General features: G+C 39.9%; 2 protein-coding genes and 1 long non-coding RNA gene across 3 annotated transcripts in view; 1 reads left to right on the top strand and 2 right to left on the bottom strand.

Moving 5' to 3' along the window:
- Positions 1-9,689: 9,689 nt before the first annotated feature.
- il1rl1 (interleukin 1 receptor-like 1) lies at positions 9,690-40,853 on the bottom strand. Its single transcript, XM_038721147.1, has 12 exons — positions 40,700-40,853; positions 37,258-37,321; positions 35,806-36,070; positions 35,468-35,651; positions 34,500-34,650; positions 20,213-20,275; positions 18,414-18,537; positions 17,797-17,945; positions 17,474-17,611; positions 11,545-11,709; positions 11,086-11,231; positions 9,690-10,650 (listed from the first exon to the last, which is right to left on the bottom strand). The coding sequence occupies exons 2-12, from the start codon at positions 37,316-37,318 to the stop codon at positions 10,402-10,404; spliced, it is 1,695 nt and encodes a 564-aa protein (XP_038577075.1). The 5' UTR covers positions 37,319-37,321; positions 40,700-40,853; the 3' UTR covers positions 9,690-10,401.
- LOC119904458 lies at positions 28,176-30,074 on the top strand. Its single transcript, XR_005444701.1, has 3 exons — positions 28,176-28,916; positions 29,020-29,206; positions 29,911-30,074. It is a non-coding gene; the product is annotated as an uncharacterized LOC119904458 (long non-coding RNA).
- Positions 40,854-56,140: 15,287 nt separating the features above from the next.
- LOC119904455 (interleukin-1 receptor type 1-like) overlaps positions 56,141-61,650 on the bottom strand; it is a 19,561-nt gene continuing 14,051 nt past the window's right edge. Inside the window, exons 9-12 of the mRNA XM_038721145.1 lie at positions 61,347-61,487; positions 60,912-61,076; positions 58,549-58,749; positions 56,141-57,109 (exon numbers count right to left, since the gene is read on the bottom strand). Of these exons, the coding sequence (XP_038577073.1) occupies positions 56,928-57,109; positions 58,549-58,749; positions 60,912-61,076; positions 61,347-61,487 (689 nt within the window). The 3' untranslated portion in view covers positions 56,141-56,927. The remainder of the gene's footprint in view (positions 57,110-58,548; positions 58,750-60,911; positions 61,077-61,346; positions 61,488-61,650) is intronic.

The raw sequence follows: 61,650 nt of genomic DNA, 5'->3' as shown, positions 1-61,650 counted from the left end.
TAATGCACATTTGTCATTTGGACATTATTATATGATTTAGCAGTCACTTACATACATACTAAGCTGAATTACACTTTACACACATTCGATTTTGACATGATGTTATGAGGGTCAAATACCACAGCTTTATACTGGCAATGTAGTTAACATGCATATTAGCTCATTAAGTCAACTTCATTCATACAATTCTCACACAAGTAAGCCCACAGATATTAAATTAGCAAGAAAGGAAAATAATAAAATACAATTTTAGTTTAGTTTAGTTTCATAGCAAAAGTACTTGCAATATCTTGTCATATATCCTTGTAGTTTGGATCATTCCAGTGTGTGGTGGGCACTAAGTCACTGAGAAATTAAAAAATAAAATAAAAAGAGGTTTGGGATATTAACCAAACAGTATCTATAACAATTCCAAAATCCTATTACTTAATTTATCACATTACAGTCACTTTATTATAAGACTGATTTTCCTCTTCTACTCTCTATCCACCACCCCCACCCCTGCTACTCTCTGACTTGCAGTGACTTCTTAATTGGGGCTCAGCTGACAGGTTTTCCCTTTGGGGAGCAGGAGCCATGTGGACCATCTGCTTCTAGTCGTAGGATGAACAGGTGTCCTGCTCCCTGCCGCCTGCCTGCACCTTACCAAACCTCTCGAATGCAGCACAGAACAGTGCGTAGTGTCGCTTCTATTTACACAAGATAAATCTGAGTAGTTTTGTTTGATCTGTGTGGCATTTCTACATCAAACTAAAAAGGAAACGCATGGAAATGCTACTAAATCTGCCAGAACAATCACAGCCGTGAGAGTAAATCCTGTTATTAAAGTACAGAGTCAGTTTAATCTCTTTGTTTACTGCATGCATTTATTTTCTTGAAAATATTTTCTAATAAAGGATCCTTGTCTTTTTTAAATACGCTTTTTTTATATCTGCACCCAACAAAATCCACAATTACGTCACTTTGGTTTTTAACGCTAAATCAAGGAGTTCTGAAAGAAAATTCTCCTTTCCATTAGGTCATTTCGCTTTGTGTTGGCACAAGATCCCACTTGTAACTTTGATTTTATTCTATTTGAGAGAGTTCAGTAATAATAGTCTTGAGTAAAATGGTAAATAAATAAATCTATAAATTCAGTTAATGTAACTGGAATGTCTTTGGAATAGGACTGAAAGCACAATGCTTACTATCTAGCCTTTTAATATCTGTATCCTTGTGTCCATTTTCAAATGAAACTTTTTTTGGAAATGAAAATGTCATTCATTAGAAACAATAGAGACAATAATTTTAACGTTCTTGGTCACAGTGAATGTCCAGAGTAACCCTTTACATAGTGAGTGAAATCTTTCAACTGAGGTATGAGAAACAGAAGAGAAAGGATAGAAGAAAGAGAAGGTGTAAAGATAATCCAGGCAGAGGAATGGATGAATGTGTGTCAGCAAGGAAACAGCAGGAGCAGAGGCTGCAGCAGCTCTTCCTTCAGCCCACTGGGCAAACACTGATCCAGGCAGCAGGGATTACCACAGCCCCTTAACAAGGCCTGAGAAGTGGATACAAGGAGAGGAAGAGGTAGAAGAGGTAGAGCAGCTGGTATCATTCACACACTTTACAAGCATAATGCAATACTAACAGCCCTCACACATGCTCCTACCTATGGAGAAGGAAGCCAAACAAACCAGACCAGAGCACATGGTGTGTGTGTGTGTGTGTGTGTGTGTGTGTGTAGAGGGGGATGGGACAGGGTCACCAGGACTTTGAAGGCCACAATAGGTTGGCCTTAGGCCCAGTGCCCTCTGGGTCACTTAAGGAGGCAAGGAGGCAGCATGAAAACATGTGCGCACACACACACGCACACACACCACCTGCTGTTCACTCAGGCTCGTGTTTGGTGTAATGGAGATGGAGTGATTCAGCAGCTATACAAAGCAAGACACATTGCTGAGATTAACCGCATAACTCAGGCCAATAAAACCTCCGTGGTAACCTGGTCAGCATCTTTAGAACCAAAGTTTTCAAAGAGGAAAATCAGACTGCAACTAAGGATAAATTTCATCCTTGATTATTCTTCACTAATTTAAGTATAGTTAATGAAATGGTGAGAAATATAGTGAACCCAGAAAATCCTCACATTTGAGAATCTGGAACCTGCAAAAGGTGTGATTTCTGGTTGAAAATCTACTAATGATTTCAACAGATTCTTGTCATTACATTGAACTGTTTGCTGGAAACAGTTCTATCTAAAGAACTACTGCCTCCATTCTTCTGTCTCCCTTTGTCAGTTTTAGTGCTTAGATAGAGTTTAGAGTTAACAACAGAAAAGATGAAAAGTTCAATGGGATTTCAAAAGGTTTGTTCCACCAAAATAACATCAATAAATTTTCACAGTCACAGTCAGGGAAAATCTGGGAATTTTAAGATAATGGCAAACCAGGAACCTAAACCTAAACTAAACCTCATTCTACCCTAACCCTTAAAACCAAGTCTTCAAACACCCCTTTGAAGTTGTGAAGACCAGCCAAAATGTCCTCACTTTCCAAAAATGTCCTCACTCTGGTTAAAATCTTGTTCCAGTCTTTCTGTGTAGGAAGTATAAGTACACACACACACATACACAGAGCCCAGCTCCCTGATTAAGTCATGATAGATGTTCCCCACAGGGCCTGGCCTATTAAACACAGCTTGTGTGCGTGGGCCTGTGGTGTTTATTAGCAAATATCAACATTTACATATGCGTGTGTGTGTACGTATGTGCGGTCACGTGTCTGACTGATGCAGGTGTGTGTGCGTGACACTGGGGCGAGTGTCGGGTCAGTGGGGTCAAAGAGAAACAAAGCAACGGAGCAGTTCCCAGCTGCCGGGCCAAACGTCATCCAGCAAACCCACTCTCCCCCTCCCAGCTCCTTTTCAATGGAGCGTGCCGCTGTCCTGATTCTGCTGACACATGCACATTTACACACACAGTCATGTCTAGAGCATGCTGCAGCAGGCAAAGAGGGTAAAAGGGCACATGGGGACATATGCAGAGCATGCATAGATGCAAAAGCCCAACACAGACTAATGTCTGAACTCACACATCAGTGCTTCCCCACAGACTGTTATGACATATGACTCTTAAAAGACACTAGAACTCTTTACCAAAGCACACAGGTTTAGCAATCTTCTATTTCTTCTTTCACTAGTAAACAAAAAGTACCAATAACACAACACAAAACACTCAACTTAAAGTAAAAGTTCTCATCATTACACCTCAGTTACAGTACAGGAATTTTTTATTTATTTTATTGTATTCTCAAAATGTCCCTAAAATATCAAAAGTGAAAGCAATTATTATGAAAAATGTAATATATGCATGTATATTTCATATTGCATATATTTATCATTGGATATATCATTAGTGATGCGTTGCAAGAATTTTGATGTTGTTGAGAAAATGCATGATAATAACAACTGTCATATGATCGGTGGATTGTCAGGTTTGAGTTCAAAGTGACTTTAAAGCAGCAGTAGAGAATTCTTTTTAAAATAAGTTTTTGTCATATTTGCTGAAACTGTCACTATATTCTGACAGTAGTAGCCTAAATCCAAAATCTAAGAGCCAACCAATCAGAGCCAGGAGGAGTCTCTAATGCAGTGTCAATCACTGTTCATGCACACGCTGCGTTGCCTCCCTCCCAGCGCACGCTCTCACTCAGTCAAGCTCTATATCTTCAGCGGGCAGCTTCAGAAGATTTGCAAACGCGATGGCAGAGAAACAACCAGCAGCAATGAAAGAACTGCCCATCCCTCCTTTGTCAACAATAGCATATAGTACAAAACACTTGTGAGACTCTTGCCATGGAGATCGAGCCCAAACTGTGTGGTTGCTGGGAGGGGCTTAGCGGAGTGATACCAGCAGCAGAGAGAGATATACGGAAAGTTTTGCATTATGTGTTCAGTTGTTGCCGACTGCAGGTTTAAAGGGTCCATTCACCCAAATTCCAAAAAAGGAAAAAAATTAGTTCTCATTTCTCTCCAATGATGTTGGTTTTATTTGAGTTATCAAGCTCCGAGACTTAGCAAGGAACCAGCAGGAGCAGAGGCTGCAGCAGCACAAACAAAACATTTTTGTTGAAAATGTGTTCTACGGATTATCCAGAGTAATATGAATATTGACTCTGGAATGACGTTGCTGTGAGCATGACAGAGGGTTTCCATTCACCTCCATTATATGGGGTTGGAGAGAAGGAACATCTAAAACCTGGGTCAATAAAAGTAAAACTATCTATACTGCTAGATATCACCAGAGGCATTTGAGAGAATACTGTCTGTTATTCTATTCTAATTTATATGAATCTACCGTTTAAGTCAGTGGTCACTAACAGGCGGACCCAGCCGCTGTCCTCTCCGGACCGCCAACCTACAGCCAATTTATTATTGAGAATTACTACCTCATGACGGAGCGTTTCTATTTTACCCTGCGCAGCCTTTGTAGCATTTACTGTACTGGTCTAGTGGCCCAGGGCTCTGGCCCAGGAAACTCACAGACCAATCTCATGTGCTCCAGTCGTCTCATGTGACGCTGCTCAGCCAATAAAATCTGTGCATTCCGATGCTTGCGAGTCGAGTCCGCGAGATTCACCAGAGACGTTTTGGAAACACACACGAATTGAGGAAAAGAGATTTCACAAGGCTTTTAATTAAGACTGTACAGATTTTTACATGTACATTCCTCCCAAGGGCAGTTCAACACCAGAATATCTCATAGAACTCCAATGCTAGCAGGCAGGACAAACTACCCACATGGAAAGAACCTATATAAACATATATGTTTTAATATAGGTTTTGATATAGGTTTTTAATATATGTGACATATATAAAATTGGCCGTTTTCCTATATTATATGTACATATATGCATATATGTGTACCTATATCCGTGCATACATGTACCTATATCCGTACATATATCCGTGCATACATGTACCTATATCCGTACATACATGTACCTATATCCGTACCTATATCAGTGCATACATGTACCTATATCAGTGCACATATATGCACCTATGTTTACCTATATATTAGCAAAATTATAAAAATCCATAGCTACTAGGCAACATAAATAATAGCCCAAAATGTAGAAATTTACATTATTTATTAACTTAAGAACAATCAAATAACAGAACAAAAATAAGACAAAAAACTGAACAGAAATGTTGAGATTGTCTTCAAATTCATTAACCACAGTGAAATGCTCAGATAGATGTGGGATGATGATGATTACTTGAATGTATGTTCTATGTACTTTTGTTTTTGTTTTGTTTTTTTTGTTTTTTGCTACATTTAGACTAATGACCTTTCAGCCAAATTCATCTAGAAACTGCATTAAGACAATACAGAAAACATTGCATTTTGCATTGCATTTGGTGGATGTAACGGTGAATGTGTGGATGTGTATGAGCTGTAATGTGAATCTGGAAGTGACTTGAAATTGGGGGGAAAAAAGGCTTGATTGACAAAATAAAAAAACAACAAACCATTTTGTTATACATTTCCTTCTTTTCCACTATCTTTATACAAGAAAGAATTGACCTTGTAAATGTTTCAGGAAAACATGTAGACATCATAGCTTTCCATCTCCTCTCACTTAATTGTTAAATTCCATAACATGCCAATTACATGTGATACCAATTTCACGCACATACATAAGTCCTTGCATAGTTTTCTTTTAGTTCTTAGTTATTGCCTTGATAATAGAAAATATGAGCTAGGCATCATGTATGACAGTTGCCAAAGTGAGATGTGAGCTACAAAATGACCAGATCCTGTCATGAGCTATATAGGAGACATATCTTGCATCCACATATAGAGTTTTATATGTGGATATAAAGAAGCAATACCGGAGACCTATATGGCCTGTATATGCACCTCAATTTTGCCTATATGCTGCATATAAACGCATATATGCAGCATATATATTATCATATATGCTGCATATATGCTGCATATATGCTGTATATATGCAGCATATATGTGCATATAAACTGCATATAGGTTTCATATATGTGCATATATCCTCATATAGGTTCTTTCCATGTGGGTAGAGCTCAAGTTTCTCACGGAAGAGAAAGCAGGAAAGAGGTTTATAAGAGGGAATGAAAGAGAAGAAGAGGCATTACAGCTGTTCATTTGATGTGTTGAGTTTTTATTATAAAATTGTTTAAGACTACACTTCATCACTTCAAGCTACACTTTTTTATTTAATTTTTTCTAAAAATTAGGCACTTTATTTTATTTTACTTAAATTTAGAATATATTATTAGAGTAGTTATTATTTATTATCCCTCCAGGTTGATGTGAAAACTGACAGTAAATATTCTTGAAATATTTGATTTGACAGTCTGTTGTTGACTAAAAACATATGTTGATACAACTATATGTTATGGTACTGAATGATAACGCAAGTTAGTCATTATGATGTTCCGGACCTTTGCTTCAGGAAATTTTCTCTAACTGGACCTCTTTGAATTCTAATTGGATACCCCTGCTTTAAGTTTTCTTATTTTGTCAGAATCTGCAGTCATGTCACACAGAGCACTGCATATATCTGTGCTTTTTTTGTTGTGTTTTTTCCTGCACCTAATAATTAATAAAACACATTATCATATCATGGGTGTAGCCTATCTATTTAGGAATCTGACAGTTTGACGTTGACGCTAGCTTAGTGTCACAATTCAATTCAATACAGCAAAATAGGTAGTGCCTGAGAATATGCCCTACATTTGTATTTAAAAGGATAGCCCCTAAATTGTCATATTATGAGCAATATGGTTCAGATATGTCTAATATCTGAGATTTCATAATAAAACAGTGACATGACCCGTGTCTCCTGTACTGAAGTGTGCATACAATATATTATTACACGCTGAGATGGCAGAAACCGCTAAATACTAAATCTAAAAGTTGTTGGCCAATGATTGGCGTTCCTGTTTCTCACCATCATAGCTTTCAACTCCAAGTTAGTGTATGTGATTGTGTTTCAGGGTACGCTGTGTTGAGTGACTGAAACAGTCACCCATTGACATAATACCATACGTCAAAATACCATAAGTCAAAAGCCAAACAAAGGGCTGTGTTTAAGTCAAGACATCTATTTTGCAAATAAACACAAAGAGCAGAGAGAGAGAGAGAGAGTGTGTGTGTGTGTGTTTGAGAAGAGGAAAGCAAGCTGAACTTAGACAAGTAAACAGTTGTTTACTCCTCTACTGCATGTTTTTTTCTACTACACATATAAAATCACTATAGTTGTTATTTTAGATCTTTAAGGGTCTTTAAGTGTGTCTGTGTACTACACTTGATTTATAGCCTACTGACTTTACAGCTGTTTGCAGTTTTACAGCATTTTCTGTTAACTTCTACAAACCGTTTCTATAAACTATAGAGTTCTGAAGTGAATGTATACATGTAGGCTATACTGTGTTTACGACACTCAGTAGTGACTTTGTATAGAGTTTATTGTATTTTTAAGTCTGCTGTTGCAGTGATTTTTCGGAATTAATTGAGTTGCTACCAAACAGTTTTACTTTATCACGCATTTTACTTCCTGTATTCCAGCAAGAAAAAGTGGCGTTTTGATAGTTTCCCTCTAAAATGTATTTTGTGGCATTCATTAAGATGTCTGAAATATAAACTATGTCATGTCGTGTGTCAGAGAAAAGATGCATGACAGCTCACTTACTTTTACGTGGCATCCAATTCTGTCTGGAGCGAATCTTCCATCACACGCAGAGAAACCGCTCTGAAAGAAGGTGGAGCAGGACTTGCGCACAGAATAAGCAGCTAAGAAAGTCGGAAAATACACAGTCAATTTCTTTTTTGCATGTGTGTGTGTGTTTTAAGGCATTGCGAGGTTTAAACATTTCCTTATTGTACTGTAGGCTACCTGCCTGACCGTCTCCACCCAGCGACACTACAACCAGTCACCTAGTTGCATGTGTGAAATTGCATTGCTTCGCTCCAGCCCATGCAATAAAGGCTTTTTTCACATCAGTGCCACATCAGTAAAAATTATATAAACAATTTATGGATGTTTTCCCTTTTGTCTTTTAAAGAATTAAATTATGTGACGAAAGCTCTATTAACAGGGCTGCATGCAGTAGTAAGATCATGTCTCCCTCTATTGGAAAAATGCTGTAACAGCAGTTATATTCATCAGAAATACTCCAAAAGGGTAAATCACTGGAGAAAATAATTGTTGTGTGATGTGAAAACGATTGGTTACCTGCCTTTTTCTGTTGAGCCAGTGTTGATGGAGGTGTGTAATTTATGCAGTAGCCTATTACATAGCATCACAACATTCCCAAATGAATATGTCTATACTTTGCTATATTTAGGCCTATACCACTAAAATACATTACACAAGAAACCACAAGCAACTTCTGTACTATTTTTGAGTTATTTTTAATTAATAACCAGTGAAAGAGACAATTAGCGCTCTTGGCATAAATAGGAACCAATCTTTGGTTCCTCAGATGCTACCCGGAAGCACAGTTTGTGACCACACACCGACATACGCACACACCATACCGTACCAGTACAAAGCCACACATGTACAATGAAGTTTGGGTGGAAATAAATTTAAATCAGTGTTTCAACTACAAATAAAGCTGATGATACACAGAGCAACTCTCTACTTTCATGCGTCAGTGGTAATCAGTAAAGATTACTACTGTAATCCCCTTCCCTCTCCACTCCCCCACCCGCCCCGCCGCCGCTATCCATTCAAAACATAGTCGGACTTGGCACTAGCGAGATTGCCTAGCAACATTGCTCAAAAAGTTGCCCAGTGTATCATCAGCTTAAGACTTGGACTTGCATTAATCAAACAACCAGGCATATTGAGAACAACTCCATTCTGATGCGTGCAGCAGAAATTTGTTGTTAAATCTTCTACAAAAAAATCTCGGTCTTTTTCTCAGTTAATTCCAATTAATTTTCTGTTGATTTATGTTTTTATATATTTAGGGGCTTTTATTTCTGTTCTCCTAGTAGTATTATGCAAAATGATCAACACCTCTGAAAGAACCTCGTTATCTAATCACGCATTTCTTCAAGATTTTTTTTAAAACACAGCAAGCTCCTCATCTCTGTAGGTCTTCAACACCCTGGACATAAACAGGAAAGCAGGGTTACACTAAAGATTATAGACTGACCTACTGGCTGAACCTTTAGAACCTTTATCATAATCAGCAGTCAGCTCTCCAACAGCTTGTCATAAGATAATTAATAGCATTTATTTTCCATACTGATCAGAGCCAAAGCAAAGCTATTTTTAAATTACTGAGGTCTCTCCAGCACCTTGAATATATTGTCTAAAATACAGAGAACCATTTTAATTTCAACAATTTACACATTTATTATGTTACATGTAGGCCTATATTTATGATTATTTGATATTTCTTTCATGGCCGTAGCCAGGATTGTAGAAATACTGAGGTCATGAGCCCTAGCCCCGCAATGAAGTTTTGGGGGCATACACTGTATAGTATAAATCTATGCATATCAACGCATTTTGAGACTAACAGTTTTAACTTAGGAAATAATGTCAGTGCCAACACACAGATGAAAATTGAACAAGATTCCAGCACAATATATGTCACAAAAACGGCCAATTTTAAGATTAATCTTTTTCAATTCACTTTCTCTTTTCTTCTTTTTTTATTAAAATCACTTGAGCAGAGGAGCACAACTGCAGTATAATTCAGGTTTTCCCCTAATTTATCACACAAGTGTTACAACACGCAAGTTCAACCACAATAAAGCTTAATAAACATGACAGCTATGGCCAGGAAAGAACAGTGCTTAGCTAATGTACTGTAGTGTACTTCCCAAATTGTGATTTTATTAGCTCTTGGGTATGGTATAGCCAGGCAAATATTCAAGGAGATAATTGAAAAGATACATAGACCTAATATGTATTTAAATTATAACAATACATAATATGCCATTTCAAATAAGAAATAATTATTATTTGAAATAAAAGAAAATGCACTTCAAGGACAGACTCATGGTTATAAGCGTTTTTTAAATTATTTTTTTACATAAAAAATGTGTTTTCTCAGTGACCTCTCACCTGGCTGTGGCCATGCTTTTTTTGTGTCTTTGAACCAGCATGGGGTGATAAGGATGTGAGAAATACAATGTACATACTTCTAGGAAGAAATAAACCGACCCTTGAACCTGCAGTTAAACGAGACTATTTAGACGTATTGGCATCATTCTATATATCATATAATATATATATAACATAACATCACATATATATAAAGGGTGTGATGAGAAGTGGTGTAATATTGTTTTGTTTTGTACATGCTATATATCTGTCATTCTAGGAAGGCTAAAAGGAATTAGAGTCCATACGTGTTTCAGATAATAGCAGATTGTTGACATTTTTTGGCAGGTTTGGCAGGCATCAGATATCGCACTCTCTTCCAGAAGCGAGAGTTCCATGCGACAGCAGCCCGTGAATCCTCTGGCCACCTAATGGGAGCACTCTTGCGAATCAGATGCTGCAAGCCAGGAGGAAGGTGTGTGTATCCCTGTGGCTCAGTGTCCCCCAGCTGGATCAGAATCACAGTCATTTCCCTCTGGACCAGCGCATGGTGGAGCCCCACCTGGAAAATGATCAGTAACATTTTCTTATAATAATGGGGTTCAGTATTTTGCCCAAGCATACTTCAACATGCCGCCTGGAGGAGCCGGGGATTGAACCGATTAATAGGCAACCCACTCTATCTCCTGAGCCACAGCCGCACCTAACTGCTTTAGGCTACGCACTGCGGCAACCTGTGTGTGTGTCTGTAATAAAGTACTAATCAGACTGTAAAGATGAATAAGGTGATATATCAACAGCTCTTCACTCCTCTTGCATAATTTTACTGCTTTTTAGCTACATTCATCTTGGCATAGGTGGAAAATTCATCTCACCCAGACTATTAGCATGTCCTCAGTCCTTCTCAGTATTTATAACTTATGTTTTATTCAAAACTACCACACTTTGCAGCCAAAACTAAGCACCGCCTTTATTTCTACATTTGTAAGACTCCTACCTGCCAGTCAAACCCTCCTATAACTGAGTATTCCGGTGGGGCAAGATTTTGGTCCGTGATCTTGGACTCTGATCCTAAACCTGGGGTGAGGATCACCATCAGCCTCCTGCTCTGCTTCAAGCGGTCCTCCACCAGCTCCAGACGGTCTGTGGGGTCAGACAACATTAATTAAGACAATAAGAAGGAAATGCAAGGAGAGGTTGTGACTGAAGGAGAGAAGGATAGAATGCCATGGCTTTATTCCTACTATGACATCATTGTGTCTCATAAATTGGTCGGCACAAAATTTGGAGACAATAAAACAACTCTAAAAAAGTATAAGAAAACCAAAGCTTATAAAGTGAGTAAGACTCTATGTAACATTTCAGGTTGTGTTTTGAAGAACTTGGCCTTCCCAGTAGTTTTATACTGGGGCCTATAATGTCTAAAATTACAAAAACCAACAAATAAAATTAGGACCTTCTCCTGGTATGTCATCCCTCCCATGGATAAAGAGACGATAGCCACACTTTTCCTCAAGGACGGAGGGCAAATCCTTTGTGACGAAACGACAGAGTGATTCCTCAGTGGCCTTGTCCATGCTCTGCATGTGGTAGACCACATAGGCATCATACACCCTCGCATCTGGGAAATACAAACAAACTCATGAGGCTGATGTATCCAGATTGTTGTGATTTTAGTCAGTTTCTTTCCTCTGAGATCATTATGACCCAACGCAACCCTGTCACCACACCATGCATTAGATCTAGTTTGTATTCGTTTCATTTAAACTCATTGCCTCAAAAACATTTTGTGGTTACACAATTTCTTTGACTCAGCCACGCTACAAAAATTCACAATTGGCTTCAGATTGCTGTTGCTTATGGTGCCAGTCTAGTTATTTTACTCCTACTTGCTCTGTAAGAAAGATCATAATGTGCAATCACCAGGGGTGAGTAAATAAAAGCAATCTGAGTGAAGTGTAGCCTCGGGATGGGAAGTTAATTGACTTTAAGAATCAGAATCAGCTTTATTTGCCAGGTATGTGTACACATACGAGGAATTTGACTCAGGATTGTACATTGCTCAAGATGTGCTTACTCATACAATAATACAATAACAACAATAAAATCAGACACAGGCTACAGTATAGAGAACACAAATATACACACTAAACAAAAACAATAGACAGATTGACAAATAGTGCAGTGAGCAGAATGCAAAGAATGCAGTAAAGAATGAGTAACATTATTATTATCATTATAATGTACATGTTGGAAGTGGATGTGATATACAGGGACACATACACATAGTCCATGCATACATGTACACATGTACACAGTGCAATGGAGCAAAGGATGCTGGAATAAATAAGTATTATATGCAGGTGTCATGAACTTGAGGTAGGTGGATTTGGTATACAGTACATACAATATATAATATGAACAGTATGAACAGCACTGAAATAGAAAATGATGAATAAATAAAAAGTCGTAACCAGTAAACAGGTTTTAGATTAGAGGCAGAGTTACTCGGTTATTGCACAGGAATTGTTCCTGACACTGTGGGTCAGAAATCCGCTGTTCATCAGAGTGATGGCCTGTTACTGTGTCTGTTGGTTTTGGCGTACAGTGCTCTGTAGCGCCTACCAAAGTAGAGTAGCTGGAACAGGTTGTGTCCAGGCTGAGATGGATCTGCAGTGATGTTTCCTGCCCATTTCCTGACTCTGGAAATGCATAAGTCCTGAATGGAGGGCAGGTTGGCACCCATGATTTTTTCTGCTGTCCTAACTGTCCTTTGTAGTCTGTTCCTGTCCTTGTCCTTTTGGTGGCAGATCCAAACCAGACAGTGATGGACATGCAGAGGACAGACTGGATGATGGCTGTGTAAAAGTGGATCAGCAGCTCCTCAGGAAGGTTGAGCTTCCTAGGCTGGCGCAGGAAGAACATCCTCTGTTGGGCCTTCTTGATGATTGTGTCAGTGTTTGGCTCCCACTTCAGGTCCTGGGATATAGTGGATCCCAGAAACCTGAAGGATTCCACAGCAGACACAAGGCTGTTGAGTATGGTGATGGTGGGCAGAGTGCGGGGGCTTCTCCTGAAGTCCACGATGTGACGCCCCTGTGTGGCTTGACTGTGTAGGTTTGTCAGTACTGCAATGGTGATGTGGTTTTCTGTTTGAGGAGCTGATTGCAGTGGTCCCTCCCTGATCGGGAACACCTGGTCCCAGTGCTCCACAGGAGATAAAAGCTCCACCTCCAAGATCATCTCTCTCTCTCATCCTCCCTGCCAGCTGCTACACCTTTGGTTTTCGCATGTTTGTTTTATTTGAACACCACAACTCTCTACACCACAATCAATCATCCACACTTACACTACTGACGCTGCTGACTAACCCATTCCATAATTTAAGCATTATTTTGTTCATCTTATGTTACAATAAATCTTGTTAATTGAATCACTGTGTCCTTTCCTACTTTTTGTCATGGCCTTCGAGCCTGGTCATGACAAAATGGGGGCTCGTCCGTTTTGGAACTATTTGAGTAACGCGATCTATGTGAAATATTTAGAGATTTGTTCAAAATAGGTTTGGTTGTGCTCAAACAGTTGATAGTTAGTCGCGCGTGTTGTTTTGTTTGGCTATCAAGTCCGGTTTGTTTGTGAGCATGGCAGCTCAAGTACGATGAGTTTTCGGTGTATGTTCCCTTTTTGTCTTATTGTGGTAAGTAGTGGTTTGCTTGGGGTGTCTGAAGGAAAGGGAGTAGTGTATTTTGGCTGATTTAGCAGGGTAAGTGTCATTTACTTGTGTTTGGAATTAATTTGTTGCTGGATTTTTCTTACCTGAGGCTGAGGAAGGAGAATTTTAGTCCAGACGTGGCAGGTGACAGGTGTGGGTCCTCGGGTGCTATTGTTTAACAAGCGGTGCAGTTTTCTCTTGTAGGCTGTAGCGACGGTCCCCTTTTGGGCTCGTTGAGCTGATCTGGGTTAGTGGCGAACGTGGTGAAGCTTTGCTTGGGGGCATGTCCGTCTTCAGTGCGTAAATAAATTGATGTGGAGATGATTCGTCAGCAGACAGAAAGATCTAGAGTTAGATCTAGAGGGATATCGCCTGTCTCTGGGTGGAGATGGCAGTAAGCATTTGCCTGCTGGCGTGCGTCCCTTTGATATTAATAATCTACAATTGTTACCATAGTTTAATGAGAGAGACCCAGATACTTTTTTTGTTTGTTTTGTTGTTTTAAAGTTGTCACATGTGCAGCATTGTCAGTCATCGGCGTACCATGCACAGAGCCAGGGTGCCCTGGAGAGATTCCACCAGACTCCGAAGTCACTCTTGCGTGCGTATTGCACCGAGCTGGATAAAGACTACGAGGAGGGTCTTCCATGGTTAATGTTGGCTGCTAGAGAGGCTGTGCAGGAGAGCACAGGGTTTAGTCCGAATTAGCTGGTTTTTGGACATACAGTGCAGGGGCCCTTGGCAGTGTTGAAGGATAGCTGGGTGGATGCTGAACCGCCTAAAAATTTTATTGACTTTGTAAACGGGTTTAGACATCGGTTGTTTGTAGCAGGGGGGATGGCAAGGGGAAAGTTGCAGATGTCACAGAGCAGAATGAAAAAGATGTATGATCGCTGTACAGAACGCCAGGAGTTTAGTCCTGGAGACCAGGTTCTCGCTCTTATGCCGATTGTGGGCTCTCCATTTCAGGCCAAGTATACTGGTCCTTACACAGTCGCTGAAAAAATGTCTGATTTGAATTATGTCATTGCAACCCCAGGACGGAGGAAATCAACACAACTGTGTCATGTCAACCTTCTGAAACCTTATTACAATAGTGATGCTGAGGTCAGCCAGGCAGTTAAAAATGAGGTGCGACCTGCTCTCTTGGTCAGCTCAGTTTCGGGGTCGCAGGAGGGAGATGGGGTGCCGGAGCCTAATGATAGTTTATTATATGGCAGGTTGAATAATTCACAGTCACTCAAAAACTTAGACAAACTGTTATCCCATTTATCTGAGTCCAAACGTGGTGAGCTGTCTGATTTGGTGCAGAAATATCCCTGTCTGTTTGGTGATGTTCCTACTTGCACAGACTGGATTGAACATGATATTGATGTCGGAGATGCGCAGCCAATTAAACAGTGGTTTTATCGCATGTCCCCAGAGAAACTCAAACATTTAGATTCTGAAATCAATTACCGTCATCCTCGAATTGGTCATCTCCTTGCATTTTGGTTCCCAAGGCAGATAAAACACCTAGGTTTTGTACGGATTTTAGAAAAGTAAATTCTGTCACAAAACCAGACTCCTTTCCGCTGCCGCGGATGGATGACTGTGTCGATCAGGTGGGGTCCGCCAGGTTTGTTAGCAAGTTGATCTGCTTAAAGGATATTGGCAGGTGCCTTTGTCTCAGCATGCTCAGGAAATATCTGCATTTGTTGCACAGTCTGGTCTATATTCCTATAGAGTGATGCCATTTGGTTTAAGGAACGCACCCGCAACGTTCCAGCGCCTGATGAATCATGTTGTGTCTGGTTTGGAGGGTTGTGCTGTTTATCTGGATGACCTGGTCATCTACAGTGACACATGGCACTCTCACTTTCAGCGCATTCGGGCTTTGTTTGAGCGGTTGGCTGAGGCATGCCTTACCATCAATTTGGCTAAGTGTGACTTTGCTAGGGCTACTGTAACATATTTGGGCCGCGTAGTGGGTGTTCAGGACAAGGTGAGGGCAGTAGAGACGTATCCTCAGCTTACAACAAAAAAGCTTTTCGACTGTGGTGTTTCCTTTGACTGAGCTGTTGAAGGCTAGGGTAAAGTTTGTTTGGTCCTCTGTATGTCAGCAAGCCTTGATAGTATCAAGTCTCTTTTATGTTCGTCCCCACGTTTTGATAAAACCTTTATTCTCCAGGTAGATGCCAGCCAGGTGGAAGCAGGTGCGGTCTTGTTTCAGGGGGATGATCAGGGGGTGGTAAGACCAGTTAGTTTTTTTTCTAAGACGTTCAACCACAACCAGTTTAATTACTCGGTAATAGAGAAGGAAGCACTGGCACTTGGGCGTTGAAGCATTTTGAGGTGTACATAGGAGGCGCGCCACTCATTGTGTACACAGATCATAACCCTCTAACGTTTTTACAGTTGTCTAAATGTCCAAATCAGAGACTCATGAGGTGGTCGTTGTTTTTGCAGGCCCATGATCTTCAGATTCGACATATTAAAGGAGCAGACGTCATAGCAGATGCGCTGTCATCTCCGCAGTTTTGAGCATCTTTAGCTTCAGGTTGTTATGACTGCACCAGAGAGCCAGCTGATCAACCTCCCATCTGTAGGCCAACTTATCACCGCCCCGGATGAGGCTGATGACCGTTGTGTCGTCAGCAAACTTCAGGAATTTGACAGATGGGTCTCCTGAGGTGCAGTCGTTGGTGTAGAGGGAGAATAGCAGTGGGGAGAGCACACACCCCTGGGGGGCGCCGGTGCTAATAGTCTGGGTGCTGGATGTGATGTTCCTCAGCCTCACCTGCTGACTCCTGTCAGTCAGGATGTTTGTGAGCCTCTGCTCTGACAGGTGGAGGCTGGCAGTGAGCTGGGTGAGTTTGAAGAGGAGGATGTCCGGGATGATGGTGTTGAACGCTGAGCTGAAGTCGCCGAGCTGGGATGTGCTGAGAGAACCAGTATTCGGTAAAACAGAGGGCGTCAGATCTGCAGAAGTCTGAGTTAGTTCTGTTGAGGAGTAGCAGTTTGTTGGCCAGAGAGCGGACATTCACCAGGTGGATAGAAGAGAGAGCAGTGCGAAAACCCCGCTGTCTCAGTTTAACCAGTGAGCCAGCACGATTCCCCTGATAGATCCCGTGCAGAGCAGCTGCTCCTCCAACTAATAATTCCGCGAAACTTTCAGGTTTCAGGTAAAGAGTGGTGGAATAGTGTGGGCAGTTGAAAGTCCAATGTAAATATTACCAGAGAGGGACAGCAGAAAACAGAGTTCATAACAGGAACACAAAAACCACAATGGGGTGTAATCCATAGGCGGCCACCACCAAGATGGCGCCGCAGACATATCAAACCTATGAGAAATAAAACATGTTAACTTAACTAACCCAAAAACATCCTCTGCATGTGGCTTGAATTCTGCTTCTGGAAGCATTTGCATCAGTGTCTGTGCAGATGTGTCAGACACTATCAATTTGCATTGCACTCCTGTAAGACTGATGCAGCAGATTCCACACTTTCTTCTTGCTTGTCAAAACCTGACACCCACCTCCAGCAATGGAAGATTGGTGGGCGATTCGGGTATGTTAGCAGCTAATGTAAATTGCTGGTAAGCTCAGATAAGCTCACTTATTTCTAACTCCACCCCCCCAAGATTTTCTTCATTTTCAGACTTGTAGTCTTCAGCCCCAACATGATGCCTTACCTATATTGTGACTGCTTAGTGGGAAGTAGGGTCTAAAGAAGAGAGCGAGGTCGATAGCGAAGCACTTGACCAGCATGGCAGCAAACACACAGAAGAACAACACACACAATCCGCCAGTGACCACTGGAATTATTGACTCTGGAAAACAAACACAAAATTAAAGTATAAAAAAAATGTGTGTGCGATATTTTTTGTACTGTCAACAAATTCTACAAAATCGCCAAAACCAACAATTAATTATTTCAACTAAGAAGTATTATATATGTAGCCAAAGCCTGATATACTCTTAGCCATGGCAAACATGCAATTATTCTGTCACTGACCTCTCCTCTTAAGAGTTACAATGCCAGACACCGATTTGTAGAAGCCCCTGCCGATGCATTCAAATTTAGCCTGGAAATCTCTAGCAGACACTTTTTCAATGGTCAGGATTGCAGTGGAGATGGTATTCTTTGAAGGGCCCATCATGGCCCTAACAAAGGACACACAGTTCATTAAAGGAAAGGAGACAAAAGTTATCATTGTTGGTTACAGAGACTGAAGTGGTTCACAGCCAACCAGGGCAAGGAAATGCACAGAATCTTTAAAAATATATTTTATAGTAGAAAGGTTTTTTAAAACAAAGGTTATATATTGTCATATTAGGTAGTTTTTATCACATTGATGTGTATGTTCAAGTGAATGTTCTGATAAGTATGGTTTTAATAAGTTATTTGATTCTATATAAAGGGGGTTTCACCTCATCATCCATCTTTATATAGGCTACAGTTGTTGGTTTAAACACAGATGTAGTGTAATGTGTATATTTACTCAGTGTGCATGAGTGTACATGTCTGAATGAGTGTACAGTATATTACAAATGTGCAATCACAGTATACAAATTATAACCGTTACATATTGTGCACGTGTGCATTTCAGACATTGTATTGATAAGGCTTACACTTCTGTGGTTTGATTGTGTCCATCGGTCTGTTTGGGGATTCCACTAAAATTCCAGCTAGCTTTACAGTGAGGTTTAACATTAGTCCCGCACAACACTGAGCAGTTCAGCTTGATCCCAAAGCCTGGTAGAAACAAAACATTTCATAAGAGACAAGAAACAGATTTGTTTTTAAGTGGCTTGTACAGCTTGTTTTAACCAATTTTCAAATTTGATTTGATTTATTAGGATCCCCATTAGCTGATGCAAACACATTATTTACTCTTCCTGGGGTCCACACAGAACACATTACAAGAGAAAAAAACACAATAAAACATCAGTACACCAAACAGATTATCCTAACCAACAGACAAGCTACTGTAGGCCAAATTGTTAAAAAAGTTGATGTAGGTTAGGAAGGTGTCAGAACACACAGTGTGTTTTTGCTATTTTACAATTTTTCAGAACACCACAAGCAACTACACATGGATGAAAACAATGCTGGATTTAAACCACTTCAGTCAGCTCTGCAAATAATTTATGAGGAAGAAAATGCATTCAACTCATTTGTTCGACATCAGGGATTGTTTGTTTACAAAAAAACTCCACAGGAGTTCGCTCCAGAAACGGGTCAAAGTGAAAACACATGAGTTTGTTGAGATGAGGGAAACTTCCAGAAACAGAGATGACCTTAACTCTGAGTTAGTTGTCATAGCAACATGTGCTGTGAACCTAACCGGTTTGAACAGTGATCTCTGTCCTCGCATTCATTTTATCTTGCAAGTTAAAGTGTTTTTAAGATGTGATCTGGTGCACATTAAGGTTGTCAAGATATAAAACAACAAACCAAGAACCCTGAAGAACAACCACTTCTGCTCCTACCTGAAGAGAGTTTAAAACATGAGGGGCGTCAGAGCTGAGACAGAGAGTCTCCATCCCACATGCCAGTTACCACCTGTAAGGATTCACTCCACTATTCCTCCTCTCCAGTCACCCCCTCCTCTCCCCTGCTAGAGTTCACTGATCAAATGAAAGACCTGGTCACTGCTGAGATCACTTACACCCCGCCCTATTCTTATTTTGTCCCCTCTAACTCCACCTTGGCATCTACCTCCACCATTGACTTTATGCTTTTAACTGAATCCTGGCTAGATAATAATAGCAGTGCACAAGTACTCATTCAGTCAACCCTTCCAAACGTTAATTATATGAATGTGGTAGTGAAAAGTGGTAGTGTTTATGCTATTTTAAAGGCTTTTAATGCAAGCAGTTATCATATGGTGATGTTGCCTCCTTTTGAATATATTGGCACTGTGTTGAAAAGAAATCCTAACTTTGCTGAGATGCTTTATGCTTTCTCAACAGATTTTTTTCTTGTAATTTTCAGCACTGGTGATTTTAACATTCACATTGATAAACCTAAAAAAAAAAAACTGGTAAAACAAAACTGATGGAATTCTGGGGAAACACTGAATCTGCAACATGAAAATTAGCCAACACACAATCATGGACACACACTATGGTACTGATGTATCAAGGAATTAAGGTAGTTTATCATTAGACAACACAAGGTTGTACAATGAAGTGAGAGTTTGTAGGGCCTTCATGCTACAAACACAGAGAACTTAAGGGATAAAATTAATAAAGTAAATAAAATGAATAAAATAAAACAATATATCGGTTATCTATATAGATATACATACACATACACACCTGGGAAATAATTCTGCATTGCAGTGAGCGGTTGAGTACATAAAATAATTGTTGTATTTAGAGTAACGACAGCACTGTGCTGTTATTATTAGGTGAAGTTTTCCTACCTTCATCAGCATACTGCTCGCCTAGTGCGGAGAGGATTTCTGGGTCACGGTGAATAACTCGATCTGTAGGGAAGCAAAAACAAAACAAAATATCAGTTCTCTTCTATAGGACATTTGACAATGGTCACACTCCAGTGTTATATCCTTAATTCAACGTGGTCCTAACACAACGGATTTATGCACGTGGTGCTCTGAGGGAGCTCTGAGCACCGTGGTAGCGTTTGAAAGCTAATAACTAACAGCAGTTAGTAGCAGCACAGTTAGCCGTGCAGCTAGCGCTAACTTTAGCAATCCAGTTTCACCAAAATCAGCGAATAAAGTTGTGTTTTTGTGCAGTAATCAGTCAGGCAAGGCCCTCAGAAACACTATGTTGTTCTACTGTATATCAGCTTGATAGCATCTATTAGTTACAGTTGAACATAACCAGCTGCTTCAGATCAGACTTGACCATAAATAAGCCTTGCATGCCAGAGACCTATGTGAGGAGTCGGGAGTGAGAACGGGTTGTGGGGATAGCACCAATGCAGCTCCTTTGTTTTCCGTTATGGGTTTAAAACAGAAAAACTGTGGGATCTGTGTACGTTTTGATAGTTTGTTTTTTTGGTATAATTAACTAAGGCAGAAGCCAGAAAAAGGCCGTTTTTCCGTTTTTTGAGTTTTGGCCCGAAACGTTCAGTTTAATTTTTTGTTTTGTTTTTTATCAAAACAAGAATACGAATTTATTACTCAATATTTCCTTTCATTGGTGGGTGGGACTTCATCAACCCCTTGCTTCTGATTGGATAGTGTGCTCCATCACTTATTTGTACTTAAGGCTATTCTTCAAAGAATTTCCATTACTGCTGTGGCTCTCCCTCTTTGCCTTAAGACAATGCAATGTCTACACAAAAATATACACTTAGATGACAGTTTATTATTATAATGCAATAAATCCGCCTTCATGATTAAGAGATTGACAGACAAAGGTATTCCTGTTATTTAGCATTACAGATTTATGCTTATTTTAGTAAATGCTGTGGACAGTAAAGATCGATGGCATCGAACCAACAGCGAGCACACAAAAAGGATTTATAATAAATGACCAGCAGGTGTCGCACTGCACCTCCCTCAGCTGTGACCACCTGGAGCCACTTGAGAAAACAGCTCCACTGAATTAATTCTGCAGTGTTTAAAGACTCATCACACCTGGTCTAGTTGGGCTTAGTTGTATGTCTACTCAAGACTGCTGACATTTGAACAAATTTCTGAGTTAAAAAAAGGGGGTTTGCACTTTTGTAGCCACAGATTATCCTTTAGTACACTTAGCCTCTATCCATCAATATCGGTACCTGATGTGATTTTCAAAAATGAGCCTTGATGGGAGATGCCACCCAATAAGACTAAATAACTATATCATAATTTATTATTAAGCTAGTTCTGGTTTCACTAAATTTGCAATTAAAACGGCCGCTGTCTGCGGCAGAGGTTTCCCACATGATCAAACGAGAACGTCAAGGCACACCCCCTTTTAATTGTAAATAATGTAATCATTATAATAATTGTAGCCTATTAGTCTACATTGTCGTTTGTGTTTGTACCTTGGTTGAATAAGTAAGAGATCTGTATACTGAAATGTGTCAATCTGAGTTGATGATATGATATGTGCCTTGATTTGGAACCAGGTGCGGTCAAGAAGTTCCCAGGAGTCCTGTTATTTAAGCTGTTCCAACACCATCTGTAAAATGTGATGTGATCAAATTGATAACAGCGGATGAATGACGCATTATAAAAACATAAATTGACTGATTGATCAGCGGATGAATGACGCATTATAAAAACATAAATTGACTGATTGATCAGCAGTTTCATAGCGATATAAAAACTGTCTCATGAAGCCAAATTTCCTCTGCAGCTCTGTGTTTATCAGTGAAGCAGACTGGAGTCTGTTAACAGACAGACAGATGCTGTCTCCTCTATGAAACATCTGGATCCTCACTACCCTGCATTATTAGATACTATGATGAACCGGTCGGGGGGTCACATCTATCCCCTGCAGTGATTTAATCATTTTGTGTTTTATTGCGGAATGAGTGTTTTCTTTAATGATTTATTTTTATGATTAGAGAGGCTGCTGTCAGTCATTTAAAACGTTTCCATATGCAAAAAAGTCGCAACAAATATTGTGGGGCATTCAAGAAGCAAAAATAAATTGTTATAAACTTGACATAACAGGACAGAGGAAACTCTCCACAAAGTATGAGCATTCAACTTTTAGCTTCTGAAATAATTTAGACACTCTGTGGGGGCTCAGGATTGATCAGGAGGAGAGCTGCTTTACTCCAGTTTCACTGGACTGTGTGCCAGACCTTTCAGATGTGGAGAAGAACGCAGAACATCAATTAACATTAGATCCTGACCGATCCTGTCACTTGTCGGGAGATTTTAAGATTAAGTTATGTTGCTGTGCCTCGTGCGTAAAGTAGAGTAATGCGCCCCGAAAATACCAAAAACGAACAGTGAAATTCTGTGCCGTTGACTTGCCATTTGGTCAATGGTACAGTCGCTTTCTGTTTTCAAAATAGGAATGCGCCAACAATTTGCCTGAGTGACCACATCTTATTTTAACACTCCCACGGGCGCACAATTTGCTATTTAAACAACATGGGCGTTTGGTGTAAAAATGACAACTAAAATCTCTCACACACAGTCCAGGTTCATACAGAGAAACTGTTTGACGTAAAGCAGCCGTCCTCCTGATCAGTCCTGAGCGCCATCAGAGTATCTAAATTATTTCAGAATCTAAAAGTGGAATTCTAGTTCCTCTGCAGAGTTTCATCTGCCCTGTCATGTCAAGTTAATTACTTCAGCCTTTTTATTTTTTGCTGCACAAATAGCCCACTATATTTGTTGTGACTTGCGCACATGACGTTTAAAATCACCGCGAGCAGCCTCTCTGATCATGAAAGTAAATGTAAAGGGTTAAAAAATGTGTTCACAGTAGTAGTTAGTTCCGTTCATTATACTACCATTTATTGCTAAAATAAACAATGTGTTTAAAAAAGAAAAGACGCATATAAATTTGTATTGTACTTTGGTGGGGCGATACTTAAAGAGGTCACTAGGTGGCGCATAGCGCGTGGGAGGAACTTCTTCCCACTTCATGTGAACAAATACTGCAGCTGAACGCAAGCTAAAGTTTCTGCCTCATTGTTTCTGCATACAGGTGGGTTAATGTTCCTCAAAATGCATGCATGTACCCTAGTATAAGGGATAAGTGTGTTTTGAATCCTTAGTGAGAAGTTGCAATGTTTAGAGTTGAGTTGTTTTGCCGTGATGTGTGAAATAGTGATGTTTAGCTATACACTGCCATGCTAGGCTAGTGGACCTGTTGCTAATGAGTAACCCACAGTATAATACAAACGCTAATGGTCTAAGTTAGTTTTGTGTTGTTAACTGATCTGAAAATGCATTCAGTGCTAATGTGTGTATAACACATTATGTTAAAACGGTTTCCTTGTGTATGTAAGCATTGTACTCGACTTGAAAAGTGATGGAAATACAGTAATTTTATAAATGTGTTACAGAAGTGTAACTTAGTAACATTACTGCAATGAGCGGCAAATGTATTAGTTACTCACTGTAAGCTTGTATATTGGTGTTTGAGGTGCAACGTGATGAAAGTGTCGAACTTAGGAAAATGTTAGTTACAATAACCAAATGAGAACAAGTTAGTTTTTTGTTGTTCTACTGGTTAATATGTAATTCAAGTCAACTGAAGCACAACGAAAAGTACAGACATTTATATTGTTTATTTTGCTGTGCTATACACTCACCTAAAGGATTATTAGGATCACCATACTAGTACTGTGTTTGACCCCCTTTCGCCTTCAGAACTGCCTTAATTCTACGTGGCATTGATTCAACAAGGTGCTGAAAGCATTCTTTAGAAATGTTGGCCCATATTGATGGATAGCATCTTGCAGTTGATGGAGATTTGTGGGATGCACATCCAGGGCACGAAGCTCCCGTTCCACCACATCCCAAAGATGCTCTACTGGGTTGAGATCTGGTGACTGTGGGGGCCATTTTAGTACAGTGAACTCAATGTCATGTTCAAGAAATGAATTTGAAATGATTGGAGCTTTGTGACATGGTGCATTATCCTGCTGGAAGTAGCCATCAGAGGATGGGTACATGGTGGCCATAAAGGGATGGACATGGTCAGAAACAATGCTCAGGTAGGCCGTGGCATTTAAACGATGCCCAATTGGCACTAAGGGGCCTAAAGTGTGCCAAGAAAAAATCCCCCACACCATTACACCACCACCACCAGCCTGCACAGTGGCAACAAGGCATGATGGATCCATGTTCTCATTCTGTTTACGCCAAATTCTGACTCTGCCATCTGAATGTCTCAACAGAAATCGAGACTCATCAGGCCAGGCAACATTTTTCCAGTCTTCAATTGTCCAATTTTGGTGAGCTCTTGCAAATTGTAGCCTCTTTTTCCTATTTGTAGTGGAGATGAGTGGTACCCGGTGGGGTCTTCTGCTGTTGTAACCCATCCGCCTCAAGGCTGTGCGTGTTGTGGCTTCACAAATGCTTTGCTGCATACCTCGGTTGTAACGAGTGGTTATTTCAGTCAAAGTTGCTCTTCTATCAGCTTGAATCGGTCGGCCCATTCTCCTCTGACCTCTAGCATCAACAAGGCATTTTCGCCCACAGGACTGCCGCATACTGGATGTTTTTCCCTTTTCACACCATTCTTTGTAAACACTAGAAATGGTTGTGAGTGAAAATCCCAGTAACTGAGCAGATTGTGAAATACTCAGACCGGCACCAACAACCATGCCACGCTCAAAATTGCTTAAATCACCTTTCTTTCCCATTCTGACATTCAGTTTGGAGTTCAGGAGATTGTCTTGACCAGGACCACACCCCTAAATGCATTGAAGCAACTGCCATGTGATTGGTTGATTAGATAATAAAATGAACAGGTGTTCCTAATAATCCTTTAGGTGAGTGTATGTTATCATTACTTTAGTATTTTCTGAAGATATGGTGATGTCTTACATATTTGAAAGTACTGTGAAATACCTGATGCTACAACATGCTAATTTGTTTTATTATTACAGCGAGTCTAACGTTAATTCCTTTTTTGTTGAAGCAGCTTAAATACTGCAGTTGAGCTGAATGCGAGCTAAAGTTTCTGCCTCATTGTTTCTGCATACAGAATTTAAGGACACACACACACACCCTGACATCCACCAGGCCAGGGGTACAACATAAATCGTTAAAGAAAACACTGATACATCAATAAAACACAAAATAAAGAAACCAGTGTGGGAGATGTGACCCACAACCGGATCACAATTTAAATGCAGCGCAGTGAGAATCCAGATGTTTCATAGAGGAGACAGCATCTGTCTGTCAACAGGCTGGAGTTCCGACACTTCACTGATAAACTACAGAGCAACAGAGGCTTCATCATCAGAGGTGGTTTTTATATCACGTCCACACTTACGCTATTTCCATATCTTCTCTCTGCTGTGAGTCTGCAATTCAATAAGTCAATTGTTTTTTCATTTTCACAATGAGCAATTCATACGCTATTATAATAGCAATGCCAAAGTACAAGCGCACCTGGCTTTAAAAGGTAGATGACACTGATTGGCGTATTGCATGTTATGCCCTACACACCCATGACTTATTCACAGACTAAGTACAACTCTTTTGAACCATGCACCCGGCACCAAGACAATTATTTCTGCCGTCAAACTAGCAAAATTGGAGTTGGACACGCCCCAAAGGTAACTGCGCTATGCGCTTCACACCGTGAAGGACCCTGTGTATATAAAGATTTGCCCCTTCGCCATTTTTCATCTCTGGTGCACTGGCATTTGGGTTCTCCATCATAATACGTACACTCACAGAGGGGATTCAGTAGTCTAATGCGCTTGCTATGGTTACAAGGGGAAAAGTGGTCACAGGAGTGTACGTATGTTATTAGGCAACTACCTGATGGTGGTTTATTAAAACTTAACAAAAGCTGGTTGCTGTTTTGACACAGTGGAGTAGATCATATTTTATCACGTTCTCTGTTTTTGGCTTTATGTTCATTACATTTACATTTATTCATTTAGCTGACACTTTTATCCAAAGCGACTTACTATATGTGGCTATATATGTCAGAGGTTGCACGCCTCTGGAGCAACTAGGGGTTACATTGGCGTCATGTTTACATGAGCCAGCTGTTTTATTTGCAAATTCGATAAAACCTGGGGAATAGTAATTGATAATAAAATATGATACGGCTATTTAGTCTTATTGGCTTGCATCTGCCATCAAGGCTATTTTTGAAAATCACATCACATATAGGCTACGGTATGGATGGATAGAAGCTTCAGACACAATTATAATAATATAATATTCTATGGCTACAAAGGTGCAAAACCCCTTTCACTTACTCAGAAATTTGTTCAAATGTCAGCAGTCTTGAGTAGACATACAACTAAGCCCAACTAGACCAGGTGTGATGAGTCTTTAAACACTGCAGAATAAATTCAGTGGAGCTGTTTTCTCAAGTGGCTCCACGTGATCACAGCTGAGGGAGGTGCAGTGCGACACCTGCTGGTCATTTATTATAAATCCTTTTTGTGTGCTTGCTGTTGGTTCGATGCCATCGATCTTTATAAAATTGAGAACACTTTACTGTCCACAGTATTTACTAAAATAAGCCTTGTGAGGCTAGAATAAATAACAGAAACACCTTTTGTTCAATTCATTACAGTTTAACAGCACCACAAACTAGGCTACATGCTCCAAACTGACCATACAGTTGAATCGCTACCTCTCATAAACTGTTAATCTCTTAAGCATGAAGGGGGATTTAATGCATTATTTAATTTTCGCTAATAAACTGTCATCTAAGTGTATATTTTTGTGGAGACATTGCATCGTCTTAAGGCAAAGAGGGAGAGCCACAGCAGTAATGGAAATTCTTTGGGAGAACCTTAATTTTGAAGAGTAGCCTGAAGCACAGACATAACTGAGAGAGCACACTATCCAATCAGAAGCCAGGGGTTGATAAAGTCCACCAATCCACCAATGAAAGGAAATATTGAGTAATAAATTTGTTTTGTCAGTAAGAAAGGAAAACGAGACATTGTGCTGAATTATTTTTTTGTTTGTTTTGATTTAAAAATTAGATTTTTCGAAAATTCAAAAAACGGCCTGTTTCTGGTTTCTGCCTTTGTTTGGACTATTTGAATTAGATTTTGTCGTTTGGATTCAGAAACCAAAAACGGGAGATTGGCTCTTTTTTTCCATTTCTTCGTTTTTGGTTTGAAACGGCAAAAAGAAAAAGGTGGTTTTCCCGTTTGTTCGTTTCATGATCCAAACGAAAAAACAAACTATCAAAACGTACACAGACCGTGATAATGTATAGTTAACAAGATATTTAAAAAAATGTTTCATCTAACGGTAAGGTTAACTTACAGTTGAACATTTCTTTCAAAGCAGCGTTTTTATTGAACTGCAGATGCAAGTTTAACGTTACTATTTCTGGGCAGTGGCTTACGTTAATTCTGTATATTGTGCATATAACATTAATGTTGGAAACCCTTGTAACATCATAGTTAAATCAGTAGGGATGGGGATCAATAACCTTTTACCAGGGACCCGTTTCCAAAATTTCTCGAAACCCGAAAATCAATAAGGTCCAAGCTTATCGATACTGCTATCGAGACTAGCGGGTCCTATAACTTTATGTCTCAAGCGTCAAATCTGATTTAACTTGAAACGTGTTGGATAAGAAAACTAATGTTTTTTATTGATGGGGCCGAAACACGGTATTAAACGGGCCGGTGTAGGTACCAGACTGAGACAGTTTATAAGGAAGCTGCAGCCTCGCTACTCTCTTTCGGCACCTACATAGATACACACACACACACACACACACACAGCCAGCAGGCCAGCAGAGAGACTCAAATGCCGCTCCGTCACGGTGGAGACCGTGAATTCAAGTTAACGTTAGCTCCAGACTAACGATACTTGAGTTGACGACAGGTACGCTCATTACTGTAAGTACGTGCAATAAAACCTTAGCGAATAAAAATACATTACTATATCAATAACCTGTGTGTAGGGTAAACGTGTAGAAAGAGCTTAAGTTCACAGCTCTGCTGTTTCGTAGAAACCATAGCCACTTTGTGTAGCCACTCTGTGAGGAGGGGTGGTATCACAAAAAAGTGTCAAGTAGTGTCAGTGCATACCCTCTAATTCTATTGACTGTCTGTTTCAGAATAACCCTAAAACTAATGCCTGACTTTTATTTATACTATACTACTACTACTACACATTGTTACATGGGACTCCTTCTATTTGCTGATAGCGAAGTTAATTTATGTCTCTGTCCTTGGTAAGGAACATTTTTACAACAGCCAAAGCAGCTCTGGATTTCTGGCATGGTGACTCAAGACAATTCAGAGAAAGACAAAACCTTTGTCCAAGGAACTGAAAACGCAGACAACGGGAGGAGGTGGTCCAAGAAATGAGAGGGAGCTGCCTTAGATAAGTGGTCAGTTGGATGAAGAGCGGTGTAAAGAGGTCATATCCTTGATGAACCACATCAGTGACCCATGAGTACAGACAGCATCTCATCCATCCACAATCCTAATGAATCACACACCGTACTCTGTGGTTCCAAGACTGCTGGACACTAAAGGTCTGATAAGTATTTGCATCCTGTTCTGTAACCACAGTTCATAGATGTAAGTATGGCATGTGATTGCAACCAAAAATGTTCTTTCATTTCTCTGTTGTTGCAGATATGTCAAGATTTTAGCCTGCTCTTTGGACCGGAAACAGCTGCCAAACTGCTTGAGAAGTGGTATATAGCCTACAAAGAAAAGGTGATCAGAGAAGCAGAGAGTCGTACTACCACTCCAGTGCTCCAGAGTTTGGTGAAGTCTGCCAGGAATCAGTACAATGATGAATCTTCAGAGGATATCCCAGGTATTCAGTTAAAGGCAGATGAAATGATTTTCAATGCATCATGTCATACATGGTACTTATGATGACTTATCACAAGCTGATAAATTAAGATGTTTCTTTGTGCCCAGATACCCAGAGAGAATTAGGGACAGTAGATTAAGTGGCCTGGAAATTAAGGGGGTTTTCACACCTACCTCCTTTGGTCCAGACTTTCGGACTTTTGAGTTAGATCCGAACCAAACAGAAGAAATTTGGTATGACGAAAAGAGGTAATCTCGATCTGGATCAAATTGAAACATAGTTCAGTTTGTTTCTAGTGTGAAAGCATTTTTGGGATGGTTCGGACTTTCAGACCATGTACAGAACGTTTGGCAGTTCCCGTGTAAACCCAATAGAAACAAATAGAACGAGAAATACTCTAAAATAAGGGCACAATAATAAATCTCTGCCACTCGCGCCTTTGGTCTCTCCTCAAACAGAAGTGCAGAAGGATTGCTTGCTCTCTTCTCCTCACCAAAATAAAACTGACTGAATGTACGAAAACATGAACTTTGGTTCGGACCTTCGTGCGGACTTTCAGGTGTGAAAGCCCCTTAAGTTTCAAAAGGGACTTTTTTTATTCTTACAGAGTGGGACAGTGATATGGCATCTTTCCTGCTGCTCCTGCACATCCTACCACCTTAGCCTACAAAAAAGAGAACTTTGATATGTAATTTTTCCCACAGTCATGCAGTAGGAGGTTCCCCCGGCCTTTCTGTGTGGAGTTTGCCTGTTCTCCCTATGTCCGCATGGGTTCTCTCCGGGTGCTCCGGCTTCTTCCCTCCCTCCAATGCAGGTTAGGTTAATTGGTGACCCTAAATTGTCCTTAGGTGTGGATGTGAGTGGTTGTCTGTCTATGTGTGGCCCTGCGATGGACTGGTGACCTGTCCAGGGTGTAACCTGCCTTTCGCCCGACGTCAGCTAGGATTGGCTCCAGCCCTCTGCGACCCTGTTCGCAGGATAAGTGGGTGACGATGGAGGGATGGATGGATGGATGGATGGATGGATGGTTGGATGGTTGGATTGTGCTCAAGAAGGATGTTCATTGCAGTTTAAAAGTTATGCAGGTTTTAGAAAGCATTTAAATTGTTGTCATAGTACTGTTAATGTGCAAACAGCGCATCAGTCAGACTTAGGTGACCAGAGCTCACAAGAAGATTCCTGTGACATGGACCTAGATGTGATCAGTCAACCTTCAACATCTCAAATGTCGAAAGACCACGCAAAAGATATGTGCGCTTCAGTTACAGGGCAGTGGTGTTGCCAACAATGTGGTGTTATCCATTGTTGAAAGCACGGAGGAGTATGTCAATGAAGTTCATGCAAATCTTAAAGAACAACTGTTAAGTGCAGTGCCTGCTGATAATCTCAGTAGAAGTGCAGTGAAGAAGTCTTCAGCAATACTTTCAATCCATTGAGTTAAACAAACTCAAAATGAACAAAGTATTTTAGTGAGAAATTGGGTGGTGTTGAACCTGTAGAAATTCACTTAGGAGTGAGATATGATTCAAAGAGAAACAAAGTATCTGGAGTATATGAGCAGGTACCAGTGAATGACACTTTCATTTATGTACCCCTGTTAAAAACATTGGAGTTTATTTTCAAGAATAAGGAAGTGTGTTGTCAAATTAATAAATCTGCTGCTCTTAGTAACTTGTATCAGGATTTCTGTAATGGAAAATACAACCGACATCACCCATTGAATTCAAAATCCCTAAATTCGTTACAAATTCAAGTTTATAACGATGACTTTGAAACATCAAATCCACTCGGGTCAAAACAAGGAATTCATAAGCTTCGATGTTTATATTTTACACTCATTTTACACTCATCAATTCATCCCTGATGAATATCCATCTCATTTCTTTGTTTCATTCCCAAGACAAAATACTTAGTCCTTAGTTTAGTGAAAATGATCCACCTGTGATGTTACGCACTAAATTAACCAATGAGGAGCATTACAGTTATCTTGGCGAATCCAAGTGAAAATTCTTGTTTTGGGATCAAACGCAATAGTATTCTCAATTCCTACGTCATACTTAAATGTATCAGATAACTTTGTGTTCGACATCATGCATGATATCTTTGAAGATGTTGCACAGTATGACCTTTATTTGTAATGAAAAAATTCTCCAACGCGAATATTCATTCAATCGCTTCATGGATACAAAGAATCGTCCAACACGCATAAACATGTTTTGTACTGGCAGTGGTATTGGGTTTGATGCCAGTCAAACCTTATGCCTTATTCCGAACCTCCCACTAATCTTCGGTGACGTTGTCCCAGAAGGTGACACACATTGGCATTTGTTGTTACTTTTGTTGCACATTGTAAACACTGTATTTTCACCATGTATTACAGAGGGAATGACCGTATATTTAAAACATGTTATTGAATAACATCACAGGTTATTTACAGATTTGTATCCTCAAAATAATTTGATCCCAAAGCATTACTTCATGATCCATTATCCCAAGTGTATACGCCAAATTGGTCCTTTAGTACATGTTTGGAGTATAAGATATGAAGCAAAACATAAATTCTTTAAGTCTAGCATAAAAAACTTTAAGAACATAACTAAATCCCTTGCAAAGAAACACCAAATAGCTGTTGCCTATCATTGGGAATCATTGTCTGCCAAAGGTATTGAGTCGGGGCCTTCAAATCAAAAATACTGACTGATGTTGAAAATGGTGACTTGATTTCAGAGCATTTTCAAATGGATATATCAGATGAGATAAGTGTCACATCTTGGGTTAAACACAATGGTATTGAATATCATACTGGTCTTGATGTTTCCACAGATTTTGTTCATGAGATGCCAGTTTTCAATAAGATTGTTTGCATCTTTCTGAGAAATGAAGTCCATTTTTTGGTATCGGAAACTGAGACTACATTTGTAGAGCATTTTCATGCATTTCTTGTTGTTGACAATGTGCATAATGTTTCAGTTGTTACACCTCATGATTTGAGATACTTTAAGCCCTTTGATGTCCAAATGTTATATGGTACAGACTCATTTTTCTATGTTGTGCCAGACAGCTGCATTATTTAGGGCAAGCAAGAGAGCTACCTCGTGTTCTGAGTAGTATTGCACAAGGTCATTGTACAGGGCGTTGTTGTTCTCTGTTTCTTGTCAAATTTAAAAGTGAAGCTTTTGTTAAAGAGGTGGTATAATGCTTTTTGGCTTTCCCCCACTCCTTTATTGAGTTATATATCTTTTTTGTGCATGCAACAGGTTTGCAAAGTGAAAAAGCCCAAAGACCAGCCCAAAGGGAGTTCCCATCTCCCACAGAAAGCTCTGCTCCGAACGGCTTGAAAACAGTTCGTTTATAGTCCAGCCCTTCACTTTCTTTACTTGTGACGTCACAGTGAAAGAGAGAATATTCACTATTCACTGCGTCATCATCACGTGCGCCAGACAGAGGCCAGCAACATAAAGTTTTATATTTTGCAATTTTCATATGGAATTTCATCACTAAATCCACTTCTGAGAAGTTTTAAGGTGAGAAATCAGCTGTGTAGATTTCTAATATTGACAGTTTTACGAGGAGTGATGGCGGAATAAAAATGTGCTTGAATATTGTCGGCGTTGAGGAGCTCAGCAAGTGGCTGCGGGGGAAGCCTGAGACAACCCGCAGGAGGAGCGTGTGAGGCCAGCCAGCCGCCCGCTCACAGAGCCCTCTGCTCCCGCCGTCACACAGACCGCTGCAGCAACAACGGCAGAGGAAAACACAGCTGGAAGTTTTCATACCGCTTATCTGTCTTTACATTCTGAGGAATGTTGAAACGTTTTAACTTAAAAAAGAGAAAGCTGTGCAGATCGCTGGTGTGTGTGTCGCATTGAACATTATGTCGTGGCAGTTGTGTGTGGTGTCGCTATGACAACAAGCTACGTGCTATCTCTGGGTACTACCTGCAATGGAAAACGGAGCAGGGCCGAGTAGAGTCGAGTCTATCGATTTGCGCTATGGTAGCATTTTTCGGCAAGGCAGCATAGATCGTCAGAACACCGGCAACAGTTCAACATTTAGTCCTAAAAGATGATGCAACTGCGACTCTATTTGGGCCTGGAAATTCACAATCACAACCTGTAAGTATGCTTTATTGGTTGTGAATTATATTTAAAATAAATACAGCAATGTAACTTCACAGACAAGACAGTTCAAGTGCGGAGTTGTTGTAAATGTTGGCTAACACAGCTAAAGTTATTAGTTACAATAAAATGGTAATGTTACACCTGATGTGAAAGCTACTGCGCAAACGTTCAAATTGTTCGGTCGATTTTTATGTAAAATTGAGTTGAAATATGGTGATTTTTGTAGCGGTTTATTGTAAGATGTGGAACGATGATGTTCCATCTGATGGACCATCTGCTAGGTTACGGTCTCAGTCTGAAGCGGCTTTGATTTGGATCACACTCATAGACTGTATATAAAAATCACACTACCTTGTTTCTTACGACCCGCCCTTCTCTGCTTCTGATTTGCTAGGAGTCCTTACCTGGGAACTGCGCATGTGCAACTCCCAACAAAGATTTGGTACAAGTAAGATCCATCACTCTGTAGCTCAAGAGCAGAGCGTACAACACATAGGGTGAAAAGCAATGTGCAGTATGAGAAAAATATGGTGTTTTTTGAAAATTAAACCATGTAAACATTTTAGTTGGGTGTTAACTGATCACTGGGGGCAGTGTTGAACAGTTACTCCATAAGTGTCTAAAAGTGAACTTTGAACACCAACATAGTGTTACTGTCATCAGTTGTGGTGTTAATAATTTACACTATAAGAGTTTGTTGGTTAACACTGTCATAGTGTTTACACTATTAACTCATTCGAAAGTGTTAATTTTACACTTTATTAGTGGTTCCCATATAAACCCTGGGTGAGTGTTACTTTTAACTCTGAGGGTGTTAAATTTGCGGTTTCATATTTACTGTGTGGTGGAGAATGTATACCACTGTAAATCAAAACCTTTAATAATGAGGTTTCATTATTAAAGGTGCTTTTATCTACAGGTCATTACAATAAAACTTAAACAGACAAGTTTTTAAATGCTGAAATTCTGATTCAAATCCTGAATTAGGTTTGTGTCCTGTACTGTAAGTAAAGTCTTAGCATTAGTGGGTGGCATGAACCATCTACCAAGAAAAACATGGATGATTTTGGTCTATATGCCATCAGGTAACTTGACTAACAAGCTGATCTCCTGTACTCCTTTCCCTTCCCACTATCCCAACCAAAGGCCCATAAAAACCTATAACTCTCTCTTACCTTTAACTATTAACCTCCTGGAGCCTGACGAGTTGTACACCTTGTGATTGTGTGTCCAGGTACAAGTGCAAGTGTAGATGCCCTCGTGAACTTTGGTTGCATTGTTAATCCTCAGGTCAGCTTTATTGTCACCTTCAAGAAAAACGAAGTCCTGCAGCCGGAAACGAAGGAGGGGCAAGATAATTTGAAGAGGACTATGAAAGGAATTTGGAAACAAGACAAGGGAGTATGATGCTATCCAGTAAAAATACAAACATTGTAAAATCAAAAAGTTGGAAAATAACATTTTATGTAATGTACTGAGGCCTTGGCAATAATTTTCTTAGCATTCATGTCAGTATAGCATGTTGAACTGAACTGAATAATGCGCATAAAAAAAGACAACATTTAGTCCAAAATATATAAAATTATTATGTATAATTATAGATTACTTTACAATATGTTTGGCCTTCTAAAACAACGTTAAGTAAAGCTTTACGTGTCCCTTTGTTTGCTGATAATTTCCTGTAAGCAAACTAATATGAAACTGTCATTTCCTCAGACATTCTGAGAACGGACTATATCATCACCACCATTATCTCTATCATTTTCTCCCCCAGACGAGTGAGGACATGGAGACAGAAGTCTTTCTGTGTGTCTTGGTCACATGCTGCCAAATTAAATATCTTATAATGTAGAAAATGTGTGTGTGCAGCATCAGCAGAGAGGTATATTTAGCAATACAAATACACAATGATTGATGAAAGTGGCACTATTACTATTTTTCACTCATTTTTATCCTACCTGCTCACCCCTATGTTGTGCACCAGAACTGCAGAGTATCTGCTACTGTTATTATTACAATAGATTATCAACTTTCCAAAAGCTTTTACTTACATACAATTTCATTTTAAGTAGTCACATAACAGGTTTACAGTTTAGGAAAACGCAATTGTTATTCACTATTATTCAGGTGTCACAAGTCATACCTTGTACCAGGTGAATTCTCCTTTCATAATTTCACATATATCCATGACAGGTTTTGGACATGGGACCCTTTTGTTCTCGTCAGAGTTATTGATTTGTCCATAAAGCAGTGCTGAGTCATTTTTAGTTTTGACGACGTAAATTCGTACATGATAGCGATGACACTCTCCTGATGGTTTTACGTGCCTAGAAAATTAGCAAAAGTTCTCAGTAGGAAAATTATAGTATGTTGAAAAGAGTTGCATCACATGAATTTGATCTTATTTTTAATGATAAAAATAAGGAAAATAATCCAAATTAACTTATTATTTTAGAGACATCAACAGACAAGTATTCTTACCGGGCAGTGTAAAAGCCAGAATTCTCAGAGAGGAGGTTTAAGAAAAATAATGCGCCACCGTGGTAATGTACCGGCTCACTGTCGTTAGTAGAGATTTCCTCAATACTGGAGTTGTCTGTGAAACTGGAGGTATTTTTGTACCATTTGAATTCTTCATCAGTGAAGTTGTTGTCAGGCAGATCCAGGTGCAGAAAATAAAATGCTTCACCTTCAAGAAGGTTGAATGACTCCTTGTCAGAGTCCATACATTGGGACTTGTCTGTCTCTGAAAATTAAGAAAATGAGAAGATGATCGTGATAATGGTGGTGGTGATTATACATACAATTATATAAACCGTAAACCTTACAGGTTAGCTCCTAATTGCATTTTTCTTGTTCTAACCCTAGGTTTTTAATTGAAATTTTACAGTGAGTGTGTACATATATTTATATATACACACATTATTAGATACACCTGTTCAATTGTTTGTTGTGTATGTGTATATATATATATATATATATATATATATATATATATATATATACGCGCGCGCACACACACACACTGTATATATCAGTGGAGATAATAATAATATAACCATTTAAGATCCCATTGTTATTCCCATTTACATGGGGACCTAGCAGAAATAGTGACATTAACATGTAGATACAGATAGAATAGACATGTATTAACTATATTTAGTGCTATTGTATTTAGATTTGTGCTGTATTTAATAAGAATGACATTGTTCTATACCATATCCTTTCCAGTCCATGTGTGGCACTTAACCTCAAGCCTATTTTTGGTGTTCTGCTATTTCCTAAGAAGTTAAGAGGAATTATTACTTAATTTGGTTATACCACTTACATGGAAAATAGATAGTGTTCAGTTGTAAACCTCGAAAATACCCACTAATTTACTTAAGTTTATCAAACAAAAAAAATTATGTAGGAGTTACACAGAACATTGAATGTGTGTTCAGCATTGAAACAGTCACTGATGTGTTTTGAATGTGTTTTTGGACTACAGTGGAACTCTGTCATGGGCTTTGACCACAAAGGCAACTCTTGTTTGTTAGATTCATTGTTCATTGTTGGAATTTGTTCACAATAAGGAAACATCACCAGCCTTTAGGTGTTATCTGTAAGGGTAATGAGATTCCTGTTTCTATGCAATATAAAGCCATCAAAACATAGATACAGACAAGATAAAATTCATGACTAATATTTTCTGGCTTTGTCTCCTCCAAATATGGTGACGTAGTAAAAGTAGTAGTAATAGCATTCAGTATATTCAGGCTACTACCCTCCATTAATATATTTGACAGTGCTGGCAATTAAAAGGGCCCTCCACTATATGTGCACTTCAGCACTCACGCAGTCTGGGTCAATGGGGACAACCTCTTAGAGCTGCATTAACACATCCATTGTTGCACTGTTTCCTTGCATTCTTAATCATAATGTATACCCTACCTGAACATTCAGCTGTAGTTATCACCATGAAGATGAAGAAGAGAAGTCGGGAAACATCCATTTGCTGAGAAAAAGAGTACATTCAAGATTCAACCACATTGTTCTGCTTCTTCTTAAATAACTAACGTGGCATGTGTCACATACTGTATAAATAGTCTTATTCATGCACTGTCAGTCCTGCAGGAAACTTCAACCACAGTGCTGCTTTCTGAAACTGCCCCTGAGATCCCTCTCCGTCGCCCCTACAAGATGTGTATCTTGACAGTTTCAAAATAAGTCTCATAGGAAGTTCTTATCACAAGCCTTGTGCCGGATGTTAGAAGACTTAATCATGTTAAAAGGGACATCATATCGCTATGTTGGAGGATGGGAGATTATTAACCTGCTTGGTAGTTTGTATTTTTATTCTTCTTGTATATAATTCTTTGGTATTTTGCCATTGTCAGTAGAAAAACTAAATGGTAATTAGCAGTATAGATAGAGATGAAATGCAACAGGCTGCATTTGAACCTAGAATGTCTTGGGCCTTGTGGTCCTATGCCAAAAAGAGGCATTTCTTATTTCAACAGGTAAAGTGTTCCAAAGATTAGGAGCAGCTACTGAGAAGGTTCGGTCACCTTTAGTTTTTAGCCTGGATGTGGGACATTGAGGAGCATCTGATTGGATGACCTCAGTGCTTTGACCGGAGTGTGTATATGTAAAAGTTCTGATAAATAAGAAGGTGCCAACCCATTTAAAATTTTAAAGACAAGCAATAAAATCAATCCTAAAGAGGACAGGAAGCCAGTGGAGCAAGGCTAAAACAGGGGTAATGTGCTCACGCTTAGTTCTAGTTAGAAGTCGAGCTGCTGCATTCTGGACTAACTGTAACCGATGGAGAAACAACTGATCCACTCCAACATACAAAGAATTACAGTAGTCTAGTCAAGACGTCATAAATGCAAGGATTGCTCTTTCAAAGTCTTTGCGTGGCAGGTAGGACTTTGGCCAACACTCAGCTGAAAGAAACTGGGTTTTACTACAGAACTAATCTGTTTAAAAGCACTGTCGAAGATCACACATCTACACAAGCACTTAAATCCCCAGGTCGACTGAACACAACAATCTCAGTCTTACTTGCATTCAGACAGAGAAAGTTCTGATTCAACCATATTTTAAGATCTCTCAGGCAGTTGAGCAACGACTGAGTTGCACCTTTATCATTAGATTTTACGTGTAAATAGATTTGTATATCGTCTGCAAAGCAATGAAAGGAGATAGTGTTTTTTGAAAATAGACCCCAATGGCAGCATGTACAGTGAAAAAAAACCAATATGGACCCTTGGGGGACCCCACAAGAAAGAGGGGCAGCAGATGAAGAAAATTTAAGGAGTTGAACAGAGAAACTTCTGTCCGCCAGATATGATTTGAACCATTTGAGGACTGTGCCCTTAATGCTGACACACTGTTCGAGTTGGGATAAGAAAATAGAGTGGTTAACCACATCAAAGGCTGCAGTCAAATCTAAAAGCACTAAAACAGCAGAGTTTCCAGAGTCAACAGCTAAAAGGAGATGATTAAAAACTCTTAAAGGGCAGTTTCAGTACTGTGACGGGGCTTAAAGATAAGTCTAAAATTAGAGAGGTTGGAAGTATCCAGATTCTTCTTTTTTAAACGTGGTTGCACAACTGCGTGTTTGAAAGCAGCTGGAACACACCCTGAGCTGAGAGATATATTAACCAAGGCAACAATGCTTGATCCAACAGTGTTAAAAACATCTTTCAAAAAGCGTGCTGGAATACTGTCAAGGGGGCAGTTTGCAGGACGTAGTTGTTTAACTATGTCAGAAAGACAGCTCGAGCTCAAACTGCGGGAAGACAGCTGGGCAGACAGGCGGAACAGAGGGGTCACTGGTAAATGTAGTTGGTGAAAAGCTAAGACCGGCAAGTTTTCACATAAAATTGCAGATGGCACAACACAGTCTGATTTGCGAGGGTTAACAAGAGAGTTAAAAACATCGAAAAGAACCTCAGGCCTCTGGCTGTTACTTGCTACTACATGGGATAAAAATTTTGTTTTAGCAGATTTCTGCTTTGTGGTATTTAGATAATGTATTCCGCAATGTTTCAAATGAGACTTGAAGTTTGTCCTTTTTCCACTTTCTCTCAGCTATTCTACAGGCACGTCTGAGAGAGCAGGTAGTATCATTCAGCCAAGGTTCTGAAAGTGGTTTTCCCTCAGCAGAGCAACACAGTTCAATATCTCAGTGCAAGTACAATCAGTTGGTAGGTGAATTCCTCAACACAGAGGTTGCAGCCATCAAGATTGTACAACAATGAGTTTTTAAAAGCAGCAGAAAACTGAGAGGCATTTAAAGGGTTAATTGCAATCACACTGCGTGCAGGAGCACAGGTAGAAATCTCCGAACAGGAGAGAGCCACAGTGAATAAGACAGGTAGATGGTCTGAAATGCATGTGTCACATATTTCACTTATGGTTACACATAAACTATACGACAGCACAAGATCCAGAGTCAATAAGATTAAGAAAATCTTTAGCCAGAGGTTTGGATTCACAGCACACATGTATGTTAATTATATGCATATTTCAAAGCAATCATTTTTAAGGACAGACACATTAACAGGATTTTTTTCCAGACAGATTTCCACGGTACATAGCGGACAAAATTCCACAACTAAATAGAAGAGAAGTCACAAATGTAAAGTGACCCACAAATTGACAGGAAGCGATTCACAAATGTGCAAAACCTGTTGCAGACCTATTGCTCCCTATTTTTGTGGATATGATTTCACACATAGTGAAATATTTGGATCATGGTACATATTTGTGGATTGTCTTCTGTGGGTTACAAATAATAAAAGTCCCATAAAGACTTCCATAATTGGTCACCGTCACAGTACGTCCATTGAAAGTACTTGTTTTTGCCACTCCAACTCAGATTGTTTTTAGTGTATTTGACAACATTATGGAAAGGAACTCTACAGACATAGACTATTTAAAAAAAAAAAACTAAGACTAAGATCCCTTTTGTTTAACAAGAAACAGCAGTAATTCAGTAACATTACTCTGTTAAAAACCACCAGTCTCCATTCACAACCATATCAAGCACTTTAACGGTCGTCCTTTGACAGCAAGGATTATGTTGAAGCCTGGTTTAACTTCTGCTGACTGTGAACGACCCCTTTCACATTACGCATAGCCATTAATCCCACTGTTAATTTAAAGATATAGATTAATACACCTGTTTAAAGTATACTACATGTTTAAAGTATACTATATAAACATACTTTTATTTCCATACATTACCTAAGGTACATCAGACACCAAGTTAACTGGAAGTAGTCACAAACAAACTTTAAATAAACATATCGTGTAGCTTTACAGTTCAGTGCAGTGTCAAAAAACATGCAGTGCTGGATAACTAATTAAAACGCTTACTTACTTCATAAAAGTGTGTGTTGATATCCGGAGTAGATTCAATCAGACTCTTGTTCTTGTTCTTGAAGTTTTATATCTTCTCTGCCATCATTGAGCTCAGCCGTGTGTAAGCAGCATCGGTAACATGTGAAAGTTTACACACAGCCCACACAGAGACAGACAGAGACAGACAGAGAGAGAGAGAGAGAGAGAGAGAGAGAGAGAGAGAGAGACAGACATTCATTCATTAAGACAAACACATCTCCCTCCCTTCTCATTCATGCAACACACACACGCTGATGCTTCTTAACCGGCAAAGCCTTTAAATCCTTAGAAATCCATCTCATTTGTGTGTGTGTGTGTGTGTGTGTGTGTGTGTGTGTGTGTGTGTGTGTGTGTGTGTGTGTGTGCGCGCCAAAACTTACATCTGCCCAGAGTGAAGACAGAAATTGTCTCCAGTCTCTCAAACACTACCTCATTACTACAGCTACACCCAAGCATGCTATGTTTAAGACTGCCCCTGACTGGGACAAGACTTATCTCTGAATTGATCCATACTACACAGTACTATAAAATATACACAGTGAACACATGTTTGCATGAATGAGTACACAGATTGAAACTAAAACACAACTATATCCGTGTATGGTTTCACAATATTGATTCATTGAGGTGGCAACTTTGTTGCAGAGTTCATTCAAAGTGTATCGGAGGATGGGCAATGTTTGTTTGAGCCTCCTTTGCCTGGAAACATTCTAAATATTTACAAATTATCTCAACAGACGTCACAACAGCTTATGACACACAGCATGGTAATCAAAAGAACAAGATACTGCACGTAGTTCATGCTGTAATAAACATGTTGACTTAACAGCTCCTCATAATTACAGCCAGCTTTTAGTCTACCTGATTGACTCGTTTGCATCCATTTTAGCTTTCCAGCCTTTGGTCTCTGCCTGCCTGATCATTTGCCTGTTCCTCAACCTGATGATTCTCTGCCTGACCCATACCTGTACATATTTGCCTGTTCTGACTGATTACCTGGTTTTGACTAAAGTAAATGAGCACTTCTATCTTAACTTGATTGTGTGTGTTGTGTTTCTGTAATAATGCTTGCCATTCCTCTGGGCAGTTACAATTCCAAATCTGCACATTCAGAGAACGGCATATTTTCTCTCCCAGGCGTGCCTGTGGGTTTGGAGTAACCAAAAACATCAGAAAACTGCATCGTGGCTTTCAGCAACATAAAAACTAGTTGGAAAATATTTTTTCTGACTTTAAACTAAGTCTAACATGCTAAAGTAACCAAAATACTTAGTTAGTTTTGGTTTGGTTTCACACTGTAATTCTGCGACCGCACTAAAGGACTTTACATGACAGACCTGTGTCCTGTCGTCATCATCTAGGTTGGCTGCGTCTCCCTGTACTTGACATTGATTGGTTTATTATAAAGATTCAGCAGGGAGCTTTGACAAGAATTAATGAATAAAAAATGTATATATGCATATTTGCCACTAAATTGTTATTATTATGGTATTAGGCTACTACCTGCAGCACCAACTATACTGAAGGCTAGTTCAAATTCACAATTAAACATCCTCGTTGAGAGATGGGTGGCAGTGTGATACTATAGGCCTAGTGGCCGTTTGTATCAAAAGATGAGCTGTCACAGGAGATTTATAATTGTGTCCTTGTTTCAATGCATTTATTTGTTTCCTGTTTAAACGGCAACCGCTGAACTTCCTGTAAATAGTCTGAAAGTCTGAACCATCCAAAAAATGCTTTCACACCAGAAACGAACTGAACCATGCTTCAGGTTGATCCGACTACGTCTTTTGGTCCGGAGGAGGTTTCACACCTGCAATTTTGGTTCAGACCAAACTGAAAAGTCCGAAAGTCCGGACCAAACGAGGTAGGTGTGAAAGCCCTCTTAAAAATCCGGCAGGGAAGAGAGGAGAAGGCAGGGTATATGAGCCTGAGCAGATAGCCACAGGAAACAGGTGTGCCAATTGCAGATTGCCTGCAATTGGCACACCTGCACCAGAGGCACAGCCCATAACTCCAGCCTGAGAGAGAGGAAGGTAGAGAGGAGCGAGAGGGAGAGAAAGCCAGAGGAACGTAAAGACAAACTCAAACCAAAACCCACCAAGCACCACTCACTCGCTCAAAAACCCACAACACCTCCCTGCCTGTGGCGTCATGACAGTACCTCACCGACCCCTCCAACGGCCCACCAGGCTTATCGGGGTGCAGGCGATGGAAGGCCTTAACCAACGAGGTGTCCAGGATTTGGCGACGGGGAACACAACACCGCTCCTCCTGCGAACCGTGTACGCCGGGGCATCATCAATCATCCTAGGGGGCGGAGGAGGGAGGTGGGGAGGCAGCAGAGGACTGATAGAGACTGGTTTGATGCGAGAAACATGAAAAGAGTGATGAACCTTCATAGAACGGGGGAGCTTAAGCCTGACCACAGTGGGGTTGAGAACCCGCTCAATGGGAAAAGGACCACTGAAGCTGGGGGAGAGCATACGGGAGTCAGACTTAAGGAGAAGGTCCTTGGTGGAAAGCCATACCTTGTCTCCCCTGGTGTAACTGGGGGCAGGAATACGGCGGCGGTTAGCGTAGTGCTGATACTGGGCAGCCATCCGTAACAGAGAGGTGCGGGCACGGTGCCAAGTCCGGTGGCATCTGCGGATGTGGGCCTGAACAGAGGGGACAGAAATCTCCTTTTCCAAGGAGGGAAACAACTGAGGCTGAAATCCATAAACATGCTGGAATGGAGAAATACCAGTAGCGGTAGTGGGCAGGGTGTTATGTGCATATTCGACACAGGGGAGCTGGGCCACCCAGGTGGTTTGATTAGTTGACACCATATAGCGCAGAGTGGACAGATTTTCCCTCTCAGCCTGCCCATTAGACTCAGGATGGTAGCCAGAAGACAAGGATGGTAGCCAGAAGACAAGCTGACGGTGGCCCCCAAAGCCCTACAGAAGTCCTTCCAGACAGCTAACACAAACTAGGATCCCGATCTGACACAATGTCAACTGGTAGGTGGAGGCGGAACACCTTCCTCACCAGAACCTCTGACATCTCCCTGGCGCTAACTTAGGCAGAGATAAGAAGAGCACAGATTTACTAAAACAGTCAACCACTGTGAGGATGACTGTCTTACCGTCAGAGGGAGGCAGGCCAGTAACGAAGTCCAAGGCTAGATGGGACCAAGGCTGGCACAGTATGGGCATTGGATGCAGCAGGCCGGAGCTTGGTTGATTGGAGCTTTTATTCTGGGCGCACACTGGAACCCTGGAGAGAGTCAAAGGCAGAAGTCATGAGAGGCAACGGATACTCGTTTTTAATGGTAATGTCATTGAGGCACCTAAAGTCAATACACGGTCTCAAGGTCCCATCCTTCTTCCCCACAAAAAAGAAACCATCTCCTACCAGTGATTAGCAGGGGCGGATAATACCTGCTGCCAGAGAACTCTTAATGTAAGCCTCCATGGTCTCACGCTCGGGCCTAGAGAGACTGTAGAGACGGCTACTGGGGAGAGTGGCTCCAGACAAAAGCTCTATGGCACAATCATAGGGTCGGTGAGGTGGCAGTGAAAGCGCCTGGTCCTTACTGAACACGGCCTGAAGGTCAAGGTAGTCAGAGGGTATGCAGGCCAGGTCTATGCTGGAATCACAAACACTCAAAAGAGGATTAGCCTGGGGCTGGGCAGAATGTAAACAGCTAGCATGACAGGGAGTGCTCCATCCTGTAATTTTAGCAGAGGGCCAATCAATACGGGGGTTGTGTTTCACTAGCCAGGGGTGCCCCAAAATAACAAGTACAAACAGGGTTTTGATAACAAAGAAGCTAATCTCTTCAACATGATTTCCAGACAGTTGGAGACGGACTGGACGGGTGCGGGAAGTGACACGGGCAAGCAACCTGCCATCTTAGGCGTTAGCCTCTAACGGCTCCTTGAGGTCAACAGTGGGGATACCGAGCTGCTCTACCACCTCACAGTCAAGAAAACTCTCATCGGCACCTGAGTCAATAAGGGCTAAGAACAAATGGGACTGACCTTTCATTCAAACCTTTATTTATCCAGGATAAAAAAACTCCTTGAGATTAAATATCTCTTTTACAAGAGTGATCTTGAAAATCAGTGGTGGTAAGAAGCTAGGTGCGTGGACGAGGAGACAGGGGAAACGAGGTTCGACTCGCTAGAAAGCTCCTCCTTAAATGCAAAATAGTTTCCATCATCTGGTTTGGAGTGAATAAACCAGGCTACGGCAAGCGTAGTTACATCAGTAGTTGACGTTACACATAGCTGTAATAAACAAGACATGTGGGTTCTAAACCAGAAACAAATCTAGTCGCATGCACCTGAGGGCCATTGATCTGAGAAAAATGGAGAGTGGTCCACAGTAATGTGTTTCAAGCGGGCAAGTTGCTACCAGCCATGTCTCTGCACGTTATGGGAATATCTGGCAAGATGCTGACAGCGAAAACAGCTTATCAGCCGTGAGTTACAAGTTCACTACATCAGAACGTTTTCGACAAAGGCCAAAACCACCTCAATCAAATTTGCTTTTGCCATCTACCTTTTCTTATGTGATTTTCCAAAATGCGCATAAATTGATAAAGCTGGTGTACTGCCTCTCTCCATGTTAGTTTCTCAGCAGCACCTGTAGTGAAAGTTTGCTAACCCGCAACTTAGCTAACATTACTTGGCTATGTTATTGTTTGCTCTGCATCATGGTGTTTGTCTTGGTATTGGATTTCTCCAGAATCGCATACCCTAACTTTTAAATTTGAGGTTACTATCTTAGCTTAGATCTCAATCTAAGATAACACCAAAAGTCCCATATTAACAAGGTGACGAAAACATAGTTTTTCCACTTCTCTCATCAGCTCTGCAGTTACCCGGCCCACTCTGCACACTCCTCATCAGAAACTTATTTCCTGAACAGCCACTCACCATACATACATTCCTCTGTCGCTTGTCAGATTGTTATGTTGCCATGTGCTTCATGTCTTGGGTCCCTGCTTATGTCCGTGTTTGATCTTTTGCTTGTTTATTAGAGGTTTTGACCCTATCTTGCCTCTCCATCTCATAAGCCTATGTTCCTCATGTTGTGTTAATAAATTACTGAACTGCATCAGCTCTGCCTTAAGTGTCTGCATTTGGGTCCTACCCCCTGAATACCCGTTACCCTGCTTGCATTAGCCGTGACAGTACAATCTGGCCAGTCAGCAGATGGATGTTTTGATTTGTCTTATATCTTCGTGTGCCTCCCAAGGCTGTTGGAAGAGGGCCTCTAATGATTGCCAAGAGGCATCTATGTCTGGGAAGCACCAACAATGATATTTCTAGAAGATGTAATGGGATTCCTCATGATTTAAGACTTCCCCCAATTATCTAATGGAAACGTTTAAATAGCACAAAGGATTCCTACTTAGTAACAAAATTAGGCAACTCTAAGTGCTTTCCAAAGAGAGGACACTTTGCGTAAGTGGATAAAGTGCTTCCCACCAGTGCAGCTCATTTTCTGTTTAGCCAGTTCAGACTCAATGAACAACAATAATGCATGAATATTTAAACACTTTTCAGTTTGCTTATAAGCCATGTTTCATTTCATGGTGCTTTGCTTTTTAACTATAAGCTAAAAGAATATCTCTCACACATTTCACATGAGCGTGGTTTATGGGCAATTTAATAGTACATGTGACAAGGGGGAAATGTTCATTGTTCACTTTACAAAATGTATTAGTGATTGGCCCAGGGCCCATGAACATGGGGTTCTCAGCCAGGGTTCGAATTACAGGGGAGAGTTGCACACACCTGTTGGTCAGAAGATGTTGGACACAGAGGCAAATATCAAAAACTAAAGTATGAATGTGAAATTTAGTGCTTGAACATGAGTGAATAAAGATAACAGTGTTAAAACAATAGGAATACAGATAACAGTTTTTAATTTTCAATTTTCTATCATGCATCCATTTTCCACTATTAATTCAGATCTAGGGTCACACTAAGCAAGATTGCCCATATGTCCTTCTCAGACATCCAGCCACATCCTCCAGCTCCTATTCGGGTGTACCAAGCGTTTCCTCTGAGGAATTTGTAATCCCTCCAGCGTGTCCTCCCATCTGGACATGTCCAGAAAACTCTAAAAGCAGAAATCTGTTCTCTGAACTCCTCTGAACATTTCTGATCGCCTCAACTCAACACAACTCTCTCTGGTTATGAAAAAAGAGTGTATGGCAAAAGCCCAGGCACCCTGTTTCAGTTCAAATGGATTCCATTAAGTATCAGTTCACTGTGGATCCCACAAAGAATAGGTGTCCTGTTGGTAGAAGCTAATTGTATTCCAAATGAATAAACAAATACACAAAATGTGAGCTACATAGCTTGGTCAATTTTTCAATAGATAAACAAAATTAAAGTGGAACTCTACAATCACCATCTTGCAGAGTGCATTTACTATATTACGCATTCATATTATCAGTCAGGAATACTGATGCAGACATTTGCACGCCTCTTAGGATTATATTTTTTGCGAAGACAATAAAAAAGGTACTTTTTACTTGAATGCTTATCAGATGTGATATCTTCAAAACATACTGTATACATTAACAATGATTTTTTTGTCCAGTATAAGTGCAAGGTATTTAACAAGGTAGTAGTCAAATAATGTGGTGAATATGAACACAAAGCATGTAGTACTGCCAAGTTGTTGGTTACAGCAGGTTGTGATTTCATGGTGTTAGGCACAGAGAGCAATTTGTAAATGGTTTGTTTCTGTGTGTGGGTTCAACATAACTGTTACATATTATGCATCAACTTGTAACTTTGATCTACATTATGACAGTATTTTGCAAGCCAGAGCCATGCATTTTTTTCCACAGCTCCCTTTAAACTGAAAGACAGAAATGGGGAGAATGTACTGTGATATTTCTCAGTATCATAATGTGTGAACAGAGATTGTTGTTGGCAGGACATCTGGCCCAAGCACGTAACAGTTATGTTAATGGTTATGAAAATGGTTTTTAATCTTTTTTTCCTACTCCCTATTTGCAGTATTGACCAAGTGATGCTGCCCACGCCTTAGGTGCTCACTCACTCAATGCGAATTTGTTTCCTAAACTGCACCTAGTAAGATATGCCTGTTGTGTGTTTTAAAATGTGGTACATATCAACCAACATTTCATATTTCTATGTTTTTCAGATCCTATTATGAGGTTTTAGCTTTGGTTTGAAACATGATTAATCCACTCAAAATGAATCATGTTTGTACATGGGTATTTTTATGGACATGTGGATCTGTTGTGGTGGCAGCCCGGCTGACGGTGAGTGTCCTGTTTATTTCTCCCTTTTTTGCTTGTGATTCTGTTTTCCCCTGGTGTTTTGGCCTGCCTGTTTGTATCTCCTCCTTTCCCCCTGTGTGTGCTCTCCCTCTCTCTCTCCCTCCGCTCCTGAGCCCAGCCAACGACCCACACCTGCTTCTCATCTGCCACCTCCTCTGCCTGCCACACTTGCCAGCAATCAACCTCATCTCTGACAGCACTTCTACCCCGGTTCTCCAGTCAACCCCTGCTTGATTGTCGTTGCTCCTTACCTGGTGCCACTTCACCATTCAAGCGCTCGCGTATTCTGCATCTTTTCTGTTTCCCTGTGGTTTGTTTCTGCTGTGTTTGACCCATAGACTATAGGGTCTGACCCTGTCTGTCTCCCCTCCAGGTCCACTCACCTCCGTCCTACGCTCTGCCAGCTGGGCTTGCCACCCTGCCCTCTCCCCTCTCTGTCTTCTTGGTTCCCCGTGCCTGTGTTTCCCCGGCGTCAGCCTCTTCCTCACCTCCACTCCCTCAACCCCGATTCCGTTTGAAAAATGCATACAGTATAATTGTGTTACACATGTTTTCATGTGTTATGTAGTGTGGGAAACTGGTCTTGGTCTTGACTAGGTCTCAACCACTCAAAGTCTTGATCTTGTCTCAGTTGCAATACACTCAGGTCTTGCTCATTACTTAGTCTCTGTTTGGGTAGCCTTGACTAAAACAATGCTGTGTCATTTAGTGTGAATTGTAAAATCATGGCCTTACCTGGAAGAGAACCTTGTCAAGAGTAATGACGTTACATTGTCTGCTGAGTATACACAGTCTATTAATGTGTAAGACATTCCCCTCTCTGCTGGAAAAACATTTTGACCCGAAACTGTGTACCACCCCTTGGAAAGGATGACAAAACACTACCTAAATATTTGTCATAGGATGTCCATCCTATGACAAATCATAGCTTCCAACAAAAACAGACTGTTACATCAGCGTGGTTGGAGCTGAACATGCCCAAATAGCTGTCAATCAAGGGAAACATAATCCTCTTTAATACTTTTTTAAAAGAGCAAGAGTTCTCACATTACATAGAGAACCTACTGTGTGGCGAAAGAAGAATCCCAAACCTTCCACTAGAGTGAGGAATTCTGTTGTTGTTGTTGAGAAGTCATGTTTAAGACTTGCTGCTAAACAAAACACTATAGCAAGTTACAGCAAACTACTGGACACTGAAATCAGTAAGTTTTTGCATTTATTACCATAAAACAAGTCCGCTTGCAGCTATCAAAAGCAAAACTGCAAGGGGAAAGTATAAACAAACATTACTTACCAGAAATCCTGTTCCTGGACCACTACAAAGATGGAAGATCCTGCAATTTAATCTTCTGGACGGATGAACCACGTGCCTGGCTGAATGTGTTCAGCTCATTACCCAGCAATAAAGAGAGCAGTCATTTGTAATGGATGGAAAATAAGTGTACTGGAAGAAAATGACACCACCAGAATAACAGTAAAGCTGTTCAAAAATGGAACTGCCATGATACAAGGCGACCTGAGACAGATTAAGCTCGACTTTCCTGCTATGAGACTGAGAGCTGAGAAGGAGGTCCTCGCAAGCATCGCTCCAACCCTGGGAGTCAAACTGTCCTGTTCTGTCCCTGCTCCAGACAGACAGCCTGCTGATGATGACACTGATCCCTTTCTGCTACAACAGTCTGAGGCCCTGGACATCATGAGAGAACACTTCTCCCAGATGGAAATAGAACTGGTACAGATCAGAGAGCAGCTGGATCAACAGCAGCCTACCTCTCCTACTGTCAGTGACTTCCAGGCCAAGAAAGAACAGGACAGTGTCAACTCACAGCTGAGAGAGTTTCAACAAGAACTAACTCGTCAGAAGACAGCTGGATCATCTCAGTGAGGAGGTGAAGGAACTTAGGCAGGACAGGGACAACTGCAGAACTGAGTTGGCTACTCTGAGAGAAGAGCTACAGGACAGGGACAGGCTCAGTCTACAAGCCAGACTGAACTCCACACAACCCCCTGTGCCCGCCTCTCAGATCCAGACCACATCCAGCCAAAAAGAAAAATATATTGAATACTGGAAAGAAACGACCAAAACAAAGTAAATTACAATGTTATCTGACCCTAAAAAGACTCACACTGGCAAATTACCTGAGTACAATAAAATGTCCCAAACTAAGAAAAATGTTGACAACATACAGACTGAGTGAACACAGCCTGGCCATAGAAAAGGGTCGCCACAGACAGAGCTGGCTACCACAAGAGGAGAGACTCTGCTCCCAGTGTGACACAGGACTGGTAGAGACAAAGCTGCACTTTCTAACCTCATGCCCCAAATATAAAACACAAACACTTTGCAAACATTTCCCAAATATACCCCGAATTCGAATTCATATCAGACACACACAAACTCCCCTATTTACTGGGGATGTAAAATAATTGCTCAGACTGACAAATAATTGTACAGATTTTCAAATTCTTATTATTTTGATCGTTTGATATTTTAGTAATTGTTTTGTTTTTACATTTGACACTGATTTTATTTTTTAATCAATTATTTAAAAAATAGTTTGTCTATTAATATACACACACGCGCGTGCTTCCTGATTTATTTATTTTTAATATTTATTTTTTTAACACACACACTTACTGTTATTTATTTAATTTAAATTTTTTATTTATTTTTTTTAACACAAACACACATACGCTTTGATTACTTATTCAACCTAAAAGGTGAAACTAACATATTATATAGACTCATTACATGCAATGTGAGATATTTCAAGCCTTTGATATAATTTTGATGATTATTGCGTACATCTTATGAAAACCCCAAATTCAGAATCTCAGAAAATTCGAATATTGTGAAAAGGTTCAGTATTGTAGGCTCAAAGTATCACACTCTAATCAGCTAATTAATCCAAAACACCTGCAAAGGGTTCCTGAGCCTTTAATTGGTCTCTCAGTCAGTGGAATTCACATTCATGGGGAAGACTGCTGACCTGACAGTTGTGCAGAAAACCATCATTGACACCCTCCACGAGGAGGGAAAGCCTCAAAAGGTAATTGCAAAAGAAGTTGGATGTTCTCAAAGTGCTGTATCAAGGCACATTAATAGAAAGTTAAGTGGGAGGGAAAAGTGTGGAAGAAAAAGGTGCACAAGCAGCAGGGATGACCGAAGCCTGGAGAGGATTGTCAGGTAAAGGCCATTCAAATGTTTGGGGGAGCTTCACAAGGAGTGGACTGAGGCTGGAGTTACTACATCAAGAGCCGCCACACACAGACGGGTCCCGGACATGGGCTTCAAATGTCGTATTCCTCTTGTCAAGCCGCTCTTGAACAAACAACGTCAGAAGCGTCTTACCTGGGCTAAAGAAAAGAACTGGTCTGTTTCTCAGTGGTCCAAAGTCCTCTCTTCTGATGAGAGCAAATTTTGCATCTCATTTGGAAACCAAGGTCCCAGAGTCTGGAGGAAGAATGGAGAGAAACTTGCCTGACCTGCATTGCCAAGAGAAAGATCAAAGACCTGAGACCGAACAATGCAGAAGAGCTGAAGGCCGCTATTGAAGCATTCTGGTCTTCCACATCACCTCAGCAGTGCCACAGGCTGATTGCATCCACACCTCATTAGCAGTAATTCATGCAAAAGGGGCCCAAACCAAGTACTGAGTACATATGCATGATTATACTTTTCAGAGGGCTGACATTTCTGTATTTAAAATCCTTTTTTTTTTTTTTTTTTGTTTGTTTTGATTTCATGTAATCAATTTTCTGAGATTTTGAATTTGGGGTTTTCATAAGCTGTATGCAATAATCATTGAAATTATATCAAAAAGGCTTGAAATATCTGTTTGCATGTAATGAGTCTATATATTAGTTTCACCTTTTTAAGTTGAATTACTGAAATAAATGAACTTTTGCATGATATGCTAATTTTTTGAGTTTCACCTGTACATTTATTTGTTAGCAAAATCTTCATTAAGAGTATGATTTTAAAAAAGGTTGAAATGCAAAGTTTAGAAAAGTAAACAAGAAATATAATGTTACATAGGTTTGACAAATGTTATTTACAAAAATACTTATGTATTGTTTCTCTCACTTTCTCCATACAGTTAGTGGGGGGGGAAATAACACAAGTAAAGGTACAGGATGCCTCAGATAAAATGAAGATAAGTAACACCTTACTGTGAAAGGAACAGGAAATAAGATTCAGAGGAAACTATCAGTGAGGGTAATTCCGTTTAAGTCTGTAGGGACAGGCTTATTCAAGTAAATGTTCAAAATAGCAAAGTAATGTGGCACAGGTGTGTCCTCACAGACACACACAGTAAAGGTCAGGTATTGCTAGAAAATAAGCAGTTTTATACAACATGTCGTCTGACAATCACAAATATTAATAGCTTACTTGAAAGGCCTGATATCATAAAGAGGTGGGAGGCCATAATCATTTAAATATGGGGATGTGTACATCTCTCCTGGAAGGTATTCATTGAGTTGCACTAGTAAATATGAAAAACTGACTCAAATAGTTGTGAATGAAAAATGAAAAAAGAGCACTTATGGGGTCATTTTAAACCCTGCCAACTTTCTCTCCTCTGCTGCTGGCTCCACCAGGCAGGCTTCCAACATCTTCTATGTAAGGTGTCTAGCCATGGAGAATATTTTCAGTAGGTGGGCTGAATGTGATTCTATGCGCTGGTAAAAGTTACAGAAAAGATACGGTGTAGTAAACAGATTGTGTATAAATGGCTATAATAATAATAATGGATATTTTTTTTGTAAATACCTTTTACTTTGTATGTTTAAGTCTTGCAGGTGAAATAAAAGTGAAAAATGTTCTATAACACTGTTGCAAATGATGTAACAAATACAATATTCAAAATATATTTTAATGAAACAACTGTGCTAAGAGAAATACACTTTTTCATAGAAAATAACACCCTACTTACATAGACCATTGTTCATACAGTACTGCAACACCATGGTGATACTGTAAAGCAGGGGTATTCAATTAGATTTCAAAGAGGTCTAGTTAGAGAAAATTTCCTGAAGCAAAGGTCCAGAACAGCAAAACGACGAACTTGCGTTATCATTCAGTACTATAACCTATAGTTGTATCAACACATGTTTTTAGTCAACAACGGACTGTCAAATCAAATAATATTTCAGTCAGTTTTCACATCAAACTGGAAGGATAATAACTATTCAAATAATAAATTCTAAATTTAAATAAACTAAATTAATTGCCTAATTTTTAGAAAAAATTTAATAAAAAGTGTAGCTTGAAGTGATGAAGTGTAGTCTTAACCAATTTTATAATAAACACACAAATGAACAGCTGTAATGCCTCCTCTTCTCTTTCATTTCCTCTTACAGAGCTACCACTTTCCTACTTTCTGTTGTTCAGTGAGAAACGTGAGCTCCAGCTAGCATATTGGAGATCTATGAGATATTCTGGTTTTGAACTGCCCGTGGGAGGAATGTACATGTAAAAATCTGTACATTCTTGATTAAAAGTCATATGAAATCTCTTTTATCTTTCGTCTCCTCAATTCGGGTGTGTTTCCAAAACGCCTCTGGAGAATCTCGCGGACTCGACTCGCAAGCATCGGTATGCACAGATTTGATTGGCTGAGCAGCGTCACATGAGACGATTGGAGCACATGCGATTGGTCTGTGAGTTTCCTGGTCCTCTAAACCAGTACAGTAAATGCTAGAAAAGCACGCTGGTTAAAACAGAAACGCTCCCTCACGAGGTAGTAAGTCTTAATAATAAATCGGCTGTAGGTCGGCGGTCCGGAGAGGACGGCGGCTGGGTCCGGATCCGGACCGCGGTCCGCCTATTAGTGACCTCTGATGTAAAGCTTCCAACTGAGATTGTTTTAGCTCCCTTGTGGTATATTTTGACCTACAGTCAAACTTGCTGCGTTTCTTTTGTTACCCTTGACTCCTGTGACCACATGCCCTGCACACCCACAGAAACTTGTTATTCTGGCTGAGTAGACCTCTAATTGGGTTGAGGTTTGGTGCAGCTGCAAAGCATGTGAGATCGCGTGACATGCAGGGAAATAACACAATGTTTCAGTGATCAACAGAATCAAAATTAAACGTCAGGATTCACATAAAACTCTCACAATGAAAGTGTGAGGGCTTCTTTCTATTTCTAGAATAAAACATTTCTAAACTTGATTTCTCCATTTATTCTTGCACAAGAATAAATGGCTTGTTAATAGGGGTATTGGGATAACATTAGATGTTTTGATTCTATCTTTGACATGTGTGTTGACACTTACATTATCTTGTTTCATATTTAACCACACATGACCGGCACAACTTAGATCAAAATCAGTCTCATGTTTGTGTAATATAGAGACGGTTGCAGCAAGTTAGCTTAGCTAAGCATAAAAACGGGAAGCAGGAGGAAATGGCTAACACTGTTTCAAGTAAAAAAATGTGCCTCAGAGTATCTCAAAAGCTCAGTAATTAACACATTGCTGCACTTTGTTTAAATTATCTGCACACAAAGAAATGTTTAAACAACAATTTGTGATTTAGAGTTATGTGGTTATGTCCATTTATCACCCATGTGCAGCATATCCACCTTTTAGTGCTGGTTGCCAGGAGCTGTTGGTGAGTAAAGGTTTAGTAAAGAGAGTAAAGAGAGACCTAACAACCTCACTTTGACAACAAATCACTGAGAAGTCTGTGAAGGTTCTCCGTCACCCAGGTCATAGTTATCAGATGAAGGTTAAAATCAATGGCAAAACGTTTCGTCCCTCGTCCGAAAGACTTCTTCACTTCTGACTGTTGGGGAAATTCAGCTAATTAACCTCTGTGGGGTCATTGTCAAGATGATCGATAGCGCTCCTGGATGTTGTAACAGTTGTTGTATATAGCTATGTAAGAGAAAATGTGCTCCCAGTGTTCCTCGAAAGAGTGTCCTTCATCCTTCAGATGTAAGGAAACTGCAGAGTCTTGACCTGAGGAGTTGGCCCTTCTGTGTTGAGTCATACATTTGTTTAGAGGTTGTTTTGTTTCCCCAATATCCATATATGTATTCCTCCAAGACTCCAAGAAGCTGTGCACAGTCACTGTTTCCTGGACTGAGCAAGACCAGAAGCACAAAAAGGAAAACCTCCACCCAAACCACAGTCTGCAGCTGCAGTCTACGCACATGTTCATTAATGTAAATGCTGCCATGGGAAGGTCCCACCCCATGACAGATTCTCATCTGGTTGTGGGCTAAAAAATGACACAAAAGTAATTCTCATGCTACACTGCACTCTGGCATGAAAAATAACACGACATGTTGGTTATGTTGGCCTTTGGAAGGCATTTTCCCATTAGTGTTGAACTCGCCAGCTTCCCAAACACCATTTAGCTCATATGAATTGAGAGTCCACAAAGTTGGATTAGTCCAGTAAATCTCAAACCAGAGGACGGGCCCCCAGGTGCGGCATAGAGCTACTTCAGGGGGGTTCTGGATGTTGAGTGGACCTAAAGTTGCATGAACATGATTCATTTGGTGACAAACTAAAGGGCTTTCATGCTAGCAAGGCTATTTTGCGCTACAGAATGTTATTTATTTCAATAGTCTGTATGGTTAATGATTGATAAAAATGTAACCCACTTTTTCTGCGGTGCATGAACTTATTTAGGCTTCTGAAGAGGGGCGTGACAGAAAAAGTTTCAGAACCACTGGATTACAACATTGGAAATTCCTGGATGTTTAATAACAAGCTCCAGTAACCAGGATTAATGAAAGTATGTGTCAGTTCTTATGGCAACCATTAAACTAATTTGCTTGATGACTAGTAATCTTAAGGGCTTATTCTTTTGCCCCAGGCAAGTTGTCATACTCCAGTTGTCAACAGTGGTATTCAAAACTTATTTTGCCTTTTTGAGCAAAAATAATCACAAAACACATCAGTAATGAGAAAGTAATGTTCATAGCAGCATATATCTGCTGAAAATAAATTTGTGTTTTGCCTTTAACATGTTTTTTTCCCCTACTTAAATTATAGTGTATTCCAGGAATCAGAACCAGGATTTGATAAAAATCCAGCATCAATAAGCAATATTGTGAAATTAGAATGGACACAATTTAAACAATACCTAACTGTAATCATAGTATCTTTAATCATTGCTCACATGAGCAACACATCTCCCTCACAAGGACTTCAATGAAGGTAAGGTCACACACTTATCAGGGATGATACTCCTTCTCATAGCATCTTACAGTACAACAAAAAGGTCACATAAATACAGGTTACTTTCTAGGTAAGGACAATAAATGTTTAGCACTCTGTCGAGCAATCCTCAGCAATCACATCAATATACAACACAGCAGTCTTAACAATAGAAATCTAAATATTATTTCAAGTACATTTTATAACTATTTAGTCTTAAAAAACCTTTCCCTCCGAGGAGGTGCAAACAGCAACATAGATGACCTGCACATTAGGGTGTTGTCACAATAAACCTTACAAAAAGGACATACTAAAATCAAATATTGACCACTGGAATTACCAAACCACCACAGCCTTAAATATAAATGACAAACCACAGTGTAAATGGGCTGCAATTCTTAATAAGAAAATTATAGGCAACCCCCTTTCCGAAGAGCAAACATGTAAGAGCCTATGATGAAAGTCTGTAGTCTGTGGAACAAAGCTTTATCATTTGTGAAGTATTCTTGTTTTGTATCAGCAAAAAATCCCGGAGAGGTCTCTTCTGCAACATAGCAACCAGTTCTGTTTGTTGACAGTTATCACCACACAATTCAGGTGAATGACAGTGTTTCCAGGAAACAGACCCGATGGTCCTGATGTAATAAACATAACATCTATGTTGGATCCCATCTTTAGGAAAAAAATATTTTTCATCTGGTCTACACAATAGTCTAGAGTTTCCCTGTAGGCACAGAGGGCATTTGATATCTGAGATTCTTCCAGAAGTTTTTGTTTGAGCGCAATTTGGTGAGTTTTTGGGCTCCAAGGGAGGGTTTCTTCCACTCCAGAGCTCCTTGTTTCCTCTTGATATAGCGCAGAGACTCAGGCAGACAACTGTAATCCACCGGACCATCTGGTAGAATAGAATAAAATGTTGACTGGACATTCAAATAAACATGCTTAATGTATTGACATTGTTATTTTATCAATACTTAGGTAAAAAAGTTAACAATCCCAATCCCAGGTACACTTTTCAGAGCTCCTGGCTCTTGCAGTAGCTGAGTATTTTAACAATACCCACATTTGCAGTCCAATGTGGGTCATTACTCACCATATAACAAAATTGGTAGATGGTTGAAAAATAAGAGTTGAAACTTTGATATTCTTAACATTTTTGTAAAACCATTTATTTGCTTTCATGAGCATTCAGTTAGCTTAGTTTAAGACTGGAAACAGTAGAAAGCTGGATTGGTTAAAATATAAGTGAAACTCCCTCAAAACACATTTTCACTTGCAGTGAGTGCACGGGCAAAGTGCACCCAGGTAGGCAGGCCAGCCAAGGCCGTGCTTATGAACAGTCCTGCAACAGCCACAGATAACAGATTTTTTTGTCATTTTTGTGAGCAATTGATTTATTGATTGCTGTCGGGATGCAAAGAGAATTTTTGCAAATATAACAAAAATGCTTCATGAAAAAATGGCCTATCCCAGCTTTAAGTACTAATACCACACTGTAAAAATACTTTTTTATTTAAGTAAACGTATGTAGGTATAATCAGGAAAATGTACTTAAAGTATTAAAAGTAAAAGTACTTAATGCAGAAAAATGGTCCCAGTGACTATTATGTACAGTATATTATTAGATTACCCTTACTCATGCATTCATTTAAAAGCAGGATTTAACTTCTGCAGTTGATTGAGATGGAACTAATTTTTTAACTATTTTGTGTAGTGATTATTTTCATTAGGGGTTAATCTGCTGATTATTTTCTCTATCAATCAATTGATGCATGGTTTGTAAAAACTCTGAAAATAGTGAGAAATGACATCACAATTACACAGAGCCCAAAGTGACACTTTCACTATGCTTTTTTTTTTGTCAAACCTTCATATTATTATAATAATTAAAAGGAAAAGTTAAATGAAGGTGAAATAAAATAAAACAGCTTTGAAGCTGGAACCATGATGTTTCTGCATGAAAAATGAAACAATTTCCTGTCAGTGGACTAATTCAGTAATTGATTAATCATTTCAGCTTCTCTTTTCTTATATTTTGTAGACAAGAACAAGTAACAACATTTCCCTCTGAACTGTAGTTGAGTAGCATTAGAAAGTGGTATGAGGGAAAAAAAGACTCAAGTACTTAAAATTTTTTACTTAAGCAGAGTACTTCAGTAATTGTACTTAGTTACATTCCACCACGTCACTCGTGAAGTAGAGGAGGGCTGCTTCATATGTATTAAAATGCATCCATGATGACATCACTTTGCAACATATAGTGACTTAATGAGACGTTACAAAAAACTCTCTCAGATGTCTCATCTAATGAGGCACAGCAGAGTCAGTCCTCACCAATTTCCACCAGAATCACTCGGGGATCATTCTGGGTCAAGGCATCATGAAGGCCGACTTTCTGCTCATAGCACAGCTGGAAGTGGTTGTCATGCAAGAGTACTTCCTCTGTTTTGTCATCAGTGGAGGGTTTTGCAGGTGAAATGATGATTATCAGCCTGCGGCATTGGTACACTGTCGCAGCAATGGCATCATGCACCGCTGTATGACATTAAACACAGGAAACAAAACAAGTCATCACTGTGCAGTAAAACCCTATCTCTGCCAATTGAAAACAACCTGTTTTTTTTTTAGCTAAATTCTAGACATCTGACCTTATCCAATGACTTTTTACAAATAAAATAAAATCTGCATTTAAACTACAACAGGACATTTTCCAAAGCATGACGTTAGCTTTTAGGCAAATTTCAGACTTCTTCTATTTCTAGGTATCCAGTCAGTTAATTTGACAAAAGTATGATAGGCAATGTATGACAGTAAGCAGTGTATCCCTTTTGTTAATTTTGTCAGTGTTAAAAGTTGGTTAACCCAAATTACAAGAAGTAATTTTATCATTTGGGTCCTGTCATATATCCTGAGCGACAGGGACATGGTTTCCAAAAAGACAGGTAACTATAAGGGACTCAAAGCCTTACCTGCTGCAGAATTTAATTTAGATTTACATTTTGAAAACAAATATGAAGTAATAATAATCCGAGAGAAAACTTCCAAGATTAAAGAGGTAAATTTTCGGGGGAAAATCTACAAGTAAAAAAACTTGAGTATTGTCTGACATTATAGTCTTAGCCAACATTTATGTTATCTATGGTCTTGTCAAGGAACCACATCACTTCATTTTGCAAGGCTGTAACATCACACTACAGATGGCCCTGCCTGTAGAGCAATTATGCATGCAGAAATTATATTATAGCTTACTTCTCAATCTGATTTAGCAATAAGGAAGTACTTGTCATTTCAGGAGAAATTTAGAGAATTTGCCGTATGTGGCAGGCGTATTCAGAAGAAAACACCAGAGTGATGTGGATTTTTTGTAACTTTAATTTCAGGGAAGTTATATTCTTGTTAATGTTTAACTTTCATCTAGGATTTTTTTCTCAGATTATTCACCCCCACCCTGGTTACGTATTTTGGACATGTGAAATAAAAACATTTGGGATAATTCTAGCCTATACAAATGGGCTACATCTCAGAAAATTGCAATAATGCTGTTGTGTTAAAAGTAACTTCATTCCAGCTGCAACACCAGTGGAACAAGTCCCGATGAAATCTATACCACTTACTTCACCTCCCCACTTAAATATAATGATGTTATGGTAGGGTCTAAGACTATTCAAATTTCCCATATTCATTGGGCACATGCCAGTAATTCATTCACTCAGATGAAGTCTCTCCTGACTGAAATTTGGTATTGGTGATATGGATGATACAAATCCTCCTAGATAATTTATAAACAAAAGCCTATAGAATATCAATTATAAGGATACTTACATGTAATAAAACTACACTTCATGGCAGCAAGAAAATGAGACCCAAAGAGATAGCTGTGGAACAGCTCGAATTGTAATTTTCCAAGTCTACCATTTTCCAGCACCACTTTCTTTCCTTGTGGGTGTAGCAACCTCAAAATATAAAATGGATTATTTCCGTCCCCGCCCGGCTTCCACACACCCAAGAGTTTAAAAAAAGCACAAACTGGGCAGCAGGCTACAGCCCGTTAGGTAAGCACTGCTCCTGGCTCTAAAAAGCACAGCTACGTGATTAATACTGTACATTTTTGTCTTGCATGTTGGTAGGTTGTGGTTTGGTTCAGGTCATCTTCATTAGGCTAAAGCGTTTTTATACACTAATTTTTCATGCCATGCGTAACTTTTAGTTTATAGTTTGTTTGCATGAGCTTAAGTGTTAGAACACATGTGAGGACATTTAGGGAAAAACCTGAAAGATACTACAGATGTGCTCCTCTGCTCAATTTGTTTGACAGTGAAAGTGATTTCAATGCAGTAAGAAACTGAACTGAAAAAGACTAATTACAAAATTGGTTGTATTTGTGACTTATATTGTGTTGTATTCTAGACCAACCTTTATCAATGTGTTGGCACGGACAAAATTTCCTAAGTTATTATTGTAATAATAATTTACAGTATGACTTCAGAATTACAAAAATCCTGGCTACAGTCCTGGTAGTGCATGGAAGCCAACACAATGAAGAAGATAGATTTTATGAGATGAGAAATGTATTTAACATACTTATTTGACCATAAAGGTCCTGAGAAACACTGATGTAAACATCTGTTTGTTCAACTCAACAAGGTAAATTTATTACTCCTTTAAATGAATAAACCAGGTGTGTGTCTGTTCCTGACCTTCTCCGGGGCAGTCGTCCCGCCCTCTGATGTACAGTGAGTAGCCGTGTTGTTTCTCCAGCACCTCAGGCAGGATATGCAGGGCTAAACTCGCCGTCTCATCTGAACTCATGGTGTCAGGATGGAGGAAGCTCACATAGGCGTCATAAAGCTTCCCATCTGGAGCTGTAGAGAAGACAGCATTTTATCTATAATGCTTCAGATGAGCTGAGGAACAGCATTATTGCATCTTTCAACTATTTTATTGCCTTAACAAATTACTGTTGGTTTTCTTTTCATGGAACCTGTTTAGTGATCATTCCATTACACTGACATCTATTTGTGCTCATTTTATCTTCAATCAAGTTTCAATTAAGTATACAAGACAGTTCCTAGCAGTATCCAATCAGACAATTCCAGAGAAAAGCACGCCCTCCTAAAGATAAAAACACTTGCCTTGTTGCTTTGGAAAATGTCTTAACAGTTTCCTGTAAGCCAGCACTAGATCTACTTTAAAGAAGAGGAAGGCAGCAGCCAGAATAGCCAGGAAGGCAGTGAGCCCAAGAGCCACAGTGGTGTAGAGAGCACTGCGATCAGCTGGAGAGAGGGAGAGGCAGGCAAATTCAATATTTACATATTTAGTTTAAGAATAGTAAATACAAGATAAGAATAAGCAAGAACAAGAATAAAGAAGTACTCTGGTAAGATGTTCAGCAATGATACATCCTGTAAAAATATTTCAAGGAAGCTAGCAGTTTAT

The sequence above is a fragment of the Micropterus salmoides genome, unplaced genomic scaffold (genome assembly GCF_014851395.1).
Source record: "Micropterus salmoides isolate LMB-PRFRI ecotype aquatic unplaced genomic scaffold, ASM1485139v1 Ms_hic_scaffold_15, whole genome shotgun sequence".
Lineage (NCBI taxonomy): Eukaryota > Metazoa > Chordata > Actinopteri > Centrarchiformes > Centrarchidae > Micropterus > Micropterus salmoides.
Note: the sequence above shows the minus strand (reverse complement) of the source record. Positions and strands in the feature narration are given on the sequence as shown.

Bases quoted from the DNA above. Each gene is read 5' to 3' on its own strand.
- il1rl1 (XM_038721147.1), bottom strand. From the start codon at position 37,318: ATGGATGTTTCCCGACTTCTCTTCTTCATCTTCATGGTGATAACTACA. The intron at 35,652-35,805 runs GTAAGAATACTT...CTAATTTTCTAG, and splicing joins TCTGGCTTTTACACTGCCCG to GCACGTAAAACCATCAGGAG. The intron at 17,946-18,413 runs GTAAGCCTTATC...GTCCTTTGTTAG, and splicing joins CACAATCAAACCACAGAAGT to GGCCATGATGGGCCCTTCAA.